The sequence below is a fragment of the Lolium perenne genome, chromosome 2 (assembly GCF_019359855.2).
Source record: "Lolium perenne isolate Kyuss_39 chromosome 2, Kyuss_2.0, whole genome shotgun sequence".
In the NCBI taxonomy this organism is placed as follows: Eukaryota; Viridiplantae; Streptophyta; class Magnoliopsida; order Poales; family Poaceae; genus Lolium; species Lolium perenne.
The window spans coordinates 226950238-227016992 of record NC_067245.2 but is presented as its reverse complement, the minus strand read 5'-3'; the positions used below and the strand labels follow the sequence as shown (position 1 = coordinate 227016992).

Sequence of the window (66755 nt, the reverse complement as noted above, 5' to 3'; positions counted from 1 at the left end):
TATAGGGGGAACTCCTCGGAGTTGAACCGGAGAGAAACTTGAGATCATATGTGATGATCCTTGTTTCCAAATGTACATATGACCTAACCAAGCTCAAATGGAGGCATATGCCCACCGGGGAGCCCCGATGGGATGCGATCAAAGGGGTAGACCGCGCGGTCAACGTAACTAGGGTTTCGTCGAAATCGAGCATCGGATCTAGGGAATGGCCCCAAAACTTGTGTGTGTCCACATGGAATGCACAAAAGTGATTTGAGATGGTTTTATATCCAAGGCTACCCCCTGTGTGTCGGCTTCTCGGACAGGGGGTTCCTACACTTAGGCATTCTCGCATGTATAGGGGGAACTCCCTCGGAGTTGAACCGGAGAGAAACTTGAGATCATATGTGATGATCCTTGTTTCCAAATGTACCTATGACCTAACCAAGCTCAAATGGAGGCATATGCCCACCGGGGGAGCCCCGATGGGATGCAGTCAAAGGGGTAGACCGCGCGGTCAACCGTAACTAGGGTTTCGTCGGAAATCGAGCATCGGATCTAGGGAATGGCCCCAAAACTTGTGTGTGTCCACATGGAATGCACAAAAGTGATTTGAGATGGTTCTATATCCAAGGCTACCCCCCCAGGTGTGTCCGGCTTCTCGGACAGGGGGTTCCTACACTTAGGCAGATTCTGCATGTATAGGGGGAACTCCCTCGGAGTTGAACCGGAGAGAAACTTGAGATCATATGTGATGATCCTTGTTTCCAAATGTACATATGACCTAACCAAGCTCAAATGGAGGCATATGCCCACCGGGGAGCCCCGATGGGATGCGATCAAAGGGGTAGACCGCGCGGTCCAACGTAACTAGGGTTTCGTCGGAAATCGAGCATCGGATGTAGAGAATGGCCCCAAAACTTGTGTGTGTCCAAATGGAATGCACAAAAGTGATTTGAGATGGTTCTATATCCAAGGCTACCCCTGTGTGTGTCGGCTTCTCGGACGGGGGTTCCTTCACTTAGGCAGATTCTGCATGTATAGGGGGGAACTCCCTCGGAGTTGAACCGGAGAGAAACTTGAGATCATATGTGATGATCCTTGTTTCCAAATGTACATATGACCTAACCAAGCTCAAATGGAGGCATATGCCCACCGGGGGAGCCCCGATGGGATGCAGTCAAAGGGGTAGACCGCGCGGTCAATGTAACTAGGGTTTCGTCGGAAATCGAGCATCGGATCTAGGGAATGGCCCCAAAACTTGTGTGTGTCCACATGGAATGCACAAAAGTGATTTGAGATGGTTTTATATCCAAGGCTACCCCCCAGGTGTGTCCGGCTTCTCGGACAGGGGGTTCCTACACTTAGGCAGATTCTGCATGTATAGGGGGGAACTCCCTCGGAGTTGAACCGGAGAGAAACTTGAGATCATATGTGATGATCCTTGTTTCCAAATGTACCTATGACCTAACCAAGCTCAAATGGAGGCATATGCCCACCGGGGAGCCCCGATGGGATGCGATCAAAGGGGTAGACCGCGCGGTCAACGTAACTAGGGTTTCGTCTAAATCGAGCATCGGATCTAGGGAATGGCCCCAAAACTTGTGTGTGTCCACATGGAATGCACAAAAGTGATTTGAGATGGTTCTATATCCCAGGGTACCCCCCATGTTGTGTCCGGCTTCTCGGACAGGGGGTTCCTACACTTAGGCAGATTCTGCATGTATAGGGGGGAACTCCCTCAGAGGTGAACCGGAGAGAAACTTGAGATCATATGTGATGATCCTTGTTTCCAAATGTACATATGACCTAACCAAGCTCAAATGGAGGCATATGCCCACCGGGGAGCCCCGATGGGATGCGATCAAAGGGGTAGACCGCGCGGTCAATGTAACTAGGGTTTCGTCGGAAATCGAGCATCGGATGTAGAGAATGGCCCCCAAACTTCTGGGTGTACACATGGAATGAACACAAGTGTTTTTAGATGGTTCTATTTCCATTGGCACCCCCGATCTGTGTCCGGCTTCTCGGACAGGGGGTTCCTACACTTAGGCAGATTCTGCATGTATAGGGGGGAACTCCCTCGGAGTTGAACCGGAGAGAAACTTGAGATCATATGTGATGATCCTTGTTTCCAAATGTACATATGACCTAACCAAGCTCAAATGGAGGCATATGCCCACCGGGGGAGCCCCGATGGGATGCAGTCAAAGGGGTAGACCGCGCGGTCAACAGAACTAGGGTTTCGTCGGAAATCGAGCATCGGATCTAGGGAATGGCCCCAAAACTTGTGTGTGTCCACATGGAATGCACAAAAGTGATTTGAGATGGTTCTATATCCAAGGCTACCCCCCCAGGTGTGTCCGGCTTCTCGGACAGGGGGTTCCTACACTTAGGCAGATTCTGCATGTATAGGGGGGAACTCCCTCGGAGTTGAACCGGAGAGAAACTTGAGATCATATGTGATGATCCTTGTTTCCAAATGTACATATGACCTAACCAAGCTCAAATGGAGGCATATGCCCACCGGGGAGCCCCGATGGGATGCAGTCAAAGGGGTAGACCGCGCGGTCAACAGAACTAGGGTTTCGTCGGAAATCGAGCATCGGATCTAGGGAATGGCCCCAAAACTTGTGTGTGTCCACATGGAATGCACAAAAGTGATTTGAGATGGTTCTATATCCAAGGCTACCCCCCAGGTGTGTCCGGCTTCTCGGACAGGGGGTTCCTACACTTAGGCGCATTCTCGCATGTATAGGGGGGAACTCCCTCGGAGTTGAACCGGAGAGAAACTTGAGATCATATGTGATGATCCTTGTTTCCAAATGTACATATGACCTAACCAAGCTCAAATGGAGGCATATGCCCACCGGGGGAGCCCCGATGGGATGCAGTCAAAGGGGTAGACCGCGCGGTCAACAGAACTAGGGTTTCGTCGGAAATCGAGCATCGGATGTAGAGAATGGCCCCAAAACTTGTGTGTGTCCAAATGGAATGCACAAAAGTGATTTGAGATGGTTCTATATCCAAGGCTACCCCCCCAGGTGTGTCCGGCTTCTCGGACAGGGGGTTCCTACACCAGCTAGCCAGACCAGCTAGCCCTAAACCCCCGCGCGCGTGCAAGTTTTAATTCAATTTGCAAGTTTTAATTTGGACAACTCATAGATGATGCCAAAGATGCATGACAATGTGATATTTGAATTCCTCTCACTTTTCTGATGCAAATAGATATAAAATTTGCTAAATTTGGAATTGTAGATAAAGAGTTATGAATTAAACAAGTTTGCATGTTGAATTCCCAAATTGAATTATTGTCAAATTTATTTGTTCAAAAGTTGAAACAAAGTTTATATTTGGGTAGATCATGTTTTTCTGAACAATTTGGATATAAACTTCGCCGAAATTGGATTTGTGAAAAAGCATTTGTAAAAGAAAAAGAAAAAATAGGAAATAAAATAAAAAAACGGCTATGCCGAGGGCCACCCTCGGCGTATAGCCGGCCCTCGGCATAGGGGGGGCGCGCCGGACCAGTTAGGGCACGGCCTGGTCGAGCCGGACCAGCCTCCACCAGCCTCTGCGCCCATCTCCTCCCCCTGCCCGCCCGCGCCCATCTCGGAATAGTTTGGGAATGTAGAAGATTAAAACAAATTTGCATGGCCATATATAATTTAATAAATATAATTGACATTAAGAAAATTTAAAAATAAAATAAATTGAAAAAAGAAAAAAAGGGCCTTTGCCGAGGGTGGCCGTCGGCATAGCCGTGGCCCTCGGCATAGGGGCGGCGGCATAGGGTTAGGGCGTGGTCGAGCCGGACCACCCTCCTTCCCCCGAGCCCCTTTCTCCTTCCCCCAATCTGCCCGAGCCGCCCCGCCGCCCACGCGCCGCCACCTGCCGCCCCGCCGCCCACGCGCCGCCACCTGCCGCCCCGCCGCCCACGCGCCGCCACCTGCCTCCCCGCCGCCTTGCCTGCCCGCCGTCGTCGTCCTTGCTCGCGCCGCCCCCGGCCTCCCCTGCCGTGCGCCGCCACTGGTCCACCCGCGCCTCCTCCCCACCCGCGCCGCCCTGCCTCCTCCCCCCACCCGCGCCGCCTGCCTCCCCGCAGCAGCCGCCGCCTCCTCCGCCACCCCCGCAGCAGCCCCCTGCCTCCTCCGCCACCCGCAGCAGCCTCCCCCACCCGCCGCTCGCCGTTCGCCGCCCTGCCTCCTCCGCCAACCGCAGCAGCCCTCTGCCTCCCCCCACCCGCGCCGCCCTGCCTCTCCGGTAATTTTTTTTCCATTTTTTAACTTCTATTTCTATTAATGTAGAGTATTTAGAAATACAAATACAGATATTAGAATTTGTTCATAGGAATGGAGTTGAAAATGTAAATAAACATGGAAATGTGAAATGGATAATAATTTGATGTTTTATTCAATGGAAATAGGTGCCGTCGTGACCGCCGTGTCGTCATGTCCGCGCCGTCGTGATCGTCGTGTCCGTGTCGTCGTGTCCGCGCCGTCGGGACCGTCGTATCCGCGCCGTCGTGATCGTCGTGTCCACACCGTCGTGACCGCCTCGTCGACTACGGCCTCTACCGCCAAGGGTGAGCTAAAACATCGCCTCCCCTTCTCCGCATTTTCTTATGTCACTAGATTCAATTTCCAAGTCAAGTTGCGTAACCTAGGTGTCACTTCCCGTCCGCGAGCGTTACGCGGATAAATATGCATTAGTGGTCCGCATATTTTGAACCGTAACGCTTGCGGCATTTACGGGACAAGCCGGGCGGATGCGTAGTTGTCTACGTTTTCCATGTTCTACTCCGGTCCGAGTCAGGATTTCGGCGGCGCCTCCCCGTTGTTCTCCGGATGCACATCCTCTCGGCTTTTTGCCGAGACGTGTATCGGGAGAGCAGCGGGGAGGTGCTGCCGAAATTCTGACTTGGACCGGGGTAGAGCATGGAGAACGTAGCCAACTACGGATTCGGCGGCTGCTAGGAGCCCACCTAGTAGAGATGTAGGTTGATGCATGCGTTTCGCCCGGTAAAATAAATAAAAATATGATGCATTTAATTTCCTATTTGATATAAATGCTATGTCTCGTGGTTTGGCTCCCAATAAAGCGAGAGGATGGCTGATAATGGATGGATGTACAATGAGCGTGTTAGTGCGACTGAGAAAACAGATGAGTGGACAAGGAAGACCCATTTTCTAGTGAATGAGTTAGCGCGTGGTACAAAGGGGCTGGTTCGGGCACTTTGCCCCTGTGTTCGCTGCGTGAAGCGTCAACGTCGTGGGAAGGATGAAATGTATAGACACCTTCTGCAATATGGGTATATGCATGGGTACGTCACGGAAATCGACTTTGATGAGCGCGAACGTGACAGAGGTGAGGTGATGCGGCAGCGGCTCAATGGCAATGCGTACGATGGAGTTAGAGACTTTCTAGATGATCTCGTCCATGCCGATGTCCCGGATTCGCCGCCAGAACCGGAGGCGCCGCTGTAACCGGAGGCGCCGCCAACCGGAGGAACGAGCCAACCGCGAAGGCCTTCTATGATATGATTGCCGCGGCTAAGAGGCCTCTGTACGAGGGCGCCGCGATTTCTCGGCTCGATGCCATCTCCCAATGTCTAGCCGACAAGACCCGGTACAACACCACCCGTGAGGGCTTTGAAGCAAGTCTCGAAACAAGCGGTAACATGTTGCCCAAAGATCATTGTCTGCCTCAAAGCCTGCACGCGACGAGGAGAATTATGAAGGACCTCAACATGGATTATCAAAGGATAGACTGTTGTCCGAAAGGCTGCGTTCTATTTTGGAGACAGTATGCGGAGGACAAGTACTGTCCCATCTGTAAGCAGTCTAGGTATGAAGAGGTAACGGGAAAGGATGGTCAGGTGAGGCAGTCAAGCACCGCAAAGTCGATTCTTCGATATCTCCCATTCATAAAAAGAATCCAGCGGCTTTACATGCACGAGGAGACAGCCAAACAGATGACGTGGCACAAGTATGGGAAGAGATTCGTGGACGAAAACAAGAAGTTGAAGATGGGACATCCATCCGATGGTACGGCATGGAAGAACTTCGATACAAAACACCGCCTTAAGGCAGCCGAGGCTCGGAATGTCAGAATTGCGATAGCAACAGATGGCTTCAATCCATATGGTATGTCCACTGCCAATTACAGTTGCTGGCCCGTGTTTGTTATTCCGCTCAATCTCCCTCCCGGAGTCCTAATGACGAGGAAGACCATGTTTCTATCGCTGATCATTCCAGGCCCTCATTACCCGGGGAAGAATTTGAGTGTCTACATGCAGCCGATTGTGGAAGATTTGAACCACTCTTGGCACCACGGGACATTGACGTACGGCCAGAGCATCGAAGACAAACTTCTGCATGAGAGTTTGGTTGCAGTATACCATGCATGACATGCCCGGGTACGCCCTAACATGTGGATGGTGTACAGCTGGTAAGTGGCCATGCCCAGTGTGCAGGCATCGGCTTGAGTTCCTTTGGCTACAGAAGGGTCGCAAGTATGTTGCGTTTGACACGAATCGACAGTTCCTCAAAAGGAGGCATCCGTTTAGAGAAGACAAAAAGAACTTCAAGAAGGGCAAAGTTGTGCATGAAAAAAAAAGATTTGTCGAAGTTTGATGTTACACAAGTTGAAGCCGAGCTACGTGCTCTCGTGCCGGCAGCCGACGCCAACCGGCCATCAATTTGAGGGATATGGTGTAACGCACAACCGGACTCACGAGGCGGCTTTAACGAAGCTCGAGTATTACAAGGACCTCGAACTTCCCCATAACATCGATGTGATGCACACTTGTAAAGAATGTCGCGGAGTCCGTCTTTCACACATGCCCGAACATTCCCGGGAAGTCAAAGGATAATGTCAAGGCTAGAGTCGATATTGAGATCCTCTCGTGATAGGGAAAAATTACACATGAAGCGTCCTATTGGCCGTCAAAAGAATTGGTTCAAGCCGCATGCCAACTTCTGCCTTGATTCCATCCAAAAGAAGGAGGCATTCGCGTGGCTCAAATACGTCGTGATGTTCCCGGATGGTTATTGCTCGAATATGAGTAAGGGAGTTAATCTTTCGACGGGAAAAGTCACCGGGCTCAAGAGTCACGACTATCATATATGGATTCAGCGGCTCATGCCGGTGATGCTTCGAGGGTATATCCCCGAGAAAGTGCGCGAGTGCTTGCGCATTGAGCCATTTCTTCCGCACGCTACGTGCTAGCAGATATGTCCCGAGGTTATTGCAAAGCTACAACATACAGTGCCGGAGTTGCTATGCAATTTGGAGATGATATTTCCGCCAGGCTTCTTTACTCCGATGGCACATCTCATTGTGCACCTCGCCAACGAGGCACTCTTGGGTGGTCCGGTGCAGTTTCGTTGGCGGTTCTGTATTGAGAGAGAGTTTATGTATATTCGAAAGATAGCGGAAACAAGGCCAAGATTGAAGCATGCATAGCTGAGGCAATATGCCTTCGGGAGATGGCAGATGCCGCGACAACGTACTATCCCGATGATGTTCCCACTCAGCATAACCCGGTCACTCGTTACAATGTCGACGTGCCCGAGAATGACCCCAAGCTAAAACTATTCCAATTCCCCGGTGGCAAGGCTGGTAAAGGAACAAAATATAAATTGGAGAACGAAGAGAAGGATTGTATAATGCTATATGTGCTTATGAACATGGAGGAAGTGATCCCATTCGTAAGGTAAAATGGTGAACAAATTACTTTGCAGCTAGTAACCTCGTCTCGGTCTAATGCTTATTTTCTCCTTTCAGCGAATTCACGGATGAAATGTGGCCGTATGATGAATTGCCCGAAACCTCGGAGATGGACACTCTATTGAAAGACGGTGCTCCCGGAATTAATAAAAACTTTGTGACATGGTTCATGGAAAAAGTAATTTCTAACCTTTCCTCTTACATTGCAACACGTGACTTGTCCCTCTTATTACACGTAACTAATGCACACAACAAATTTGAAATGTTCTTGTAGGGCCGTGAGAGAAACGTTGATATGATAGATGAGTTGAAATGTGTTTCCCAAGGTTGTAGCCGTGAGGTGACCAAGTATGAGAAGTATGATGTGAATGGGTTTCGCTTCCACACAGAGACGCACCAGAAGGGCCGGCGAATCCCAAAACGATAAATACGGGGTCTTCACCAAAGGAGCCAACAACTTTGATTACTACGGAAGGTTACAAAGTGTATACGAGTTGACATTCAATCGTACGAACGTGCAACTCAATATCGTCGTGTTCAAGTGTCATTGGTTCGACCCAATAGGTGGACGAGAGAAGTGATAAGTCCATTGGGTTAGTTGAAGTTAAGCCTTCAACCACCTATAGCGGAGCCGATGTCTTTATTGTGGCTCACCAAGCCAAGCAAGTTTATTATTTGCCCTACCCATGCCAGAAAGCGGAACTCAAGGGTTGGGAAGTCGTCTTCCGTGTATCGCCACATGGTAACCTACCGATTCCCTACGAGGATGATTACAACAACATTGACCCCGTGACATACGAGGGGATTTTCTATCAAGAGGAACAGGACTTCGGGGAATATATTTTAGAACCGTTTGTTCAAGAGGACCTCGGGAACGATGCAGAAACTCGTGGTGAGTCAGTGGTGGATCTAAAGGACATATCTATGCTCGAGAAGTTACTTGAGGCGAATGACAATTATGATGAGCCTCCACCCGTCGACCCTTCAACTTTGTACTCACAAGATAGTGATAGTGATAGTGGGCCAGAGAAAGAGAAAGAGAAAGAGATGGAGTATGAGAGTGAGCATGAGAGCGATGATGGCTGGTGAGGGTCTTTTATTCTTAGTATTTATTATGTCAACATGCTTCTTAATTGCATTGTGCCTTTTATTGTTAGTATCTTCATTTTATTATGTCAACATGCTTCTTAATTGCATTGTGCCTTTTATTCTTAGTATCTTCATTTTATTATGTCAACATGCTTCTTAATTGCATTGTGCCTTTTATTCTTAGTATCTTCATATAATATGTCTTTGTGCTTAACTGTTTTATTCTTCTCAATGCAGGTGACTGGACAATATGAGCAGCGGCAAGGCAGACTCCGAGAGCTTGCTTAAGACGCTGGCGCAGGTGAAGAGGAATATTCCTAGACCCACTAGACGGAGTGATCGAGCCCCGGTGCAAAATCCGCGTTACGCCGATGGTACCGATGGAGGACGAGGACGAGGAGGACGAGGTGGAGGTCGAGGACGAGGACGAGGAGGACGAGGTGGAGGACGAGGTGGCGGCGGGGTACACATGGACTTTGACGAGCCACCCTCCGCTTACGGCGACGTGGCTCTGAGTTGTACCTAGAGGGTCCGGCGAGTGGGGAGGTGGAGAAGGAGACGGAGACTACACACGAGTCGGACTCAAGGGCTGAGTTGGAGGTGATGGAGGATGGGGGTGCGCGCGAAGCCCTTGAAGCTTCGTGGAGAAGCTGGAGTCCCCGATGCGAGGAAGGAGCCGAAGACCCATGATGACAAGGCCCTTATCATTCCTTCGAGCGATGAGTAAGTGTACTACTTCAGAAATTTCGAACATGTATTTTCATCTTGGGCATAATAAACAATTTGGCATGTGTACTAATGTGTGATTTATTTGCAGCAACTGGACATGGGATGCCAAGCCCCCCCGCATGCCTAACAGCTTGCTTGGGGCTCTGATTAAGAAGTTCTGGCCCGGCAGATACACTCCCCTTAGCACGGTCCCCGGTGGCCCGACGAAGCTAGCCACTACTTGGGCGGACTATGAGGATGCCCCTGCCGTAGGCTTCGCGACAGCTGCTGAGGCTGTGACCACCAAGTTCTGGGTAAGGCATATATTTCTCGAGCACCGTTCATAGTTGATGACCCTAATGTGCTAACTCATGACTTTCACAACTGATTTATGCATGATTGAAGTGCTTCTATCGTGTGGACCCGGAGCATGACACGCAGGCGCGTCTCACTTTGCGTGGCGCTTGCGAGAGGTTGACACCGCAGCAGTGGTACAACCAAAAGTTCACCAGCGCTAGTGCCTTCTGGGCTAACAAGGGTAAGAGGGTCAAGAAGGAGTACTTTGTTGGTAACGAGCCTACGGAGGAATGGGCAATGACCATTGAGGAGTACATGTCGGTGAGTAAAATGTCAATGAGATTCTACATTGCTGCTAAGTTTTCATTGAATTATCTTGAGCTGACTATTGCGTTTTCAGGTTTGTCCGGAGTGGGCCGAGCAGCATAGGGAGGCATGGGAGGAGCTGATTAGGGCGAGGTGGCTCAGGCAGGACGAGGAGTTTGCAGCCGTGTCGAGGCGTAACATGGAGAACCGAGGCACCGGTGGCACACACTGCGCGGGAAACCGCGACTACACCCGCTTCAAGGGGAAAAAGGTATGTATATACATGGAACGACCTTCATTCATTTCCCGCCATGTCTCATTTGTGGTACGCTTAACTTTTCTTTTCGCGATGCAGGTGGCCGAGGCACCACCCGGGGTGGTGCTTCATGATGCCCGGATATATGACATGATGCGGACGGCGAAGCCCAATCCCGCATTGCCTCGGCCACGATTACTACGGCAATGCCAAGGCCGCCAAGGAGGACTACTGCGACATGGTCAAGTCTCGTCACCCCGAGGTGGATGACCCCTTGAGCATTCCGCCGACGAGGAGTCGTTGGTCTGTCGGGGCACGGGCGTCCGCATGGCCGTTTCCCTTGGATGAATAAGGCGGTCAAGCCTACCCACTCCACGAGCTACACGCGCCTCAAGCATACCCTCACCGCCGACAGCCCCCAGCCTCGTCCACGGCCTGCTCGTCCACCCGCCTACGATGTAAGTTTCCTCATTTTCATCCTCTTTCCGGTTTTCCTTCCTACATGGCTAAGTGTTTACGAGATTCATTGTTTCTGAAATTGTAGCCTGACTTCGAGGCGGCCTTCGAAGCCTGCAATGAAGCGTATCAGCAGGCCGCTGCCCAGTGGAATAGGCAGAATACGGCCTATATGACGTATATATCAGTAAGTCTGAATCTTCCTTCTCGCGCAAGTAGATGACAAGTCTCAGTTTGATGCTTTATTTCTGCAAAGCCTAACTTGTAACCTATCTTGCAGGAAATGATGATCTCTATGTCTACTGGTACACCGCCACCGGCTCGAGTTACCGTGGCGGGGGACATGCCTATCATGCCATCGAGGGCAGCTTTCGCTGCGACTTACTACGGATCCACACCGGAGGTAAGTTCATTGCCAAACCGGTAGTTACCACTTTCCTTTGCCTCGCAAGTTGCTAACATGTAGGGAACACGTAGGGAACGGGATGGTCCGGGAACCAGGCATCGCCGGGTGGGCGCGAGGTCACACCGGTTCATGAAGGTGGTCGGTCTCCTGGGCGTTCTGCTGGTGCCTCTCCGTCGACTACTCCTGGGACTACTCCCGGTGCCTCTCCGTCGACTTCTCCTGGGCGTGCTACCGGTCCTTCTCCAGGTGGTTCTTCTGCAGCTTCTACCGGAGCGAAACCCCGGGCTCCTCGTTTCGCCAACGATGTGGGCGGACACACCCCGCCCGGGTCCTTCCTCCGCTAGTCGGCACCGGGCTTCTTGCTTGCCATCATTTGCTACCTACTACTATGTATTGGATGACATGGCACTCTCCTCTTGTATGCTACTACATGCACCATGTATGCTACTATGTGGATTTCATGCTATTTATGTGAATTATGGATGAATTTGGATGTATTTGTATGCTACTATGTGGATTTCATGCTATTTATGTGAATTATGGTGAATTTGGATGAATTTCGATGTATTTGGATGTATTGGACCTGCTGAACTGAATTTAGATGAATTGGAACCCAATTTTAATCGAAAAAACCAAATGGTAGGCCATACGCCGAGGGCAATGCCGTCGGCATAGGCCCCTGTCATGACCATATGGTCGAGCCTATGCCGAGGGCATTGCCGTCGGCATAGAGGCCTGTTGCGACCCTCGGCGTAGAGTTTGCTCACGTAGCCCAGCCGCGCGACACGTAGCCTGCATGGCCCATGCATATGCCGAGGGAGCCCTCGGCGTAGAAACGCAGCTGGCGTCGCCACGGAGCGCCACGTCGCGCACAGACGAGCAGGCCGCATGCCCTATGCCGAGGGCAATGCCCTCGGCGTCTTCACGCTCGCCGTTAACGGCGACGGCACGCCAGGGAACGTACGCCGACGGCGGCTACACCGACGGTGAGGAGGGCCGTCGGCCTAGGCGGCGTACGCCGACGGCCAGGCCTACGCCGACGGCATGGAAGCCTACGCCGAGGGACCTAGACGCCGAGGGCATACGCCGAGGGCTGCCGTCGGCGTAGCCTACGCCGAGGGCCAGGCGTGGCTACGCCGAGGGCAGTCGGCCGTCGGCGTCTTCGGCCGTTCCTGTAGTGCCGTCAGACGGCACAAAACATTTGAGATGACGAGGCACTCTCTCAATCTTCTTTCGCAGTACGTTGGCTTCATAAGAGGATGAAGATAAGCTCCAGGAAAGGCCGGCAAATGATATTTATTTCACTCCGAAAGTGCGCAGCCTCGTGTAATTATCTTCTATCGCCGACTATAGCCACGCATGTGGAGTGTAGTGGCGGCTGATCAGCCTATAGCGTTCGTGGAAACTCCAGATTAGAACGATTCTAGAGCCACATGTTCTTCTAACCCCAACAATCCATTCCATTAACCACTTAGTAAAGCACGCATGCCCAGTTAACACTGTGATCCGTATCGCCGGATTCCAATCTGGCTATCAATCTGATTCAAACTAACGGAGGCTTTACCGCTTTACATACGTACTCGTGGCCCTGAGGGCTACTAAAGCGATGATATATACAAATATAAATTCGAGTGCGTCCCAAAAACTATACAAATCTAAAACTCTAGTGCCGGTAGGTACTATCACCATCAGTGATCTACGCATGTACATGTGTTGTGCCGTGCCAAATGCAGAGGAAGAAAAGCGTCAAGAGGTTGCTACGTCCGATCGTTCCTTTCTTTTTCTTGAAAAAAATCATCATATATTATCTAAAACCAGCCCTTACAAGAACATCCTTGCAGGTAAAAGAAATAAAATGTAAGCCCTTGAAAAGTTCAGCACCATCTTCCTTTTGCATCCTTCAATGACGCACCATGAGTAAAGCTCGATGTCATGTCTAGGTCTCCAGCGTAGCAAAGCTCGTGTCGGAGAAAGGATGAAAAACCTAGACGCTTGTAGAAGCAGCGGCCGGCGACGCAAGAGCATGCCTGACAAAGTGATGGAAGAAACTAGAATCGGTGTCGTGAGACCAACCTTTCTGATATCACATTGAATTAATAATTTGATGAAAAGGGCTAGACATTACCGTATATTTCAACAACTAGGTCAGTGGGCACGAGCACAATCTATTTGGAGGAATTGGGCGCCCACCCAAATGCAAAATCTTCTTGTGGTTTATCCTTTGAAACAAAATGTGGACAACATGTAGGCTTCGGTGTCGAAGCTGGCTAAATTATGGCATTCGCCAACTTCGTAAATGAGAGCCGACAATGGCGACACACATTCTTTTCCGGGGTCCCTACTCCCAGCGGTTTCGGTTCATGGTGAAGGAGTGGATGTGTATCCAGTATCTTCATGTGTACTTGTCACCGTTTCATGACCGTCAAGGTATGGTGGACCGCATTAGGAAATCTTAAGGGTAGTCAATGCTGGGAGCTTTTATCCCTTTGCACATGTCCATTTCGTCGTAGATATGGAACGAGCGCAATACTAGGGTCTTTCAGAATGCCTATTTATTTAATTAGATAGAGTGTAATAAGGTTAGGCGTGAGGCAACCCTATGGCTTTTTCCGGACCCAAGTTTTTGAGCTCTTTGATGCCGTGAGAGTACACTTTTGTTTTACCCTTCTTTATGAGCCTCCCGAAGTGAATGCATCATGGACCGTCAAATTTTATAGTGGATGACAACTTCTACCTTTTTGGTGCCCCGTGGCAAGTTGCGGGGCCTACACCGATTTATTTCCGGGCAACTTTTTATCTCACTCGCGCGACACTTCTTGTGAGCATACACTCAATATTACGGTTATTCTTCATTAATACAATGTGGCCAAGATTTTGGTTCTGTTTAAAGAAACCCTTTTGCTGCTTCTAGGTCAATCGAGAGTTAAGTTAGTTCTAGATCGACTCTAACATCGTTATTCATGCATTTGAGAATTGCATATGGATATGCACTTTCATGTGAATGTGTGATTGCATTTTTTCCTAGTAAAGTTAAGTGATCCTCAATTGAGTTGTTCTAGGTTGCCCTGCTCCGGCCGCATCACCGTCCGCCTCTCCCACTCCCCCGTGCCGTCTGTCTGGCCAGCCAGCCCTTGACGCGCCCAAGGGTAATTCAAGCATGCTTCGCCCGATCGATCGAGCTCCCCACTAGCACGGACACGCGCGGCCCGACCCCCTCTCTTCCGGAAAGCGAGAGCCGTTTAATTTTCAGCCATGTGGTTCTTGCACGGCTGCCGTCGCCAAGTAAAGCCACCGCGCCCATGCCCCATATGCATATCCCTTCGAGGATGGCCGTGCGCCACTGAGCATTCGGAGATATGCATAAGTAGTTCCACTTGCGGGGAAGCTGCGCAAGTCCTATATAAGCCGCGCAGCGATCCAAGAAAGCTTCATCCAGTTCAGTGCAGTGCTCTCCCTCCCTGCGCTTAGTTTAAGCTGAAATCATTGCTGCTGCGAGACAAGATAAGCACGCAAGCATAAGCTAGCATGGCGACCCTGTGGAGGCAGCCGAGTCTGGAGTTCGACGTCAAGGTCGTGAGGGTGGCCGGCGTCGAGGCGCGGCTCGAGGGCAGCCTCTTCGTGAGGTACTACGTACCGGCCGGCGACGGGAGGCGGCGGATCCGCGTGGACACGCGCGAGGTCCCGTGCGGCGGCGCCGCCGGAGGAGACGTGTTCTGGGGCGAGCTCGTGCGCTTCCAGCTGGCCGGCAACAACGGCGCCGCCGTCGCCGCGCCGGGAAAGGTCGCGTTCGAGCTGCGGTGGAGGCCTCGGCCGTCAACGTCCGGACTGTCGGCGTTGCTGGGGACCGGGAGGCCGTCCTCGCGGGTGCTGGCGCGGGCCGAGCTCGCCGTGGCGGCGAAGTCGGCGACGTCCACGGAGAGTTGGCTGAGGCTCTCGCCGGCGGGCCGGGAGCTGGGCAGCGGGTGCAAGGCGCCCAAGCTGCTGGTCGAGGTCAAGGTCGTTCACGGCGCCGTTGCTGCTGCCGGTCACACGGCCGTGAAAGCGAGGAAGTCCGGCGGCGTGAACGAGTGCTGCCATGGCGGCGAGAGCTGCCGTAGCTGTGCGTGGGTCGGGACCGAGGAGGACATGTTCCTTGCGGCGACGTTCGCTCAATAGCAGTAGCAAGATTGTAACGGCGAGCCAAAGCAATTAGGTCTGGGTAACTTAGGTTGGTACGAGGAGGCTACATGGTACATATATCTCTTGGTGCTACGATTTTGTAGATTTCAGGCAAACTCAGCGTCAGATTATGAAGAAATTTTGAACAAAATCTCTCGAGCTTGCATTGTTGGGTTTTCTCTATCTTTTCCTAGTTCCAAGTTAACCAAGAATTAAGTTAGCTCTAGATCAACTCTAAATCATTAGATTTGCATTGAGATTTGTGCGCATAAGAAATTACACATATGCAGTTGCGCATCTTTTTTCCCATCTGCACATGAAATTGGGTGACTGAGAATTAAGTTATTTCTAGGTCGATCGAGAACTAACCACGTTGTTAAACCATCGATGGGTACTTGCATGGCCCGCCAACTGATGTTTGCGGGCACTGTGCGGTCTTGTTAGCGCTGACGGACCTTTCTCGCTTTTGAGTGGATCATAACAACCTTCGGTGATGCTGGTTAGTGGAGACCGGTTTGCATCGCAGTTGCAGTGCACGGCCAACCTGGACGTCCCGTCGGGGTCTCTGGATGGCCAGCGGCCTGATGACTGCAAGTGCACGGTTTGTATGTAGATAGTTCAAAGTAAGTGTATCGAACCATGAAGAGCTATTGGTAGAAATTTTTATGCCTCTTGTTACCCTTTACCAAAGGATACTTGAAACTTGAAAGTTACCTTTAATTCCAAGTAAGAGTGTTTTGAGAGAAATGTGGTTTGGTGCGAAAGAGTAATGATTAAAACTAAAGAATGCAAAAAAGAGACAATCACTATGTAAAAGATAATGAAACCGCAAGAAGGCTAAAGCGTTATCGGGAAATGTAGGATCCACCACTAGCATTGGTACTATTTATGATATAAGATGAGTCTATATTGTCCTTCATGTGCATGTATGGGAAGAGCTCAATAATAAGATGATTAAAGACAAGCCATCTGATATTTCATCCCGAATAACTACTGCAATGATCAGAACCCAGACACTTCGATCCCTCATAATTAAAGATTCCTCATGGATATTGATATGAGCTTAGTGAATTCCTTCTTATCCCTATTACCCACACGAATAGCACACCGACACATTATGTCACTTAGCACCGTACACACTACCACATCGATAGTTCCCTCTCTTGTCCCGTAGGCAAATATTACATGGTGCACTTCACATAATATCTATAGATAAAAATAATACATGATCATGAACTAAAATTATAAATCATCTTTAGTTCACATCATATGTTAGGGTTTCTCCACCCCCCCTCCCCACCAATAACAAGGTAAATTACTCACACATATAGGAAATAAGCAACATCATCATAGCCTCATAGGCATATCAATGGTATACGCATATATGGGTAAATTCAAGTGCAAATCCACAATGAAAATTGAAATTACAACAAGAAAAGGTAAATAAGATGGAAATGGTGATGGTGATGAAGATGCAACGGTTGATGATGCCTTGGCCTCCAATGATCTATGTAATGTATGCATAGTAGTAAGGATGATGCCCTCTGCAAGTGCCCCCTCTGGATCCCTTTCGGAGGTGAGATTTTAGCGAGTTGTGGTGTCTTTGAATGTCGGATCGCAGATCCATCTTCGTGAGATGAAACTATTTGACGAGGCGGAGGCGGTGCCACATGGTACATACATGCGGTACAAACGGGTCCTACATGTACCGACGGTTATTAAACCCGGCCTTCTGGAGTTTCCTCTCGCTTTGCCTTTTCACCCAGGTGCGTGGAAATCATTTAGATGAATTTTATCACTTTAAAAAAATCATATTTATGTCCAATATGACTGATGTGGGCATTACCCTTCGGGTACCCGACATTGGCCTACCTCCTCTGGCCCAACAAGGCGCCCATGAGAATCACTGCAGCCTAAGATGGATCAATACGTTGGTTGCAACGATGGAAAGATAGAAGGAGACGGATTCTTGATGGACAGGGTAAGGAGACGTCGAATATGAAATGGATAGATTAGATCTTTTTGTAATATAGTTGAATTCGTGCAGGACTCTCGGGACCTGACCTCCTATATAAAGGCCAGGAGAGGGCCTGCCGGATCCTACCCTCACAATCGCATACAACCACACATACACCAAATCCTAGAAACCCTGCCTCCCGACGAGATCACCACCATGCAGTCTATCGGCTGCCCCATTGTAATCGATTTCACCCATAATCAAGATCAGACAAGCAGAAGTAAGAGTTTTATCTCATCGATGGCCTTGAACCTAGGTAAATCTCGCTCTTTGCACGTTTGGTATCCGACTCTCGTGCTAACCTGCAGGATTCCGTCAACCCTAAGTCCCTCATGGTGGGTATTGCCGAGGAGCCCCCTCGTCAATTGGCGCCGTCTGTGAAAAGCGTGGGGACTGAATTTTGTTATCCGGGCGAGATCCATCATCAACAACAACCTTCGGATTGCATCTGACCAACGAAGCGTATCCAAGCATCGGCAACGCATCCGATCTACATTAGTGGGGTGGCTTAGTCGGAGTCGTGGCCGACTGGATTCCATCGCAAGCCGCAGCAATTCCTTGTGTGATGAAGCCGCAATAGTTCCTTGCGTGATCAAGCAGCCCCGACTCACCGTGGATTGTCCGTGTTTCTTCAAGAGGCCACGAGCCTCGCGTATTGGCGCATTGAAGGTGTTTTTTCCAAGAAGAGATTTAAAAAATCAGCTTCCTGATCGATGTATAGTTTGGATGCTGCTTCACGTCATCTTGTGCCCGTGTTGGAAGAGATCAAACAGTAAGACTGCACATAGTGGGGGTAACATAGGTGGTAATATCACACATCTCAAGGTATTTTGGTGACATGGAATGACAATAATTGAAGAAAAAGAGTGAGTTAGTAACTAGCTATGTTACCATAACATCACACATTCCCCTAATGACACAATGCATGAGACCACATCTAAGTTACTATCCATAATGGAGGTAGTAACTTAGACTAGTAACATGACATATTTTACTAGTCTAAGTTACTTCCCACTATGAGCAACCTTAAGTACATCAAGTCACGCGAAGATCAAAGTCATACGGAAAAAAAAATCAAGTCCGCTGTTAGCTAAAGCGCTAGCTGTATACTTCGCTTTCGCTATGGACATCAATGACTTCAACTACATACTACGGACGACTCTGCCGCCCTTGCGTTCGGAGGAACCTACATCGCCATTAGCTTCGGAGGAACCAACATCAGCATTGACTACGAATACCACCACATCGACTGCGTCCTCTTCATCGATTATGTCCGCCTTATTGACCGCGTCCTCTTTATCGACTACTTTCGGCCAGGCGCCGCACAACTACATTGATTGTGTCCGCCACATCGACTGCGTCCTCTTCATCGACTACTTCCAGCCAGGCGCCACGCGACTACATCCACCGTATCCATCGCACGACCTGCTTCCACATCGGTTCCGCCGCAGCCGATAATAAAGCCAAGTTTTTCTCTTCCAAGTCAACTATCTATTTACTTTTATCGCACCCGACACTCGGGGCTGCGCCATTACATCATTACCGCAAATACACCCAATTACTCCTCAATATATATCTTCGACTTCGAGTGTCTGACACCTCACATGCAACCTGCGTAGCTGCTGATTCTCGTCCGATCCTTGAAAACTCCAACCCGGTTGCAGCCTAACTGTCAGGTTGGTAAGGCATTGAGACTTTGGGTGGCAGGCTAACGAAAAGGCTCAACATATGGTGACCACGCAATGAATCCTATCACCGCCATCAACGTTATGAGTCGCAACATCATTATAAGTCGCAAAGACATATTTCTTAAGTAACAAATTCACATCTCTTCACATTGTTTGCAGTTTACAAGATTGGTTGAGTACTTCCCCGCGCACACCCGATAGAAAATTCCAACATCAGAGAAGCAAGGATCCAAAAACTTTGACATCTGCATCATGTTCTTCGAGTAGTACTTGAGTCTACGCGCGGCTGCGAGCACCCTCCCATAGACTCAGGGGCTACTCCCATTGGGAGCGCTGGTCGCACACCCGATATAAAATAACTTTGACTCTTCATGAAGCACATATTCAACATTCTTTGACTGATAAAGACACTTGAAGGCAATATTCGTAATGCTTGAGTCTCTACTCAAGTCTTCGACTTCCCTAGACACTTGGGGGATACTGACGTGGGCATTACCCTTCGGGTACCCATTATTTCTATACCCGGTGTGGATTATGGAGGTGGACTAGCACAAGGACTCGACAAGCTGGACCTGCATATAGTATCGACTAAGGAAAGCTCAAAGAAGGAAACTCCATTATGTAATAGACTAGTACTCTTGTAAACCCTAGCCTAGTTGCATATATAAAGCCAGACATGGGCACCCCTTGAGAACACAACACATAGACGCAGCACGCATAGATGCATACGATGATACCCACAGATTAGAACTAGACTAGATACAATCCGCCTCCGGCGGCACCCTGTACACATATATTCATATACTGCATTGCTAGCAGGATGTAGAGATCCTCAACCGCGAGGATGTGAACCTAGGTACGCCGTGCCTGCTCTGCAGCTCGCTCCCGGAATCTTCGGGCGTCGCCTTTCCCCAAACCTAAGTTCTTAACCTTCGACCTTGGTGCCGGTATACAACCACATCTGGTGGGCTCTGGACATCACCGGCTGTATGCGGCGCTTCAAGGATAGAGCAGCAATCTCGGTGCCGATCATCGTATTGCCGCCATCGTTCTTCATCTCCAGGACCTTTTCATATAACTTGTCGGCTACCGGGTTTTCTTCGGCAGTCAAGATGTTCTGCCAAGACTTCTTCGGCGTCGCTTTCAGGACGTCCGAGAACTTCGGCAGGTCAGAGCGGTGACCCGAAGCTGGCCGGTCCCTGAGGTAAAACCACTTCAACCTCCAACATTGGATGGATTCTTTCATTGAGAAGTTGAAGTAGTTCACCTCCTTCTAGAAGACGAAGCTGACCCCTCCTATGACATAGGGTCCGTTGTTCCCGATGTGGCGCTTGACGAAGAAGATTTTCTTCCACATGCCCCAGTGAGGGTCAATGCCGAGGAATCCCTCGCATACAATGATAAAGATAGCGAGGTGCAAGATTGAATTTGGCGTCAGCTGCCAGAGCTGAATGCCATAGGAGAAAAGAAGGCATCGATGGAACTCGTGGGCTGGGAGAGACAGCCCACAGAACAGAAAAGCAGAGAACATGACAATGAATCCGGCGGGGGGTTTAGAACGAGAATCTAAACCTGGGAAGCGGACGTCCTTCTCGTCGTCGGAGATCAGACCCAGGCTCCTCGTCCTCTTCTCCTCGTGCTTGGTAATGGTGGATCATGTCCATTCGCACTAGGGATCCTTGCCGGTGGCGGAGGACTTCTGCGCGGCATCGGTCGCCTTCGGGCCAGTGGCGCTCGCGGCGGCGCTGGAGGACGTTGCGATCCTCTTCTTTCCCATGGCGTTCAGAGTTCTCCTTCATGCTTTGGGAGCTTGGGCGCAGTGGCAATGGCGAGCAGGAAGAAAGGGAGGAAGATGAGCAATGGGACAGGGGAGGAGCGGATTAACCATTGCCCCCTTTTATAAATTGAATTTACTCTGGATTTAGGCCGTCAGATCCGCACCGCTAAAAATGGACATAGATCTATCTCTGCACGTGTCGCAAGGGGAGAGAAACCAGCGGCCCACTACCTCCACTACTCATGAGGATCGAGGAAATGCACAAGTCAACACGCAAGGTCAAGCCATTTCCTAACTGACTATGCAGACGTGGGGCGGGCCCACCAGGTCACGTCCCGTCAGTTGCGCCGCAACGGTTGCCACGCCGCTGATGACATCACCAAAACCATCGGCTTCTCTGTAACGGAGCACATGAATATTCTCGGAACTCGAAGAAACTACGATATTCGACTCAGCTGCTTACAGCCTATACATGACTACTTCACAGTCATCCACTGGCTTGGGGGCTACTCCCATCGGGAGCGCTGGACACGCACCCGATAAAAAGATGGAAGTCTCGTCGATAAAAAGTATCCAAGGAAAAACGGACCCGAAGGTTCCGACAATCCAGGTTCGAGCTCGGTGACTCAAATCTGTGTAGGTAACGTTGTTTTGCTCCAGAAGTTAACCAGTCTCATTTCATCGAGTAAAACTGGGTTCATTACTCCATCCCTTGCGTACATTCAATTCTTCGGCTTCTTTTGAGCATATACTCTTTGAAGACCCGATGGATTAAAAAAGCATCGGATGATGGAGAGGATTCTAAAACATCGACATCAACATCAGGTTCCTCGAGTAGTACAACTTGAGTCTATGCATATTTGCGAGCACCCGCCCATAGACTCGGGAGCTACTCCCATCGGGAGCGCTAGTCGCGCACCCGATAAAAAAATAACTTCAACTCTTCATCAAGCACAAGATTCAAAATCACCTGCCCGAAGCCTTGCTTCGGCCAGTCACTCGGGGGCTACTGATGTGGGCATTACCCTTCGGGTACCCGACATTGGCCTACCTCCTCTGGCCCAACAAAGGGCCCATGAGAATCATCGCGGCCCAAGATGGACCAATACGTCGGTTGCCACGGTGGAAAGATAGAAGGAGACGGATTCTTGATGGACAAGGCAAGGAGACGTCGAATAAGAAAATGATTGATTAGATCTTGTTGTAACATAGTCGAGTCCGTGCAGGACTCTTGGGACCTGGCCTCCTATATAAAGGCCAGGAGAAGGCCTGCCAGATCCTACCCTCACAATCGCATACAACCACACATACAACAAACCCTAGAAACCTTTCCTCCCGACGAGATCACCACCACGCAGTCTATCGGCTGCCCCATTGTAATCGATTTCACCCATAATCAAGATCAGACAAGCAGGAGTAATGGTTTACCTCATCGACGGTCCCGAACCTGGGTTCATCTCGCTCTTTCCACGTTTGGTATCCGATGTCTCGTGCTAACCTACAGGATTTCATCAACCCTAAGCCCCCCATGGTGGGGATTGCCGAGGAGCCCCCTCGTCAATGACAGCTCCAAATGCTATATTCATCAATACCTTCATAATTTGGGATCTTGTGGAAACAAGCATAAAAGATGCGTGAGCGCCGTAAAATACCAAAATCCTATCACTACACATGCAAAAATATAAGGTAAACATGCTTTAAAAATGCACTAGTCAACTTTCTCAAGTTTAGACTCTTCCTCGTCCCTGAAAAAAATTGTAGCTCAATGGATAAGGTCATCATGTTCATGAAGCTCGAGCCGCTAACATACATGAGGCATTTGAAGCAATAATTATAATATCAGATATAAGACCACATCATGAGGTGTATCACATTTTTCACATCTAAAATGAGTTAAGAGACATGCATACCTTTGTACTAATAGTTCATATGAGTATACCCTCAATATTACTGTTATTCTTCAGTAATACAATGGGGCCAAGTTTTTGGCTCTAAAAAAAAACCTTTTGCCGCTTCTATGTTAATCGAGAGTTAAGTTAGTTTTTGATCGACTCTAAAATCGTTCCATTTGCATCGTTATTTATGCACTTGAAAATTACACATGGATATGCAATTGCACATGAATATGTATTTGAATATTTTTTTCAGTTGCACTTAAATTACACATAAAATTAAGTGATCCTAAATTAACTTAGTTCTAGGTTGCCCTGTTGCATTGGCAGGCCCGTCCCCATCTGCCCTCCGGCCGAGTCACCGGCCGCCACTCCCACTCTAGATCGGTGCCGTCTCTATGGCCAGTCAGCCAGCCCTTGACGCGCCCAAGGGTAATTCTAGCATGCTTCACCCGATCGATCGAGCTCCCCACTCACTACCACGCCCGACCCCCTCTCCTCCGGAAAGCGAGAGCCGTTTCATTTTCAGCCATGTGGTTCTTGCATGGCTGCCGTCGCGACCTAAAGCGACTCACTACAGGAATGGCTCGCTGCGCCGACGGCCGTGGCGTACGCCGACGGCCAAATGTCGGGGCCGTCGGCGTACGTCCGGTCCATGGCGGCGGCCCATCTAGCCCCTCGGCGTAGACATACCCTCGACGTAGAGAGGGATACGCCGACGGCCACCCTCGGCGTACTAAAGGCCGTCGGCGTAGCACATGCTAGTGCTACGGTCCCGCTCCGGCCGTGACGGCCCGGTCACGGCGTCAGCGAGGCGCCGAGGGCCACCCTCGGCATAGGGCATCACCCACCTATGCCGACGGCCACCCTCGGCATACACTTTTTTTTTCTTTTTTTCTTCTCGGTCATTAACTTTATATTATGTTTGTTTTATTTATGTACTAGTATGAATTATGTAAAAATAGTTACTTTTTTAAAGAAAAAAATGGTAGATGGCTTATGTAGATCCCACGAGTGACGCTCTTCGTAGACGGGTCGACGGGATCCAGTAGGCCCAACATCTGCTATCGATGTACATATGTCCTAAAACAAAGGAAAAAAGTCCATTGCTAACCCTAACTCTAACCCTAACCCTAACCCTAGGGGTAGATTTGCGGGGTCCCCGCCCCCTAGGGTTTCCCTAGATACAAACCACCGGAGCGTCCGAATCGCTGGAAACTCCTGCTACGGCTCATCCGGGGCCTATTTCATTCCAAACCTATGGTTTCCATGTGCATATGTCCTAAACAAAGCAAAGAAATTAAAAAAATCCATTGGTGAACCCTCGCACGAAAAAAGCTATAGGGGTAGATCTGCAAGGTCCCCGGCCTAGGGTTTCCCAAGATACAGATCACCGGAGCGTCGGAATCGCTTGAAAACTTGCATTTGTCCCTAACATATGTGTACAAGTGTGATGTAAGGTTTGTCTAACCTTGCATGTACCCGGCGTTGACGATTTCCGCATACATGGGCCCACACTTGGTAAAATCCAGGATTTGTATGTGGAAACTCCTGCTACGGCTCATCCGGGGCCTATTTCATTCCAAACCTATGGTTTCCATGTGCATATGTCCTAAACAAAGCAAAGCAAATAAAAAATCCATTGGTAAACCCTCGCACGGAGAAAGCTATAGGGGTAGATCTGCAGGGTCCCCGCCCTAGGGTTTCCCAAGATACAGATCACCGGAGCGTCGGAATCGCTTGAAAACTTGCATTTGTCCCTAACATATGTGTACAAGTGTGATGTAAGGTTTGTCTAACCTTGCATGTATCCGGCATTGACGATTTCCGCATACATTGGCCCGCACTTGGTAAAATCCAGGATCTGTATGTGAAAACTCCTGCTACGGCTCATCTGTGGCCTATTTTATTCCAAACCTATGGTTTCCATGTGCATATGTCCTAAACAAAGCAAAGAAAATAAAAAAATCCATTGGTAAACCCTCGCACGGAAAAAGCTATAGGGGTAGATCTGCAGGGTCCCCGCCCTAGGGTTTCCCAAGATACAGATCACTGGAGCGTCGGAATCGCTGGAAAACTTGCATTTGTCCCTAACATATGTGTACAAGTGTGATGTAAGGTTTGTCTAACCTTGCATGTACCCGGCGTTGATGATTTCCGCATACATGGGCCCATACTTGGTAAAATCCAGGATTTGTATGTGGAAACTCCTGCTACGGCTCATCCGGGGCCTATTTCATTCCAAACCTATGGTTTCCATGTGCATATGTCCTAAACAAAGCAAAGAAATTAAAAAATCTATTGGTGAACCCTCGCACGAAAAAAGCTATAGGGGTAGATCTGCAAGGTCCCCGGCCTAGGGTTTCCCAAGATACAGATCACCGGAGCGTCGGAATCGCTTGAAAACTTGCATTTGTCCCTAACATATGTGTACAAGTGTGATGTAAGGTTTGTCTAACCTTGCATGTACCCGGCGTTGACGATTTCCGCATACATGGGCCCACACTTGGTAAAATCCAGGATTTGTATGTGGAAACTCCTGCTACGGCTCATCCGGGGCCTATTTCATTCCAAACCTATGGTTTCCATGTGCATATGTCCTAAACAAAGCAAAGCAAATAAAAAAATCCATTGGTAAACCCTCGCACGGAGAAAGCTATAGGGGTAGATCTGCAGGGTCCCCGCCCTAGGGTTTCCCAAGATACAGATCACCGGAGCGTCAGAATCGCTTGAAAACTTGCATTTGTCCCTAACATATGTGTACAAGTGTGATGTAAGGTTTGTCTAACCTTGCATGTATCCGGCGTTGATGATTTCCGCATACATTGGCCCGCACTTGGTAAAATCCAGGATCTGTATGTGAAAACTCCTGCTACGGCTCATCTGTGGCCTATTTTATTCCAAACCTATGGTTTCCATGTGCATATGTCCTAAACAAAGCAAAGAAAATAAAAAAATCCATTGGTAAACCCTCGCACGGAAAAAGCTATAGGGGTAGATCTGCAGGGTCCCCGCCCTAGGGTTTCCCAAGATACAGATCACTGAAGCGTCGGAATCGCTGGAAAACTTGCATTTGTCCCTAACATATGTGTACAAGTGTGATGTAAGGTTTGTCTAACCTTGCATGTACCCGGCGTTGATGATTTCCGCATACATGGGCCCGCACTTGGAAAAATCCAGGATATGTATGTGGAAACTCCTGCTACGGCTCATCCGGGGCCTATTTCATTCCAAACCCATGTGCATATGTCCTAAACAAAGCAAAGAAAATAAAAAAATCCATTGCTAAACCCTCGCACGGAAAAAGCTATAGGGGTAGATCTGCAGGGTCCCCGGCCTAGGGTTTCCCAAGATACAGATCACCGGAGCGTCAGAATCGCTTGAAAACTTGCATTTGTCCCTAACATATGTGTACAAGTGTGATGTAAGGTTTTTCTAACCTTGCATGTACCCGGCGTTGACGATTTCCGCATACATGGGCTAGCACTTGGTGAAATTTAGCTTGATGGCGTGTAACTCACACGTTCGTTGGGAACCCCAAGAGGAAGGTATGATGCGCACAGCAGCAAGTTTTCCCTCAGAAAGAAACCAAGGTTTATCGAACCAGGAGGAGCCAAGAAGCACGTTGAAGGTTGATGGCGGCGGGATGTAGTGCGGCGCAACACCAGGGATTCCGGCGCCAACGTGGAACCTGCACAACACAACCAAAGTACTTTGTCCCAACGAAACAGTGAGGTTGTCAATCTCACCGGCTTGCTGTAACAAAGGATTAACCGTATTGTGTGGAAGATGATTGTTTGCAGAAAACAGTAGAACAAGTATTGCAGTAGATTGTATTTCAGTAAAGAGAATTGGACCGGGGTCCACAGTTCACTAGAGGTGTCTCTCCCATAAGACAAACAGCATGTTGGGTGAACAAATTACAGTTGGGCAATTGACAAATAAAGAGGGCATGACCATGCACATACATATCATGATGAGTATAGTGAGATTTAATTGGGCATTACGACAAAGTACATAGACCGCCATCCAACTGCATCTATGCCTAAAAAGTCCACCTTCAGGTTATCATCCGAACCCCCTCCAGTATTAAGTTGCAAAGCAACAGACAATTGCATTAAGTATGGTGCGTAATGTAATCAACAACTACATCCTTAGACATAGCATCAATGTTTTATCCCTAGTGGCAACAGCACAACACAACCTTAGAACTTTCTGTCAGTGTCCCAGGTGTCAATGCAGGCATGAACCCACTATCGAGCATAAATACTCCCTCTTGGAGTTACAAGCATCTACTTGGCCAGAGCATCTACTAGTAACGGAGAGCATGCAAGATCATAAACAACACATAGATATAACTTTGATAATCAACATAACAAGTATTCTCTATTCATCGGATCCCAACAAACGCAACATATAGAATTACAGATAGATGATCTTGATCATGTTAGGCAGCTCACAAGATCCGACAATGATAGCACAATGGGGAGAAGACAACTATCTAGCTACTGCTATGGACCCATAGTCCAGGGGTAGACTACTCACACATCACACCGGAGGCGACCATGGCGGCGTAGAGTCCTCCGGGAGATGATTCCCCTCTCCGGCAGGGTGCCGGAGGCGATCTCCTGGATCCCCCGAGATGGGATCGGCGTTGGCGGCGTCTCTGGAAGGTTTTCCGTATCGTGGCTCTCGGTACTGGGGGTTTCGTCATGGAGGCTTTAAGTAGGCGGAAGGGCAAGTCAGGAGGGGGCACGGGGGCCCCACACCACAGGCCGGCGCAGCCAGGGGGCCGCGCCACCCTAGGGTTTGGGCACCCCGTGGCCCCACTTCGTTTCGTCTTCGGACTTCTGGAAGCTTCGTGGCAAAATAGGCCCCTGGGCGTTGATTTCGTCCAATTCCGAGAATATTTCCTTACTAGGATTTCTGAAACCAAAAACAGCAGAAAACAGCAACTGGCACTTCGGCATCTTGTTAATAGGTTAGTTCCAGAAAATGCACGAATATGACATAAAGTGTGCATAAAACATGTAGATAACATCAATAATGTGGCATGGAACATAAGAAATTATCGATACGTTGGAGACGTATCAGCATCCCCAAGCTTAGTTCTGCTCGTCCCGAGCAGGTAAAACGATAACACAGATAATTTCTGGAGTGACATGCCATCATAATCTTGATCATACTATTTGTAAAGCATATGTAGTGAATGCAGCGATCAAAACAATGTATATGACATGAGTAAACAAGTGAATCATAAAGCAAAGACTTTTCATGAATAGCACTTCAAGACAAGCATCAATTAAGTCTTGCATAAGAGTTAACTCATAAAGCAATAATTCAAAGTAAAGGCATTGAAGCAACACAAAAGAAGATTAAGTTTCAGCGGTTGCTTTCAACTTGTAACATGTATATCTCATGGATATTGTCAACATAGAGTAATATAACAAGTGCAATAAGCAAGTATGTAGGAATCAATGCACAGTTCACACAAGTGTTTGCTTCTTGAGGTGGAGAGAAATAGGTGAACTGACTCAACATTGAAAGTAGAAGAATTGTCCTCCATAGAGGAAAAGCATCGATTGCTATATTTGTGCTAGAGCTTTGATTTTGAAAACATGAAACAATTTTGTCAACGGTAGTAATAAAGCATATGTATCATGTAAATTATATCTTACAAGTTGCAAGCCTCATGCATAGTGTACTAATAGTGCCCGCACCTTGTCCTAATTAGCTTGGACTACCGGATCATCACAATGCACATATTTTGACCAAGTGTCACAAAGGGGTACCTCTATGCCGCCTGTACAAAGGTCTAAGGAGAAAGCTCGCATTTGGATTTCTCGCTATTGATTATTCTCAACTTAGACATCCATACCGGGACAACATAGACAACAGATAATGGACTCCTCTTTTATGCATAAGCATGTAACAACAATTAATAATTTTCTCATTTGAGATTGAGGATATATGTCCAAAACTGAAACTTCCACCATGGATCATGGCTTTAGTTAGCGGCCCAATGTTCTTCTCTAACAATATGCATGCTTAACCATAAGGTGGTAGATCTCTCTTACTTCAGACAAGATGGACATGCATAGCAACTCACATGAAATTCAACAATGAATAGTTGATGGCGTCCCCAGTGAACATGGTTATCGCACAACAAGCAACTTAATAAGAGATAAAGTGCATAATTACATATTCAATACCACAATAGTTTTTAAGCTATTTGTCCCATGAGATATATATTGCAAAGGTGAATGATGGAATTTTAAAGGTAGCACTCAAGCAATTTACTTTGGAATGGCGGAAAATACCATGTAGTAGGTAGGTATGGTGGACACAAATGGCATAGTGGTTGGCTCAAGTATTTTGGATGCATGAGAAGTAATCCCTCTCGATACAAGGTTTAGGCTAGCAAGGCTTATTTGAAACAAACACAAGGATGAACCGGTGCAGCAAAACTCACATAAAAGACATATTGAAAATATTATAAGACTCTACACCGTCTTCCTTGTTGTTCAAACTCAATACTAGAAATTATCTAGACCTTAGAGAAACCAAATATGCAAACCAAATTTTAGCATGCTCTATGTATTTCTTCATTAATGGGTGCAAAGCATATGATGCAAGAGCTTAATCATGAACACAACAATTGCCAAGTATCACATTACCCAAGACATTTATAGCAATTACTACATGTATCATTTTCCAATTCCAACCATATAACAATTTAACGAAGGAGAAACTTCGCCATGAATACTATGAGTAGAAACCAAGGACATACTTGTCCATATGCTACAGCGGAGCGTGTCTCTCTCCCATAAAGTGAATGCTAGGATCTATTTTATTCAAACAAAACAAAAAACAAAAACAAACCGACGCTCCAAGCAAAGCACATAAGATGTGATGGAATAAAAATATAGTTTCAGGGGAGGAACCTGATAATGTTGTCGATGAAGAAGGGGATGCCTTGGGCATCCCCAAGCTTAGACGCTTGAGTCTTCTTGATATATGCAGGGGTAAACCACCGGGGCATCCCCAAGCTTAGAGCTTTCACTCTCCTTGATCATGTTGCATCATACTCCTCTCTTGATCCTTGAAAACTTCCTCCACACCAAACTCGAAACAACTCATTAGAGGGTTAGTGCACAATAAAAATTAACATATTCAGAGGTGACACAATCATTCTTAACACTTCTGGACATTGCATAATGCTACTGGACATTAGTGGATCAAAGAAATTCATCCATCATAGCAAAAGAGGCAATGCGAAATAAAAGGCAGAATCTGTCAAAACAGAACAGTTCGTATTGACGAATTTTAAAATGGCACCAGACTTGCTCAAATGAAAATGCTCAAATTGAATGAAAGTTGCGTACATATCTGAGGATCATGCACGTAAATTGGCTTAATTTTCTGAGCTACCTACAGGGAGGTGGACCCAGATTCGTGACAGCAAAGAAATCTGGAACTGCGCAGTAATCCAAATCTAGTACTTACTTTTCTATCAACGGCTTTACTTGGCACAACAAAACACAAAACTAAGATAAGGAGTGGTTGCTACAGTAGTAAACAACTTCCAAGACACAAAATAAAAACAAAGTACTGTAGGTAAAAACATGGGTTGTCTCCCATAAGCGCTTTTCTTTAACGCCTTTCAGCTAGGCGCAGAAAGTGTGTATCAAGTATTATCAAGAGACGAAGTGTCAACATCATAATTTGTTCTCATAATAGAATCAAAAGGTAACTTCATTCTCTTTCTAGGGAAGTGTTCCATACCTTTCTTGAGAGGAAATTGATATTTTATATTACCTTCCTTCATATCAATGATAGCACCAACAGTTCGAATAAAAGGTCTTCCCAATATAATGGGACAAGATGCATTGCATTCAATATCCAAGACAACAAAATCAACGGGAACAAGGTTATTGTTAACGGTAATGCGAACATTATCAACTTTACCCAAAGGTTTCTTTGTAGAATGATCAGCAAGATTAACATCCAAATAACAATTTTTCAGCGGTGGCAAGTCAAGCATATCATAAATTTTCTTAGGCATAACAGAAATACTTGCACCAAGATCACATAAAGCATTACAATCAAAATCTTTAACCTTCATCTTAATGATGGGCTCCCAACCATCCTCTAGCTTTCTAGAAATAGAGGCTTCGCGCTCTAGTTTCTCTTCTCTAGCTTTTATGAGAGCATTTGTAATATGATGTGTAAAAGCCAAATTTATAGCACTAGCATTAGGACTTTTAGCAAGTTTTTGTAAGAACTTTATAACTTCAGAGATGTGGCAATCATCAAAATTCAAACCATTATAATCTAAAGCAATGGGATCATCATCCCCAATGTTGGAAAAAATTTCAGCAGCCTTTATCACAAGCGGTTTCGCGATTTTAGCAGTTTCAGGCAGTTTCTCGCGCTTTGCATTAGAAGTGGAAACATTGCTAACACCAATTCTTTTATTAGTATTAGTAGGAGGTGCAGCAACATGTGTAGCATTAGCATTACAAGTGGTGGTAATAGTCCAAACTTTAGCTACATTCTTCTCTTTAGCTAGTTTTTCATTTTCTTCTCTATCCCACCTAGCACGCAGTTCAGCCATTAATCTTATATTCTCATTAATTCTAACTTGGATGGCATTTGCTGTAGTAACAATTTTATTATGATGATTCTCATTAGGCATAACTTTCGATTTCAAAAGATCAACATCAGCAGCAAGACTATCGACTTTAGAAGCAAGTATATCAATTTTCCCAAGCTTTTCTTCAACAGATTTGTTAAAAGCAGTTTGCGTACTAATAAATTCTTTAAGCATGGCTTCAAGTCCAGGGGGTGAATTCCTATTATTGTTGTAAGAATTCCCATAGGAATTACCATAGCCGTTGCCATTATTATAAGGATATGGCCTATAGTTGTTACTAGAATTGTTCCGGTAAGCATTGTTGTTGAAATTACTATTTTTTATGAAGTTTACATCAACATGTTCTTCTTGTGCAACCAATGAAGCTAATGGAACATTATTAGGATCAATATTAGTCCTATCATTCACAAGCATAGACATAATAGCATCAATCTTATCACTCAAGGAAGAGGTTTCTTCGACAGAATTTACCTTCTTACCTTGTGGAGCTCTTTCCGTGTGCCATTCAGAGTAGTTGATCATCATATTATAAAGAAGCTTTGTTGCTTCACCAAGAGTGATGGACATAAAGGTACCTCCAGCAGCTGAATCCAATAAATTCCATGAAGAAAAATTTAGTCCTGCATAGAAGGTTTGGATGATCATCCAAGTAGTCAGTCCATGGGTTGGGTAATTTTTAACCAGAGATTTCATTCTTTCCCAAGCTTGAGCAACATGTTCAGTATCTAATTGTTTAAAATTCATTATGCTACTCCTCAAAGATATAATTTTAGCAGGGGGATAATATCTACCAATAAAAGCATCCTTGCATTTAGTCCATGAATCAATACTATTCTTAGGCAGAGATAGCAACCAATCTTTAGCTCTTCCTCTTAATGAGAAAGGGAACAATTTTAATTTTATAATATCACCATCTACATCTTTATATTTTTGCATTTCACATAGTTCAAAAAAATTATTAAGATGGGCAGCAACATCATCAGAACTAACACCAGAAAATTGCTCTCGCATAACAAGATTTAGTAAAGCAGGTTTAATTTCAAAGAATTCTGCTGTAGTAGCAGGTGGAGCAATAGGTGTGCATAAGAAATCATTATTATTTGTGGTTGTGAAGTCACACAACTTAGTATTTTCAGGGTTGGCCATTTTAGCAACAGTAAATAAAGCAAACTAGATAAAGTAAATGCAAGTAACTAATTTTTTTGTGTTTTTGATATAGCAAACTAGATAGCAAATAAAGTAAAACTAGCAACTAATTTTTTTGTATTTTGATTTAGTGCAGCAAACAAAGTAGTAAATAAAACTAAGTAAGACAAAAACAAAGTAAAGAGATTGAGAAGTGGAGACTCCCCTTGCAGCGTGTCTTGATCTCCCCGGCAACGGCGCCAGAAATTTAGCTTGATGGCGTGTAACTCACACGTTCGTTGGGAACCCCAAGAGGAAGGTATGATGCGCACAGCAGCAAGTTTTCCCTCAGAAAGAAACCAAGGTTTATCGAACCAGGAGGAGCCAAGAAGCACGTTGAAGGTTGATGGCGGCGGGATGTAGTGTGGCGCAACACCAGGGATTCCGGCGCCAACGTGGAACCTGCACAACACAACCAAAGTACTTTGTCCCAACGAAACAGTGAGGTTGTCAATCTCACCGGCTTGCTGTAACAAAGGATTAACCGTATTGTGTGGAAGATGATTGTTTGCAGAAAACAGTAGAACAAGTATTGCAGTAGATTGTATTTCAGTAAAGAGAATTGGACCGGGGTCCACAGTTCACTAGAGGTGTCTCTCCAATAAGACAAACAGCATGTTGGGTGAACAAATTACAGTTGGGCAATTGACAAATAAAGAGGGCATGACCATGCACATACATATCATGATGAGTATAGTGAGATTTAATTGGGCATTACGACAAAGTACATAGACCGCCATCCAACTGCATCTATGCCTAAAAAGTCCACCTTCAGGTTATCATCCGAACCCCCTCCAGTATTAAGTTGCAAAGCAACAGACAATTGCATTAAGTATGGTGCGTAATGTAATCAACAACTACATCCTTAGACATAGCATCAATGTTTTATCCCTAGTGGCAACAGCACAACACAACCTTAGAACTTTCTACATCATCGTCCTGTGTGTCAATGCAGGCATGAACCCACTATCGAGCATAAATACTCCCTCTTGGAGTTACAAGCATCTACTTGGCCAGAGCATCTACTAGTAACGGAGAGCATGCAAGATCATAAACAACACATAGATATAACTTTGATAATCAACATAACAAGTATTCTCTATTCATCGGATCCCAACAAACGCAACATATAGAATTACAGATAGATGATCTTGATCATGTTAGGCAGCTCACAAGATCCGACAATGATAGCACAATGGGGAGAAGACAACCATCTAGCTACTGCTATGGACCCATAGTCAAGGGGTAGACTACTCACACATCACATCGGAGGCGACCATGGTGGCGTAGAGTCCTCCGGGAGATGATTCCCCTCTCCGGCAGGGTGCCGGAGGCGATCTCCTGGATCCCCGAGATGGGATCGGCGTTGGCGGCGTCTCTGGAAGGTTTTCCGTATCGTGGCTCTCGGTACTGGGGGTTTCGTCACGGAGGCTTTAAGTAGGCGGAAGGGCAAGTCAGGAGGGGGCACGGGGGGCCCACACCACAGGCCGGCGCGGCCAGGGGGGCCGCGCCGCCCTAGGGTTTGGGCACCCCGTGGCCCCACTTCGTTTCGTCTTCGGACTTCTGGAAGCTTCGTGGCAAAATAGGCCCCTGGGCGTTGATTTCGTCCAATTCCGAGAATATTTCCTTACTAGGATTTCTGAAACCAAAAACAGCAGAAAACAGAATCGGCACTTCGGCATCTTGTTAATAGGTTAGTTCCAGAAAATGCACGAATATGACATAAAGTGTGCATAAAACATGTAGATAACATCAATAATGTGGCATGGAACATAAGAAATTATCGATACGTTGGAGACGTATCAACGGCCCGTTTCACCACATAGTTTGTCGGAACGAGGCCATATTTGGCACGTGCGTGGGCCTTAGGATGGGAAGCAAGGCCCCGGTCGCGGATTTCCAATCCGAACCACGGGCGACGGTTTTTCCATTTTCGGGGTGCCGGAAGGGCTTTTTTTGTGAAGCAGCTACATGGTGCGCATTTCAGTATCGCGCGGGACCTCCGCGCAGCGGTAGGATACCTCCTACGCACCACCTATCACATGCCATATGCGCGCGGAAGCCATCTGGGAATCCCACCCGCTTCCTGCGGTGCCCCGCCGAATCCGCTGGAAACTGACCGGATTTGAACTGGGGCGACACTTTCCTTCGCTCAATAAATGGAGGAAAAAATGTTTTTAGGTCTAGGACGCGTCATTTTATGTGCTAAATGTTTTCCGTTTCGCGCGTTGGCGGACGGGTGCACGCGCGCGCCCGGTACGGCCATACCGCATGTCCCGGCGGCCCCGTTTTGCGCAGTTGGCAAAGCAAACGGAGCCAAAAAATCGAGCGGAGCCGCGTGGCGTCATTTTATGTGTCCTAGTAACCACTGCAAAAGACGGAACTGGGATACGGCAATTATGTTAGAAAACCCTTCACGAACAGGGCTATCTCGTCCGGAGTTCTATGGCTTTTAGGGGAAATGAGTAGGAAACGGCCCGTTTCACCACATAGTTTGTCGGAACGAGGCCATATTTGGCACGTGCGTGGGCCTTAGGATGGGAAGCAAGGACCCAGTCGCGGATTTCCAATCCGAACCACGGGCGATGGTTTTTCCATTTTCGGGGTGCCGGAAGGGCTTTTTTTTGTGAAGCAGCTACATGGTGCGCATTTCAGTATCGCGCGGGACCTCCGCGCAGTGGTAGGATACCTCCTACGCACCACCTATCACATGCCATATGCGCGCGGAAGCCATCTGGGAATCCCACCCGCTTCCTGCGGTGCCCCGCCGAATCCGCTGGAAACTGACCGGATTTGAACTAGGGCGACACTTTCCTTCGCTCAATAAATGGAGGAAAAAATGTTTTTAGGTCTAGGACGTGTCATTTTATGTGCTAAATGTTTTCCGTTTCGCGTGTTGGTGGACGGGTGCACGCGCGCGCCCGGTACGGCCATACCGCATGTCCCGGCGGCCCCGTTTTGCGCAGTTGGCAAAGCAAACGGAGCCAAAAAATCGAGCGGAGCCGCGTGGTGTCATTTTATGTGTCCTAGTAACCATTGCAAAATACGGAACTAGGATACGGCAATTATGTTGGAAAACCCTTCACGAACAGGGCTATCTCGTCCGGAGTTCTATGGCTTTTAGGGGAAATGAGTAGGAACCGGCCCGTTTTACCACATAGTTTGTCGGAACGAGGCCATATTTGGCACGTGCGTGGGCCTTAGGATGGGAAGCAAGGCCCCGGTCGCGGATTTCCAATCCGAACCACGGGCGACGGTTTTTCCATTTTCGGGGTGCCGGAAGGGCTTTTTTTTGTGAAGCAGCTACATGGTGCGCATTTCAGTATCATGCGGGACCTCCGCGCAGCGGTAGGATACCTCCTACGCACCACCTATCACATGCCATATGCGCGCGGAAGCCATCTGGGAATCCCACCCGCTTCCTGCGGTGCCCCGCCGAATCCGCTGGAAACTGACCGGATTTGAACTGGGGCGACACTTTCCTTCGCTCAATAAATGGAGGGAAAAATGTTTTTAGGTCTAGGACGCATCATTTTATGTGCTAAATGTTTTCCGTTTCGCGCGTTGGCGGACGGGTGCACGCGCGCGCCCGGTAATGCCATACCGCATGTCCCGGCGGCCCCGTTTTGCGCAGTTGGCAAAGCAAACGGAGCCAAAAAATCGAGCGGAGCCGCGTGGCGTCATTTTATGTGTCCTAGTAACCACTGCAAAAGACGGAACTGGGATACGGCAATTATGTTGGAAAACCCTTCACGAACAGGGCTATCTCGTCCGGAGTTCTATGGCTTTTAGGGGAAATGAGTAGGAAACGGCCCGTTTCACCACATAGTTTGTCGGAACGAGGCCATATTTGGCACGTGCGTGGGCCTTAGGATGGGAAGCAAGGCCCCGGTCGCAGATTTCCAATCCGAACCACGGGCGACGGTTTTTCCATTTTCGGGGTGCCGGAAGGGCTTTTTTTGTGAAGCAGCTACATGGTGCGCATTTCAGTATCGCGCGGGACCTCTGCGCAGCGGTAGGATACCTCCTACGCACCACCTATCACATGCCATATGCGCGCGGAAGCCATCTGGGAATCCCACCCGCTTCCTGCGGTGCCCCGCCGAATCCGCTGGAAACTGACCGGATTTGAACTGGGGAGACACTTTCCTTCGCTCAATAAATGGAGGGAAAAATGTTTTTAGGTCTAGGACGTGTCATTTTATGTGCTAAATGTTTTCCGTTTCGCGCGTTGGTGGACGGGTGCACCCGCGCGCCCGGTACGGCCATACCGCATGTCCCGGCGGCCCCGTTTTGCGCAGTTGGCAAAGCAAACGGAGCCAAAAAATCGAGCGGAGCCGCGTGGCGTCATTTTATGTGTCCTAGTAACCACTACAAAAGACGGAACTGGGATACGGCAATTATGTTGGAAAACCCTTCACGAACAGGGCTATCTCGTCCGGAGTTCTATGGCTTTTAGGGGAAATGAGTAGGAAACGGCCCGTTTCACCACATAGTTTGTCGGAACGAGGCCATATTTGGCACGTGCGTGGGCCTTAGGATGGGAAGCAAGGCCCCGGTCGCGGATTTCCAATCCGAACCACGGGCGATGGTTTTTCCATTTTCGGGTGCGGAAGGGCTTTTTTTGTGAAGCAGCTACATGGTGCGCATTTCAGTATCGCGCGGGACCTCCGCGCAGCGGTAGGATACCTCCTACGCACCACCTATCACATGCCATATGCGCGCGGAAGCCATCTGGGAATCCCACCCGCTTCCTGCGGTGCCCCGCCGAATCCGCTGGAAACTGACCGGATTTGAACTGGGGCGACACTTTCCTTCGCTCAATAAATGGAGGGAAAAATGTTTTTAGGTCTAGGACGCATCATTTTATGTGCTAAATGTTTTCCGTTTCGCGCGTTGGCGGACGGGTGCACGCGCGCCCGGTACGGCCATACCGCATGTCCCGGCGGCCCCGTTTTGCGCAGTTGGCAAAGCAAACGGAGCCAAAAAATCGAGCGTAGCCGCGTGGCGTCATTTTATGTGTCCTAGTAACCACTGCAAAAGACGGAACTGGGATACGGCAATTATGTTGGAAAACCCTTCACGAACAGGGCTATCTCGTCCGGAGTTCTATGGCTTTTAGGGGAAATGAGTAGGAAACGGCCCGTTTCACCACATAGTTTGTCAGAACGAGGCCATATTTGGCACGTGCGTGGGCCTTAGGATGGGAAGCAAGGCCCCGGTCGCGGATTTCCAATCCGAACCACGGGCGACGGTTTTTCCATTTTCGGGGTGCCCGAAGGGCATTTATTGTGAAGCAGCTACATGGTGCGCATTTCAGTATCGCGCGGGACCTCCGCGCAGCGGTAGGATACCTCCTACGCACCACCTATCACATGCCATATGCGCGCGGAAGCCATCTGGGAATCCCACCCGCTTCCTGCGGTGCCCCGCCGAATCCGCTGGAAACTGACCGGATTTGAACTGGGGCGACACTTTCCTTCGCTCAATAAATGGAGGGAAAAATGTTTTTAGGTCTAGGACGCGTCATTTTATGTGCTAAATGTTTTCCGTTTCGCGCGTTGGCGGACGGGTGCACGCGCGCGCCCGGTACGGCCATACCGCATGTCCCGCCGGCCCCGTTTTGCGCAGTTGGCAAAGCAAACGGAGCCAAAAAATCGAGCGGAGCCGTGTGGCGTCATTTTATGTGTCCTAGTAACCACTGCAAAAGACAGAACTGGGATACGGCAATTATGTTGGAAAACCCTTCACGAACAGGGCTATCTCGTCCGGAGTTCTATGGCTTTTAGGGGAAATGAGTAGGAAACGGCCCGTTTCACCACATAGTTTGTCGAAACGAGGCCATATTTGGCACGTGCGTGGGCCTTAGGATGGGAAGCAAGTCCCCGGTCGCGGATTTCCAATCCGAACCACGGGCGATGGTTTTTCCATTTTCGGGGTGCCGGAAGGGCTTTTTTTTGTGAAGCAGCTACATGGTGCGCATTTCAGTATCGCGCGGGACCTCCGCGCAGCGGTAGGATACCTCCTACGCACCACCTATCACATGCCATATGCGCGCGGAAGCCATCTGGGAATCCCACCCACTTCCTGCGGTGCCCCGCCGAATCCGCTGAAACCGACCGGATTTGAACTGGGCGACACTTTCCTTCGCTCAATAAATGGAGGGAAAAATGTTTTTAGGTCTAGGACGCGTCATTTTATGTGCTAAATGTTTTCCGTTTCGCGCGTTGGCGGACGGGTGCACGCGCGCGCCCGGTACGGCCATACCGCATGTCCCGGCGGCCCCGTTTTGCGCAGTTGGCAAAGCAAACGGAGCCAAAAAATCGAGCGGAGCCGCGTGGCGTCATTTTATGTGTCCTAGTAACCACTGCAAAAGACGGAACTGGGATACGGCAATTATGTTGGAAAACCATTCACGAACAGGGCTATCTCGTCCGGAGTTCTATGACTTTTAGGGGAAATGAGTAGGAAACGGCCCGTTTCACCACATAGTTTGTCGGAACGAGGCCATATTTGGCACGTGCGTGGGCCTTAGGATGGGAAGCAAGGCCCCGGTCGCGGATTTCCAATCCGAACCACGGGCGATGGTTTTTCCATTTTCGGGGTGCCGGAAGGGCTTTTTTTTGTGAAGCAGCTACATGGTGCGCATTTCAGTATCGCGCGGGACCTCCGCGCAGCGGTAGGATACCTCCTACGCACCACCTATCACATGCCATATGCGCGCGGAAGCCATCTGGGAATCCCACCCGCTTCCTGCGGTGCCCCGCCGAATCCGCTGGAAACTGACCGGATTTGAACTGGGGCGACACTTTCCTTCGCTCAATAAATGGAGGGAAAAATGTTTTTAGGTCTAGGATGCGTCATTTTATGTGCTAAATGTTTTCCGTTTCGCGCGTTGGTGGACGGGTGCACGCGCGCGCCCGGTACGGCCATACCGCATGTCCCGGCGGCCCCGTTTTGCGCAGTTGGCAAAGCAAACGGAGCCAAAAAATCGAGCGGAGCCGCGTGGCGTCATTTTATGTGTCCTAGTAACCACTGCAAAAGACGGAACTGGGATACGGCAATTATGTTGGAAAACCCTTCACGAACAGGGCTATCTCGTCCGGAGTTCTATGGCTTTTAGGGGAAATGAGTAGGAAACGGCCCGTTTCACCACATAGTTTGTCGGAACGAGGCCATATTTGGCACGTGCGTGGGCCTTAGGATGGGAAGCAAGGCCCCGGTCGCGGATTTCCAATCCGAACCACGGGCGACGGTTTTTCCATTTTCGGGGTGCCGGAAGGGCTTTTTTTTGTGAAGCAGCTACATGGTGCGCATTTCAGTATCGCGCGGGACCTCCGCGCAGCGGTAGGATACCTCCTACGCACCACCTATCACATGCCATATGCGCGCGGAAGCCATCTGGGAATCCCACCCGCTTCCTGCGGTGCCCCGCCGAATCCGCTGGAAACTGACCGGATTTGAACTGGGGCGACACTTTCCTTCGCTCAATAAATGGAGGGAAAAATGTTTTTAGGTCTAGGACGCGTCATTTTATGTGCTAAATGTTTTCCGTTTCGCGCGTTGGCGGACGGGTGCACGCGCGCGCCCGGTACGGCCATAACGCATGTCCCGCCGGCCCCGTTTTGCGCAGTTGGCAAAGCAAACGGAGCCAAAAAATCGAGCGGAGCTGCGTGGCGTCATTTTATGTGTCCTAGTAACCACTGCAAAAGACGGAACTGGGATACGGCAATTATGTTGGAAAACCCTTCACGAACAGGGCTATCTCGTCCGGAGTTCTATGGCTTTTAGGGGAAATGAGTAGGAAACGGCCCGTTTCACCACATAGTTTGTCGGAACGAGGCCATATTTGGCACGTGCGTGGGCCTTAGGATGGGAAGCAAGGCCCCGGTCGCGGATTTCCAATCCGAACCACGGGCGATGGTTTTTCCATTTTCGGGGTGCCGGAAGGGCTTTTTTTTGTGAAGCAGCTACATGGTGCGCATTTCAGTATCGCGCGGGACCTCCGCGCAGCGGTAGGATACCTCCTACGCACCACCTATCACATGCCATATGCGCGCGGAAGCCATCTGGGAATCCCACCCACTTCCTGCGGTGCCCCGCCGAATCCGCTGGAAACTGACCGGATTTGAACTGGGGCGACACTTTCCTTCGCTCAATAAATGGAGGGAAAAATGTTTTTAGGTCTAGGACGCGTCATTTTATGTGCTAAATGTTTTCCGTTTCGCGCGTTGGCGGACGGGTGCACGCGCGCGCCCGGTACGGCCATACCGCATGTCCCGGCGGCCCCGTTTTGCGCAGTTGGCAAAGCAAACGGAGCCAAAAAATCGAGCGGAGCCGCGTGGCGTCATTTTATGTGTCCTAGTAACCACTGCAAAAGACGGAACTGGGATACGGCAATTATGTTGGAAAACCCTTCACGAACAGGGCTATCTCGTCCGGAGTTCTATGGCTTTTAGGGGAAATGAGTAGGAAACGGCCCGTTTCACCACATAGTTTGTCGGAACGAGGCCATATTTGGCACGTGCGTGGGCCTTAGGATGGGAAGCAAGGCCCCGGTCGCGGATTTCCAATCCGAACCACAGGCGACGGTTTTTCCATTTTCGGGGTGCTGAAAGGGCTTTTTTTTGTGAAGCAGCTACATGGTGCGCATTTCAGTATCGCGCGGGACCTCCGCGCAGCGGTAGGATACCTCCTACGCACCACCTATCACATGCCATATGCGCGCGGAAGCCATCTGGGAATCCCACCCGCTTCCTGCGGTGCCCCGCCGAATCCGCTGGAAACTGACCGGATTTGAACTGGGGCGACACTTTCCTTCGCTCAATAAATGGAGGGAAAAATGTTTTTAGGTCTAGGACGCGTCATTTTATGTACTAAATGTTTTCCGTTTCGCGCGTTGGTGGACGGGTGCACGCGCGCGCCCGGTACGGCCATACCGCATGTCCCGGCGGCCCCGTTTTGCGCAGTTGGCAAAGCAAACGGAGCCAAAAAATCGAGCGGAGCCGCGTGGCGTCATTTTATGTGTCCTAGTAACCACTGCAAAAGACGGAACTAGGATACGGCAATTATGTTGGAAAACCCTTCACGAACAGGGCTATCTCGTCCGGAGTTCTATGGCTTTTAGGGGAAATGAGTAGGAAACGGCCCGTTTCACCACATAGTTTGTCGGAACGAGGCCATATTTGGCACGTGCGTGGGCCTTAGGATGGGAAGCAAGGCCCCGGTCGCGGATTTCCAATCCGAACCACGGGCGACGGTTTTTCCATTTTCGGGGTGCCGGAAGGGCTTTTTTTTGTGAAGCGGCTACATGGTGCGCATTTCAGTATCGCGCGGGACCTCCGCGCAGCGGTAGGATACCTCCTACGCACCACCTATCACATGCCATATGCGCGCGGAAGCCATCTGGGAATCCCACCCGCTTCCTGCGGTGCCCCGCCGAATCCGTTGAAACCGACCGGATTTGAACTGGGCGACACTTTCCTTCGCTCAATAAATGGAGGGAAAAATGTTTTTAGGTCTAGGACGCATCATTTTATGTGCTAAATGTTTTCCGTTTCGCGCGTTGGCGGACGGGTGCACGCGCGCGCCCGGTACGGCCATACCGCATGTCCCGGTGGCCCCGTTTTGCGCTTGGCAAAGCAAACGGAGCCAAAAATCGAGCGGAGCCGCGTGGCGTCATTTTATGTGTCCTAGTAACCACCGCAAAAGACGGAACTGGGATACGGCAATTATGTTGGAAAACCCTTCACGAACAGGCTATCTCGTCCGGAGTTCTATGGCTTTTAGGGGAAATGAGTAGGAAACGGCCCGTTTCACCACATAGTTTGTCAGAACGAGGCCATATTTGGCACGTGCGTGGGCCTTAGGATGGGAAGCAAGGCCCCGGTCGCGGATTTCCAATCCGAACCACGGGCGACGGTTTTTCCATTTTCGGGGTGCGGAAGGGCTTTTTGTGAAGCGGCTACATGGTGCGCATTTCGGTATCGCGCGGGACCTCGCGCAGCGGTAGGATACCTCCTACGCACCACCTATCACATGCCATATGCGCGCAGAAGCCATCCGGGAATCCCACCCGCTTCTGCGGTGCCCCGCCGAATCCGCTGGAAACTGACCGGATTTGAACTGGGGCGACACTTTCCTTCGCTCAATAAATGGAGGGAAAAATGTTTTTAGGTCTAGGACGCATCATTTTATGTGCTAAATGTTTTCCGTTTCGCGCGTTGGCGGACGGGTGCACGCGCGCGCCCGGTACGGCCATACCGCATGTCCCGCTGGCCCCGTTTTGCGCAGCTTGGCAAAGCAAACGGAGCCAAAAATCGAGCGGAGCCGCGTGGCGTCATTTTATGTGTCCTAGTAACCACTGCAAAAGACGGAACTGGGATACGGCAATTATGTTGGAAAACCCTTCACGAACAGGGCTATCTCGTCCGGAGTTCTATGGCTTTTAGGGGAAATGAGTAGGAAACGGCCCGTTTCACCACATAGTTTGCTCGGAACGAGGCCATATTTGGCACGTGCGTGGGCCTTAGGATGGGAAGCAAGGCCCCGGTCGCGGATTTCCAATTCGAACCACGGGCGACGGTTTTTCCATTTTCGGGGGTGCCGGAAGGGCTTTTTTTTGTGAAGCACCTACATGGTGCCCATAGCACGAACGCCCGGGACCTCCGCGCAGCCCCACCATACCTCCTACGCACCACCTAACACATGCCATATCCGCGCCGAAGCCCTCTCGGACTCCCACCCGCTTCCTGCCGTGCCCCGCCGAATCCGCCGGAAACCGACCGGATTTGAACTGGGCGACACTTTCCTTCGCTCAATAAATGGAGGGAAAAATGTTTTTAGGTCTAGGACGCATCATTTTATGTGCTAAATGTTTTCCGTTTCGCGCGTTGGCGGACGGGTGCACGCGCGCCCGGTGCGGCCATACCGCATGTCCCGGCGGCCCCGTTTTGCGCGATTGGCAAAGCAAACGGAGCCAAAAATCGAGCGGAGCCGCGTGGCGTCATTTTATGTGTCCTAGTAACCACCGCAAAAGACGGAACTGGGATACGGCAATTATGTTGGAAAACCCTTCACGAACAGGGCTATCTCGTCCGGAGTTCTATGGCTTTTAGGGGAAATGAGTAGGAAACGGCCCGTTTCACCACATAGTTTGTCGGAACGAGGCCATATTTGGCACGTGCGTGGGCCTTAGGATGGGAAGCAAGGCCCCGGTCGCGGATTTCCAATCCGAACCACGGGCGACGGTTTTTCCATTTTCGGGGTGCCGGAAGGGCTTTTTTTGTGAAGCAGCTACATGGTGCGCATTTCAGTATCGCGCGGGACCTCCGCGCAGCGGTAGGATACCTCCTACGCACCACCTATCACATGCCATATGTGCGCGGAAGCCATCTGGGAATCCCACCCGCTTCCTGCGGTGCCCCGCCGAATCCGCTGGAAACTGACCGGATTTGAGCGGGCGACACTTTCCTTCGCTCAATAAATGGAGGGAAAAATGTTTTTAGGTCTAGGACGCGTCATTTTATGTGCTAAATGTTTTCCGTTTCGCGCGTTGGCGGACGGGTGCACGCGCGCGCCCGGTACGGCCATACCGCATGTCCCGCCGGCCCCGTTTTGCGCAGTTGGCAAAGCAAACGGAGCCAAAAAATCGAGCGGAGCCGCGTGGCGTCATTTTATGTGTCCTAGTAACCACTGCAAAATACGGAACTGGGATACGGCAATTATGTTGGAAAACCCTTCACGAACAGGGCTATCTCGTCCGGAGTTCTATGGCTTTTAGGGGAAATGAGTAGGAAACGGCCCGTTTCACCACATAGTTTGTCGGAACGAGGCCATATTTGGCACGTGCGTGGGCCTTAGGATGGGAAGCAAGGCCCCGGTCGCGGATTTCCAATCCGAACCACGGGCGATGGTTTTTCCATTTTCGGGTGCCTGGAAGGGCTTTTTTTGTGAAGCAGCTACATGGTGCGCATTTCAGTATCGCGCGGGACCTCCGCGCAGCGGTAGGATACCTCCTACGCACCACCTATCACATGCCATATGCGCGTGGAAGCCATCTGGGAATCCCACCCACTTCCTGCGGTGCCCCGCCGAATCCGCTGGAAACTGACCGGATTTGAACTGGGGCGACACTTTCCTTCGCTCAATAAATGGAGGGAAAAATGTTTTTAGGTCTAGGACGCGTCATTTTATGTGCTAAATGTTTTCCGTTTCGCGCGTTGGCGGACGGGTGCACGCGCGCGCCCGGTACGGCCATACCGCATGTCCGGCGGCCCCGTTTTGCGCGATTGGCAAAGCAAACGGAGCCAAAAAATCGAGCGGAGCAGCGTGGCGTCATTTTATGTGTCCTAGTAACCACTGCAAAAGACGGAACTGGGATACGGCAATTATGTTGGAAAACCCTTCACGAACAGGGCTATCTCGTCCGGAGTTCTATGGCTTTTAGGGGAAATGAGTAGGAAACGGCCCGTTTCACCACATAGTTTGTCGGAACGAGGCCATATTTGGCACGTGCGTGGGCCTTAGGATGGGAAGCAAGGCCCCGGTCGCGGATTTCCAATCCGAACCACGAGCGACGGTTTTTCCATTTTCAGGGTGCGGAAGGGCTTTTTTTGTGAAGCAGCTACATGGTGCGCATTTCGGTATCGCGCGGGACCTCCACGCAGCGGTAGGATACCTCCTACGCACCACCTATCACATACCATATGCGCGCGGAAGCCATCTCGGGAATCCCACCCGCTTCTCGCGGTGCCCCGCCGAATCCGCCGGAAACCGATCGGATTTGAATCGGGGCGACACTTTCCTTCGCTCAATAAATGGAGGGAAAAATGTTTTTAGGTCTAGGACGCGTCATTTTATGTGCTAAATGTTTTCCGTTTCGCGCGTTGGTGGACGGGTGCACGCGCGCGCCCGGTACGGCCATACCGCATGTCCCGGCGGCCCCGTTTTGCGTAGTTGGCAAAGCAAACGGAGCCAATAAATCGAGCGGAGCCGCGGGGCGTCCAGTTATGAGTCCTAGTAACCACTGCAAAAGACGGTCCTGGGATACGGCAATTATGGTGGAGAACCCTTCACGAACAGGGCTATCTCGTCCGGAGTTCTATGGCTTTTAGGGGAAATGAGTAGGAAACGGCCCGTTTCACCACATAGTTTGTCGGAACGAGGCCATATTTGGCACGTGCGTGGGCCTTAGGATGGGAAGCAAGGACCCTGTCGCGGATTTCCAATCCGAACCACGGGCGATGGTTTTTCCATTTTCGGGGTGCCGGAAGGGCTTTTTTTGTGAAGCAGCTACATGGTGCGCATTTCAGTATCGCGCGGGACCTCCGCGCAGCGGTAGGATACCTCCTACGCACCACCTATCACATGCCATATGCGCGCGGAAGCCATCTGGGAATCCCACCCGCTTCCTGCGGTGCCCCGCCGAATCCGCTGGAAACTGACCGGATTTGAACTGGGGCGACACTTTCCTTCGCTCAATAAATGGAGGGAAAAATGTTTTTAGGTCTAGGACGCGTCATTTTATGTGCTAAATGTTTTCCGTTTCGCGCGTTGGCGGACGGGTGCACGCGCGCGCCCGGTACGGCCATACCGCATGTCCCGCCGGCCCCGTTTTGCGCAGTTGGCAAAGCAAACGGAGCCAAAAAATCGAGCGGAGCCGCGTGGCGTCATTTTATGTGTCCTAGTAACCACTGCAAAAGACGGAACTGGGATACGGCAATTATGTTGGAAAACCCTTCACGAACAGGGCTATCTCGTCCGGAGTTCTATGGCTTTTAGGGGAAATGAGTAGGAAACGGTCCGTTTCACCACATAGTTTGTCGGAACGAGGCCATATTTGGCACGTGCGTGGGCCTTAGGATGGGAAGCAAGGCCCCGGTCGCGGATTTCCAATCCGAACCACGGGCGATGGTTTTTCCATTTTCGGGGTGCCGGAAGGGCTTTTTTTTGTGAAGCAGCTACATGGTGCGCATTTCAGTATCGCGCGGGACCTCCGCGCAGCGGTAGGATACCTCCTACGCACCACCTATCACATGCCATATGCGCGCGGAAGCCATCTGGGAATCCCACCCACTTCCTGCGGTGCCCCGCCGAATCCGCTGGAAACTGACCGGATTTGAACTGGGGCGACACTTTCCTTCGCTCAATAAATGGAGGGAAAAATGTTTTTAGGTCTAGGACGCGTCATTTTATGTGCTAAATGTTTTCCGTTTCGCGCGTTGGTGGACGGGTGCATGCGCGCGCCCGGTACGGCCATACCGCATGTCCCGGCGGCCCCGTTTTGCGCAGTTGGCAAAGCAAACGGAGCCAAAAAATCGAGCGGAGCCGCGTGGCGTCATTTTATGTGTCCTAGTAACCACTGCAAAAGACGGAACTGGGATACGGCAATTATGTTGGAAAACCCTTCACGAACAGGGCTATCTCGTCGGAGTTCTATGGCTTTTAGGGGAAATGAGTAGGAAACGGCCCGTTTCACCACATAGTTTGTCGAACGAGGCCATATTTGGCACGTGCGTGGGCCTTAGGATGGGCAGCAAGGCCCCGGTCGCGGATTTCCAATCCGAACCACGGGCGCCGGTTTCTCCATTTTCGGGGTGCCGGAAGGGCTTTTTTGTGAAGCAGCTACATGGTGCGCATTTCAGTATCGCGCGGGACCTCCGCGCAGCGGTAGGATACCTCCTACGCACCACCTATCACATGCCATATGCGCGCGGAAGCCATCTGGGAATCCCACCCGCTTCCTGCGGTGCCCCGCCGAATCCGCTGGAAACTGACCGGATTTGAACTGGGGCGACACTTTCCTTCGCTCAATAAATGGAGGGAAAAATGTTTTTAGGTCTAGGACGCGTCATTTTATGTGCTAAATGTTTTCCGTTTCGCGCGTTGGTGGACGGGTGCACGCGCGCGCCCGCACGGCCATACCGCTTGTCCCGCGGCCCCGTTTTGCGCAGTTGGCAAAGCAAACGGAGCCAAAAAATCGAGCGGAGCCACGTGGCGTCATTTTATGTGTCCTAGTAACCACCGCAAAAGACGGAACGGGATACGGCAATTATGTTGGAAAACCCTTCACGAACAGGGCTATCTCGTCCGGAGTTCTATGGCTTTTAGGGGAAATGAGTAGGAAACGGCCCGTTTCACCACATAGTTTGTCGGAACGAGGCCATATTTGGCACGTGCGTGGGCCTTAGGATGGGAAGCAAGGCCCCGGTCGCGGATTTCCAATCCGAACCACGGCGACGGTTTTTCCATTTTCGGGGTGCGGAAGGGCTTTTTTTGTGAAGCGCTACATGGTGCGCATTTCAGATCGTGCGGGACCTCCGCGCAGCGGTAGGATACCTCCTACGCACCACCTATCACATGCCATATGCGCGCGGAAGCCATCCGGGAATCCCACCCGCTTCTGCGGTGCCCCGCCGAATCCGCCGGAAACCGACCGGATTTGAACCGGGGCGACACTTTCCTTCGCTCAATAAATGGAGGGAAAAATGTTTTTAGGTCTAGGACGCATCATTTTATGTGCTAAATGTTTTCCGTTTCGCGCGTTGGCGGACGGGTGCACGCGCGCGCCCGTACGGCCATACCGCATGTCCCGCGGCCCCGTTTTGCGCAGCTTGGCAAAGCAAACGGAGCCAAAAATCGAGCGGAGCCGCGTGGCGTCATTTTATGTGTCCTAGTAACCACTGCAAAAGACAGAACTGGGATACGGCAATTATGTTGGAAAACCCTTCACGAACAGGGCTATCTCGTCCGGAGTTCTATGGCTTTTAGGGGAAATGAGTAGGAAACGGCCCGTTTCACCACATAGTTTGTCGGAACGAGGCCATATTTGGCACGTGCGTGGGCCTTAGGATGGGAAGCAAGGCCCCGGTCGCGGATTTCCAATCCGAACCACGGGCGACGGTTTTTCCATTTTCGGGGTGCCGGAAGGGCTTTTTTTTGTGAAGCGGCTACATGGTGCGCATTTCAGTATCGCGCGGGACCTCCGTGCAGCGGTAGGATACCTCCTACGCACCACCTATCACATGCCATATGCGCGCGGAAGCCATCTGGGAATCCCACCCGCTTCCTGCGGTGCCCCGCCGAATCCGCTGGAAACTGACCGGATTTGAACTGGGGCGACACTTTCCTTCGCTCAATAAATGGAGGGAAAAATGTTTTTAGGTCTAGGACGCGTCATTTTATGTGCTAAATGTTTTCCGTTTCGCGCGTTGGTGGACGGGTGCACGCTCGCGCCCGGTACGGCCATACCGCATGTCCCGGCGGCCCCGTTTTGCGCAGTTGGCAAAGCAAACGGAGCCAAAAAATCGAGCGGAGCCGCGTGGCGTCATTTTATGTGTCCTAGTAACCACTGCAAAAGACGGAACTGGGATACGGCAATTATGTTGGAAAACCCTTCACGAACAGGGCTATCTCGTCCGGAGTTCTATGGCTTTTAGGGGAAATGAGTAGGAAACGGCCCGTTTCACCACATAGTTTGTCGGAACGAGGCCATATTTGGCACGTGCGTGGGCCTTAGGATGGGAAGCAAGGCCCCGGTCGCGGATTTCCAATCCGAACCACGGGCGACGGTTTTTCCATTTTCGGGGTGCCGGAAGGGCTTTTTTTTGTGAAGCAGCTACATGGTGCGCATTTCAGTATCGCGCGGGACCTCCGCGCAGCGGTAGGATACTTCCTATGCACCACCTATCACATGCCATATGCGCGCGGAAGCCATCTGGGAATCCCACCCGCTTCCTGCGGTGCCCCGCCGAATCCGCTGGAAACTGACCGGATTTGAACTGGGGCGACACTTTCCTTCGCTCAATAAATGGAGGGAAAAATGTTTTTAGGTCTAGGACGCATCATTTTATGTGCTAAATGTTTTCCGTTTCGCGCGTTGGCGGACGGGTGCACGCGCGCGCCCGGTACGGCCATACCGCATGTCCCGGCGGCCCCGTTTTGCGCAGTTGGCAAAGCAAACGGAGCCAAAAAATCGAGCGGAGCCGCGTGGCGTCATTTTATGTGTCCTAGTAACCACTGCAAAAGACGGAACTGGGATACGGCAATTATGTTGGAAAACCCTTCACGAACAGGGCTATCTCGTCCGGAGTTCTATGGCTTTTAGGGGAAATGAGTAGGAAACGGCCCGTTTCACCACATAGTTTGTCGGAACGAGGCCATATTTGGCACGTGCGTGGTCCTTAGGATGGGAAGCAAGGCCCCGGTCGCGGATTTCCAATCCGAACCACGGGCGACGGTTTTTCCATTTTCGGGGTGCCGGAAGGGCTTTTTTTGTGAAGCAGCTACATGGTGCGCATTTCAGTATCGCGCGGGACCTCCGCGCAGCGGTAGGATACCTCCTACGCACCACCTATCACATGCCATATGCGCGCGGAAGCCATCTGGGAATCCCACCCGCTTCCTGCGGTGCCCCGCCGAATCCGCTGGAAACTGACCGGATTTGAACTGGGGCGACACTTTCCTTCGCTCAATAAATGGAGGGAAAAATGTTTTTAGGTCTAGGACGCGTCATTTTATGTGCTAAATGTTTTCCGTTTCGCGCGTTGGCGGACGGGTGCACGCGCGCGCCCGGTACGGCCATACCGCATGTCCCGCCGGCCCCGTTTTGCGCAGTTGGCAAAGCAAACGGAGCCAAAAAATCGAGCGGAGCCGCGTGGCGTCATTTTATGTGTCCTAGTAACCACTGCAAAAGACGAAACTGGGATACGGCAATTATGTTGGAAAACCCTTCACGAACAGGGCTATCTCGTCCGGAGTTCTATGGCTTTTAGGGGAAATGAGTAGGAAACGGCCCGTTTCACCACATAGTTTGTCGGAACGAGGCCATATTTGGCACGTGCGTGGGCCTTAGGATGGGAAGCAAGGCCCCGGTCGCAGATTTCCAATCCGAACCACGGGCGATGGTTTTTCCATTTTCGGGGTGCCGGAAGGGCTTTTTTTTGTGAAGCAGCTACATGGTGCGCATTTCAGTATCGCGCGGGACCTCCGCGCAGCGGTAGGATACCTCCTACGCAACACCTATCAGTTGCCATATGCGCGCGGAAGCCATCTGGGATTCCCACACACTGCCTGCGGTGCCCCGCCGAATCCGCTGGAAACTGACCGGATTTGAACTGGGGCGACACTTTCCTTCGCTCAATAAATGGAGGGAAAAATGTTTTTAGGTCTAGGACGCGTCATTTTATGTGCTAAATGTTTTCCGTTTCACGTGTTGAAGGACGGGTGCACGCGCGCGCCCGGTACGGCCATACCGCATGTCCCGGCGGCCCCGTTTTGCGCAGTTGGCAAAGCAAACGGAGCCAAAAAATCGAGCGGAGCCGCGTGGCATCATTTTATGTGTCCTAGTAACCACTGCAAAAGACGGAACTGGGATACGGCAATTATGTTGGAAAACCCTTCACGAACAGGGCTATCTCGTCCGGAGTTCTATGGCTTTTAGGGGAAATGAGTAGGAAACGGCCCGTTTCACCACATAGTTTGTCGGAACGAGGCCATATTTGGCACGTGCGTGGGCCTTAGGATGGGAAGCAAGGCCCCGGTCGCGGATTTCCAATCCGAACCACGGGCGACGGATTTTCCATTTTCGGGGTGCCGGAAGGGCTTTTTTTTGTGAAGCAGCTACATGGTGCGCATTTCAGTATCGCGCGGGACCTCCGCGCAGCGGTAGGATACCTCCTACGCACCACCTATCACATGCCATATGCGCGCGAAAGCCATCTGGGAATCCCACCCGCTTCCTGCGGTGCCCCGCCGAATCCGCTGGAAACTGACCGGATTTGAACTGGGGCGACACTTTCCTTCGCTCAATAAATGGAGGGAAAAATGTTTTTAGGTCTAGGACGCGTCATTTTATGTGCTAAATGTTTTCCGTTTCGCGCGTTGGTGGACGGGTGCACGCGCGCGCCCGGTACGGCCATACCGCATGTCCCGGCGGCCCCGTTTTGCGCAGTTGGCAAAGCAAACGGAGCCAAAAAATCGAGCGGAGCCGTGTGGCGTCATTTTATGTGTCCTAGTAACCACTGCAAAAGACGGAACTGGGATACGGCAATTATGTTGGAAAACCCTTCACGAACAGGGCTATCTCGTCCGGAGTTCTATGGCTTTTAGGGGAAATGAGTAGGAAACGGCCCGTTTCACCACATAGTTTGTCGGAACGAGGCCATATTTGGCACGTGCGTGGGCCTTAGGATGGGAAGCAAGGCCCCGGTCGCGGATTTCCAATCCGAACCACGGGCGATGGTTTTTCCATTTTCGGGGTGCCGGAAGGGCTTTTTTTTGTGAAGCAGCTACATGGTGCGCATTTCAGTATCGCGCGGGACCTCCGCGCAGCGGTAGGATACCTCCTACGCACCACCTATCACATGCCATATGCGCGCGAAAGCCATCTGGGAATCCCACCCGCTTCCTGCGGTGCCCCGCCGAATCCGCTGGAAACTGACCGGATTTGAACTGGGGCGACACTTTCCTTCGCTCAATAAATGGAGGGAAAAATGTTTTTAGGTCTAGGACGCGTCATTTTATGTGCTAAATGTTTTCCGTTTCGCGCGTTGGCGGACGGGTGCACGCGCGCGCCCGGTACGGCCATACCGCATGTCCCGCCGGCCCCGTTTTGCGCAGTTGGCAAAGCAAACGGAGCCAAAAAATCGAGCGGAGCCGCGTGGCGTCATTTTATGTGTCCTAGTAACCACTGCAAAAGACGGAACTGGGATACGGCAATTATGTTGGAAAACCCTTCACGAACAGGGCTATCTCGTCCGGAGTTCTATGGCTTTTAGGGGAAATGAGTAGGAAACGGCCCGTTTCACCACATAGTTTGTCGGAACGAGGCCATATTTGGCACGTGCATGGGCCTTAGGATGGGAAGCAAGGCCCCGGTCGCGGATTTCCAATCCGAACCACGGGCGATGGTTTTTCCATTTTCGGGGTGCCGGAAGGGCTTTTTTTTGTGAAGCAGCTACATGGTGCGCATTTCAGTATCGCGCGGGACCTCCGCGCAGCGGTAGGATACCTCCTACGCACCACCTATCACATGCCATATGCGCGCGGAAGCCATCTGGGAATCCCACCCACTTCCTGCGGTGCCCCGCCGAATCCGCTGGAAACTGACCGGATTTGAACTGGGGCGACACTTTCCTTCGCTCAATAAATGGAGGGAAAAATGTTTTTAGGTCTAGGACACGTCATTTTATGTGCTAAATGTTTTCCGTTTCGTGCGTTGGCGGACGGGTGCACGCGCGCGCCCGGTACGGCCATACCGCATGTCCCGGCGGCCCCGTTTTGCGCAGTTGGCAAAGCAAACGGAGCCAAAAAATCGAGCGGAGCCGCGTGGCGTCATTTTATGTGTCCTAGTAACCACTGCAAAAGACGGAACTGGGATACGGCAATTATGTTGGAAAACCCTTCACGAACAGGGCTATCTCGTCCGGAGTTCTATGGCTTTTAGGGGAAACGAGTAGGAAACGGCCCGTTTCACCACATAGTTTGTCGGAACGAGGCCATATTTGGCACGTGCGTGGGGCTTAGGATGGGAAGCAAGGCCCCGGTCGCGGATTTCCAATCCGAACCACGGGCGACGGTTTTTCCATTTTCGGGGTGCCGGAAGGGCTTTTTTTGTGAAGCAGCTACATGGTGCGCATTTCAGTATCGCGCGGGACCTCCGCGCAGCGGTAGGATACCTCCTACGCACCACCTATCACATGCCATATGCGCGCGGAAGCCATCTGGGAATCCCACCCGCTTCCTGCGGTGCCCCGCCGAATCCGCTGGAAACTGACCGGATTTGAACTGGGGCGACACTTTCCTTCGCTCAATAAATGGAGGGAAAAATGTTTTTAGGTCTAGGACGCGTCATTTTATGTGCTAAATGTTTTCCGTTTCGCGCGTTGGTGGACGGGTGCACGCGCGCGCCCGGTACGGCCATACCGCATGTCCCGGCGGCCCCGTTTTGCGCAGTTGGCAAAGCAAACGGAGCCAAAAAATCGAGCGGAGCCGCGTGGCGTCATTTTATGTGTCCTAGTAACCACTGCAAAAGACGGAACTGGGATACGGCAATTATGTTGGAAAACCCTTCACGAACAGGGCTATCTCGTCCGGAGTTCTATGGCTTTTAGGGGAAATGAGTAGGAAACGGCCCGTTTCACCACATAGTTTGTCGGAACGAGGCCATATTTGGCACGTGCGTGGGCCTTAGGATGGGAAGCAAGGCCCCGGTCGCGGATTTCCAATCCGAACCACGGCGACGGTTTTTCCATTTCGGGGTGCCGGAAGGGCTTTTTTTTGTGAAGCAGCTACATGGTGCGCATTTCAGTATCGCGCGGGACCTCCGCACAGCGGTAGGATACCTCCTACGCACCACCTATCACATGCCATATGCGCGCGGAAGCCATCTGGGAATCCCACCCGCTTCCTGCGGTGCCCCGCCGAATCCGCTGGAAACTGACCGGATTTGAACTGGGGCGACACTTTCCTTCGCTCAATAAATGGAGAGAAAAATGTTTTTAGGTCTAGGACGTGTCATTTTATGTGCTAAATGTTTTCCGTTTTGTGCGTTGGCGGACGGGTGCACGCGCGCGCCCGGTACGGCCATACCGCATGTCCCGGCGGCCCCGTTTTGCGCAGTTGGCAAAGCAAACGGAGCCAAAAAATCGAGCGGAGCCGCGTGGCGTCATTTTATGTGTCCTAGTTATTAGAAGTCGACGTGGTAAAAAAGGTAATCTGGATAATATATACTAGTATATTATAGTTATTAGATGAAACAATGAAAGAAAAAAAAAATTTAAAAAAATACATGTGCCGAGGGGGGCCCTCGGCGTATCCAAACCCTAGCGGGTTGCCCAGGGTCCACCTCAACGGCTAAGCCGACGGTGGCCCTCGGCGTAGGGCACAAGCTGTGCCCGAAAAACACCTGGTCGGCACGCGTTTTCGGCCAAGTCCCGCCGCTCGCGTTTTTCCCCGCCCTCTTTTCCCTGTCGTCCCGCCGCCGCCTCCTACCCGCCGCCGCCGCCGCCGCCTCTTACCCGCCGCCGCCGCCGCCTCCTCCTCGCCCCGGCCTCCTCCTCCTACCCGCCGCCACCGCCGCCTCCTCCTCGCCCCGGCCTCCTCCTCCTACCCGCCGCCTCCTACCCGCCGCCGCCTCCTGACCCCCCGCCGCCCCCCCGCCTCCGCACCCCGGCCTCCTCCTCCTCGCCCCCGCCTCCTCCTCCTCGCCCCGGCCTCCTCCTCGCCCTTCCCGCTCCTCCTCGCCCCGGCCTCCTCCTCCTCGCCCCGGCCCCCTCCTCCTCCTCAGCCCCCGCTCCTCCTCACCCCGGCCTCCTCCTCCTCGCCCCGGCCTCCTCCTCCTCGCCCCGCCCCCGCTCCTCCTCGCCCCGGCCTCCTCCTCCTCCTCAGCCGCCGGGAGATGGTAAGCATGGATTGGCAACCTCTTGTAGTTTTTATTTCTTTTGTGTTCATGTTTTTTAGGGAATCTTTTGTGTTCATGTAAACATGCATAGCTGTTATCCTAAGGTGTAATACAATGTTGTCCCACAGTTCCATGGTAAAAAATGAAATACAAACATAGAAATTAATCATTTGGAAGGACAACCAAAGTTATTTGGAAATACAAACATAGATAGTGGGGATAGAAATAGAATAGTGTAAATAGTAGAAAAAATAGAAATAGGATTGATTTGAAATAGTAATAGAAATAGAATAGTGGACATTTGGAAAGAAATAGAAATGTGTAGTTGAAATTGAAATGATATGTTTAATAATGGAAATAGAAATGCAAATGTGAATTTGTTCTAATAATATGGATTTGTTATAGGCCATGCCGTGACCGCCTCGTCGTGAGCACCCCGGCGTGACAATCCCGGATCTTGACGCGCTTCTCCACGGTCGCCAACATCGACACTCGGTTGTTCGACTACTTCCTCTACAGCCGAGGGTGAGCAAAAATTCGAACTTCTTCTCCGCATTTTATTTATGTCACTAGATTCATTTTCCAAGTCAAGTTGCGTAACCTAGGTGTCACTTCCCGTCCTCAAGCGTTACGCGGATAAATATGCATTAGTGGTCGGCATATTTTCAACCGTAACGCTTGCGGCATTTACGGGACAGTCGGCGGATCCGTAGTTGGGTACGTTCTCCATGCTCTGCTCCGGTCCGAGTCAGGATTTCGGCAGCGCCTCACCGTTGTTCTCCGGATGCACATCCTCTTGTCTTTTTGGCGAGACGTGTATCGGGAGAGCAGCGGGGAGGTGCTGCCGAAATTTTGACTCGGACCGGGGTAGAGCATGGAGAACGTACTCAATCTACGGATCCGGCGGCTGCTAGGAGCCCACCTAGTAGAGATGTAGGTTGATGCATTCGTTTTGCCTGTTAAAAAAATTAAAATATGATGCATTTTCCTATTTGATATAAATGCTATGCTTGTCGTTTGGCTTCCAATAGAGCAGAGGATGGCTGATAATGGATGGATGTACACCGGCCGTGTTAGTGCGACTAATAAAGCAGAGATGAGTGGATAAGGAAGACTTGGCATTTAGTGAAGGAGTTGGCGCGTGGTACAAAACAGAAGGTTCAGCCACTTTGCCCGTGCAATCGTTGCTTGAAGCATCACCGTCGTGGAAAGGATGACATGTTTAAACACCTTCTGCAATATGGGTATATGCCTCGCTACGTCACGCAGATCGACTTTGATGAGCACGAACGTGACAGAGGTGAGGTGACGCGGCAGCGGCTCAATGGCAATGAGTACGATGGGGTTAGAGACTTTCTAGATGATCTTGTCGATGCCCACATGCCAGAGTCGCCACCTTCACGGGAGGAACCGCCAGAACCGGAGGAACCTCCAGAACCGGAGGAACCAGAGCCAGCCGCGAAGGCCTTCTATGATATGATAGCCGCTGCTAAGACGCCTCTGTACGATGGTGCCGAGATTTCTCAGCTCGATGCCATCTCCCAATGTCTAGCCGACAAGACCCGGTACAACACCACCCGTGATGGCTTCGAAGCAAGTCTGAAAACAACTGGTAACATGTTGCCCAAAGGGCATTGTCTGCCTAAAAGCCTGCACGAGACGAGGCAACTCATGTCGGCGCTCAACATGGATTATCAAAGGATAGACTGTTGTGAAAAAGGCTGTGTTCTCTTCTGGAAACAGTTTGCGGAGGACAAGTACTGTCCCATTTGTAAGGCCTCTAGGTATGAAGAGGTAACGGGAAAGGATGGTCAGGTGAGGCAGTCAAAGATCGCAAAGTCGATTCTTCGGTATCTCCCATTCATAAAAAGAATCCAGCGGCTTTACTTGACTGAGGAGACCGCCAAACAGATGACGTGGCACAAGATGGGGACTCGAATAAAGGACAATCAGGGGCGGACGAAGATGGGACATCCATCTGATGGCAATGCATGGAAGAACTTTGATAGAAAATACCCCCATAGGGCAGCAGATGCTCGGAATGTCAGAATTGCGATAGCTACAGATGGCTTCAATCCATATGGTATGTCGAATGCCAATTACAGTTGTTGGCCTGTGTTTGTAATTCCGCTCAATCTCCCTCCCGGAGTCCTAATGACGAGGAAGACCATGTTTCTGTCGCTGATCATTCCAGCGCCCCATTACCCGGGGAAGAACTTGAGTGTCTACATGCAGCCAATTGTGGAAGATTTGAACCACTCTTGGCACCACGGGACGTTGACGTACGACCGAGCATCGAAGACAAACTTCTGCATGAAAGTTTGGTTGCAGTATACCATGCATGACATGCCCGGGTACGCCCTAACATGCGGATGGTGTACACTGGTAAATGGCCATGCCCGGTGTGCGAGCATCGACTTGAGTTACTTTGGCTAAATACGGGTCGGAAGTATGGTGCGGTTGACACGAATCGGCAGTACCTCAAACAGAGGCATCCGTTCAGAGAAGACAAAAAGAACTTCAAGAAAGGCAAAGTTGTGCATGAAGTAACAGAGGTGCCAAAGTTCGATGGTATAGCTGTTGATGCCGAGCTACGTGCTCTCGTGCCAGCGGCATCGGAAGCTGGCCATCAATTTGAGGGATATGGTGTAACGCACAACTGGACTCACGAGGCAGCCTTAACGAAGCTCGAGTATTACAAGGACCTCGAACTTCCCCATAACATCGATGTGATGCACACCGTAAAGAATGTCGCGGAGTCCTTATTTCACACGTGCCTAAACATTCCCGGGAAGTCAAAGGATAATGTCAAGGCTAGAGTCGATGTTGAGAAGCTCTGTGATAGGAAGAAATTACACATGCAACGTCCTACTGGCCGTCGAAAGAATTGGTTCAAGCCGCACGCCGACTTCTGCCTTGATTCCATCCAAAAGAAGGAGGCATTCAAGTGGCTAAAATACGTTGTGATGTTCCCTGATGGTTATTGTTCGAATATGAGCAAGGGAGTCAATCTTTCGACGGGAAAAGTCACCGGGCTCAAGAGTCACAACTATCATATATGGATTGAGCGGCTGATGCCGGTGATGCTTCGAGGGTATCTCCCCGAGAAAATATGGCGAGTGCTCGCGGAGTTGAGCCATTTCTTCCGCACGCTACGTGCTAAGCGGATATGTCCTAAGGTTATTGAGAAGCTGCAAGTTCAAGTGCCGGAGTTGCTATGCAATTTGGAGATGATCTTTCCGCCAGGCTTCTTTACTCCGATGGCACATCTCATTGTGCACCTCGCAAACGAGGCACTCTTGGGTGGCCCAGTGCAGTTTCGGTGGCAGTTTTGTATTGAGAGAGAGTTCAAGTATATTCGGAAGATAACTGGAAACAAAGCCAAGATTGAAGCATGCATAGCTGAGGCAACGTGCCTTCGGGAGATGGCAGATGCCGCAACAACGTACTATCCCGATGAAGTTCCCACTCGCATAACCCGGTCTCTCGTTACAATGTCGACGTGCCCATGAATGACCCCAAGCTTCAACTATTCCAATGTCCCGGTGGCAAGGCTGGTAAAGGACAAAAATATAGATTGGAGAGGGAAGAGAAGGATTGCATAATGCTCTATGTGCTTATGAACATGAAGGAAGTGGTGGGGGGGGACGACGACGATGGCGGTCACGATTTCATTAGGTAACATGGTGTAATGCTTATTGTATCTAGTTTCGATCACCTACACTCAACTCGGTCTAATGCTTATTGTATCCTTTCAGCGAATTCACGGATGAACAATGGTGGCTTCCGCGCGATCCCACGGGCGCGGAGTTGGAGACTCTACTGAAAGAGGGTGCTCCCGAAGTAAAAATAAACTTTGTGTCTTGGTTCATGAAAAAAGTAATGTCTAAGCTATCCCTCTTACCTACCAATATGTGACTTGTCCCTGTTATTCCACATAACTAATGCACACAACAAATTTGAACCGTGCTTGTAGGGAGCTGATGCAAACGTTGAGATGACAGATGAGTTGAGATGTGTTTCCCAAGGTTGTAACCGTGACGTCATGAAGTATGAGAAGTATGACGTGAATGGGTTTCGATTCCATACAGAGACACACCAGAAGGGCCGGGCGAATCCAAAAACGATAAATACTGGTGTCTTCACTAAAGGATCCGATACCTTTGATTACTACGGGAGGTTAGAGAATGTATACGAGCTGACCTTCAATTGTACAAACAAACAACTCAATCTCGTTGTGTTCAAGTGTCATTGGTTCGACCCAAGAGGTGGACAGAGAATTACCAAGTCCATTGGGTTAGTTGAAGTTAAGCCTTCCACCACCTATACCGGAGCCGATGTCTATATTGTTGCTCACCAAGCCAAGCAAGTTTATTATTTGCCGTACCCATGCCAGAAAGCGGCCCTCAACGGCTGGGAAGTCGTGTTCCAGGTATCGCCACATGGTAACCTACCGATTCCCTCCGAGGACGATTACAACAACATTGACCCTGTAACATACGAGGGAATTTTCTATCAAGAGGAAGAGGACTTCGGGCACTTTGAGTTAGAATGTGTTCTTGAAGAGGACCTCAGGAACGATGCAGAAACTCGTGGTGAGTCAGTGGTGGATCTAAAGGACATAGATATGCTCGAGAAGTTACAAGTGGAAGATGATAGCGATGATGAGCCTCCACCCGTCTATCAAAATCCAACTTACTACTCAAAAGATAGTGATAGTGATAGTGGCAAGGAGAAACAAAATGAGATTGACGATGAGATTGATGACGGCTGGTGAGGGTCTTTTATGTGTTTATATTTCAACATGCTTCTTATTTGTTTAGTATCTTTATGCTTAGTATTTATATTTTTTTCAACATGCTTCTTTATTGTTTAGTATCTTTATGCTTAGTATTTATATATTTTTGAACATGCTTCTTAATTGTTTAGTGTCTTTATGCTTACTATTTATATATTTTTCAACATGCTTCTTAATTGTTTTCTCTTTCTCAATGCAGGTGATTGAACAATATGAGCGGCGGCAAGGAGGACTCGTCGAGCTTGCTTAAGAAGATGCAACAACGCAAGAACAATGTTAGAAGGAGTGAGAGGGCACCGCGTCGCAATCTGCGTTACGAGGACGGCGCGGGAGGAGGAGGAGGACGAGGACGAGGACGAGGATGGGGACGAGGTGGTGGAGCTGGAGGTGGCTTGGGAGGAGGTGGAGGTGGAGGTGGAGGTGGCTGGGGAGGACCGGACTTTGAGCCACCACCCTCGGCTGTGCGACGTTGCTTCCGGGTTCTTTTTGGAGGGGACGTCTAGAGAGGAGGCGGAGACGGAGTCTAGAGCCGAGGAGGACTCTAGCCGCGGGTTTGAGAATCCGGAGGAGGATGGGCGGCCGAAGGCACTGAAGATTCGTGGGGAAGCGAGAGTCCCCGACGAGAGGAAGGAGCCTAAGACCCATGAGGCGAAGACCCTTATTATTCCTGCTGGCCCTGAGTAAGTGTACTAATTTGGCAATTTCGATTTTCATGTACTAATGTTTGATTTTCATGTGCTAATGTTTGATTTTCATGTGCAGCAATTGGATATTTCCTCCGGGGGTCAAGGGGCGCCTGCCTAGCAGCATGATTGGAGCTTTGCTTAGGAAGTTCTGGCCGGGCAAGTACTATCCCTCGGCCTGTCCCGGTGGCGAGAAGAAGCTAGCCACTACTTGGACGGACTACGAGAGTGCCCGGCGTAGGCTTCCCGACGGCTGCTGAGGCCGTGATGAGAAAGTTTTGGGTAAGACATATTTTCTCGAGCTTCGTTCATATTTGATGACCCCAATGTTCTAACTCATGAATCTCACAATTGTTTTTTGCATGATTGAAGTGTTTTTATCGTGTGGTGCCCGAGGTTGAGGAGACGGCCGCGAACAGGACTTTGCGGGCGACTTGTGAGAGGTTGACACCGCAGGTGTGGTACAACCAAAGGATCACGTCCGCGGGTCACTTCTGGGCAGAGAGAGGCGAGAGGGTCCATAAGCCGGACATTGTCGGTAAGAATGCTAAGGCCGAGTACGAGATGACGGTGGAGGACTACATGTCGGTGAGTAAAATGTCAATGAGATTCTACATTGCTACTAAGTTGCGATTGCATTAGATTGAGTTGAGTATTGCATTTTCAGGTTATCCCCGATTGGGCCGAGCCGCATGCCGAGGCATGGGAGGAGATGGTTAGGACGAGGTGGCTCAAGATGGACGAGGACTTTGCAGCCGTGGCGAGGCGGAACGCGGAGAACCGAGGCGACGGTGGCACACACTGTGGGGGAAACCTCAGCTACGAGCGCTACAAGGGGAAGACGGTATGTATACATTTTATTTTCCTTCAGGTTCAAAGTTGGTACTCACAACATTTCCTTTCGCGATGCAGAGGGCCGCGTTAGGACCCGAGGAGGAGATGTCTGACCTCGAGATATACAACAAGATGCGGCTTAAGAAGCCTGATCTCTCGCAGCCTCAGCCCTCGCTCCCTGAGTACTTCGGCACCTACGCCGAGGACGTCGAGAACTACTGCGAGATGGTGAGGCATCGTCACCCGGAGGTGGATGACCCCATGAGCGCGGAGGTCGACGAGGAGTCGTTGGTCCTGTCGTCCGGAGGGTTGCCGCATGGCCGTCTCGCCATGCTGAACAAGGCCGTCAAGCATACCCTCACCACGACCTTCACGCGTCTCAAGGCGGGACTCACCAAGGACAGCCCCCCTCTCCCGCCTCGTCGCCGGGCTCGGCAACAACCCGCATACGACGTAAGTTTCCCTCATTTCCATCCTCTTTCCGACTTTCGTTCATACATTGCTAAGTGCTAACGAGACATGAATTTGTGAAATTGTAGCCTGACTTCGAGGCGGCCTACGTGGCCGCTCATCAAGAATATCAGGTGGCCTTCAACCAGCACCAGCAGCAGTTCATGGAGTACATGGCATATATACATGTAAGTTCCAACCTTTGTTTTCGCAAATGATGACAAGTCCCACTTTCCCCTAGTTTGATGCTTCATTTCTGCAAAGACTGACATGTAAACTATCTTGCAGGCGTCGTTTGTGGCCAATCAAACTGGACAGACAGTGGATTTAGGGCCGATGCCTCCCTTTCCGGGGCCTGCGCCAAACATGCCATCGAAGGAAAATTTCGCTGCGGAGTACTATGGGAGAACAACGGTAAGTTCTTCGCCAAACCGAATACTACGGCTTTCCTTTGCCTCGCAAATTGCTAACATCTCGGGAACATGTGTGTAGGGAACGGGATGTTCCGGAAACCAGGGTGGTGGGAGGGACATGACACCGGTTCATCATGGTGGTCCTTCTGCCGGTGCTACACCCGGTACTTCTCCCGGTACTTCTCCCGGTCCTTCTCCCGGTGGTTCTTCCGCAGCTTCTACCGGAAGGAATCGGCCCGGGCCGGTGTTTAGCGGCGACGAGCTCCTCTAGTAGTCCCATGTATCTTATGCACACTATGGCACCATGTATGCACACTATGGCACCATGTATGCACATTATGGCACTATGTATCCACTATGACACTATGTATGCACTTCATGTTATGTGTATTTGCACTTCATGCGAAGTTCCTGTGAATTTTATGTGCTTTTATTATCTGCCAAATCTGGAAAACAGCAAAAAAACCAAAAAAATGACCAAATGGTCCAAGCTACGCCGACGGCTTCCCCCTCGGGGTAGCGTCGACATGGACCAAATGGTCCAAGCTACGCCGACGGCTTCCCCCTTGATACGTCTCCGACGTATCGATAATTTCTTATGTTCCATGCCACATTATTGATGTTATCTACATGTTTTATGCACACTTTATGTCATATTCGTGCATTTTCTGGAACTAACCTATTAACAAGATGCCGAAGTGCCAGTTCCTGTTTTCTGCTGTTTTTGGTTTCAGAAATCCTAGTAACGAAATATTCTCGGAATCGGACGAAATCAACGCCCAGGTTCCTATTTTTCCCGGAACCATCCAGAACACCCGAGAGCCGCCAGAGGGGAGCCCTGGGGGCCCCACACCACACCCTGGCGCGGCCAGAGGGGGGGCCGCGCCGCCCTATGGTGTGGGCCCCCCAGAAGCCCTCCTGCGCCGCCTCTTCGCCTATATAAAGCCTCCGTCGCGAAAACCCTGATACGTTCGACGAAAACCACAGAAACCTTCCAGAGCCGCCGCCATCGCGAGGCCAAGATCTGGGGGACAGGATCTCTGTTCCGGCACGCTGCCGGAGCGGGGAAGTGCCCCCGGAAGGCTTCTCCATCGACACCGCTGCCATCTCCACCGCCATCTTCATCACCGCTGCTGCTCCCATGAGGAGGGAGTAGTTCTCCATCGAGGCTCGGGGCTGTACCGGTAGCTATGTGGTTAATCTCTCTCCATGTACTTCAATACAATGATCTCATGAGCTGCTTTACATGATTGAGATTCATATGAGTTTTGTATCACAATTCATCTATGTGCTACTCTAGTGATGTTATTAAAGTAGTTCTATTCCTCCTGCACGTGTGTAAAGGTGACTAGTGTGTGCACCGTGTGGTTCTTGTCGTAGGCTATGATCATGATCTCTTGTAGATTGTGGAGTTAATTATCATTATGATGGTATTGATGTGATCTATCTGGTCATGTTGATCTATCTTACACTATAAGGTTACTTAAATATGAACAAATTGTGGAGCTTGTTAACTCCGGCATTGAGGGTTCGTGTAATCCTACGCAATGCGTTCATCATCCAACAAAAGTGTAGAGTATGCATTTATCTGTCCTGTTATGTGATCAATGTTGAGAGTGTCCACTAGTGAAAGTCTAATCCCTAGGCCTTGTTCCTAAATACTGCTGAGTTACTACTGCTTGTTTCTTGTTTTCTTTGCGTTACTACTGCTGCAATACTACCACCATCAACTACACGCCAGCAAGCTATTTTCTGGCACCGTTGCTACTGCTCATATATATTCATACCACCTGTATTTCACTATCTCTTCGCCGAACTAGTGCACCTATTAGGTGTGTTGGGGACACAAGAGACTTCTTGCTTTGTGGTTGCAGGGTTGCATGAGAGGGATATCTTTGACCTCTTCCTCCCTGAGTTCGATAAACCTTGGGTGATCCACTTAAGGGAAAACTTGCTGCTGTTCTACAAACCTCTGCTCTTGGAGGCCCAACACTGTCTACAGGAAAGGAGGGGGAACGTAGACATCACCCCTCGGGGTAGCTTGCGCCAGGCGAGCCAGGAGATGCAGCGGCGCATGATATGCCGACGGGGAGGCGCTCGGCGTAGCCGCTCGCCAGGCGAGCCAGGAGACGCCGCGTGGCGCGCTATGCCGACGGGGCGGCGCTCGGCGTAGACGCGGCGTAGATGCCACCAGGGAAGCCACGGGCACGCCACGTGGTGCGCTATGCCGACGGTGTGCCCCTCGGCGTAGCACAAACGGCCGTTAGACGGACGGCTCCGGTCACTGTGCTACGCCGAGCGCCGCTACGCCGACGGGTGGCGCCAGCCGTCGGCCCTCTGCGGCTACGCCGACGGTGACGTCTACGCCGAGGGTCACCTGTGCTCTGCCGAGGCCGACCTTCCCCGAGGAGATACGCCGAGGGGCACCGTCGGCGCACCGTGTGCCGAGGGCAACGCTGTGCTACGCCGAGGGCCGGCGGCCGTCGGCATATCCCCTGATTCCTGTAGTGACTGCGCCCATGAGGCATATGCATATCCCTTCGATGATGGCCGCGCGCCACTGAGCACTCGGAGATATGCATAAGTAGTTCCACTTGCCGGCGAGCCGCGGACATCCTATATAAGCCGCGCAGCGATCCAAGAAAGCATCATCCAGTTCAGTGCAAGTGCAAGTACTGCTCTCCCTACCAGCGCATAGTTTACTCCGACACTTGCTGCCAGAGAAGATAGCTAGCATGGCGATCTTGTGGAGGCAGCCGAGCCTGGAGTTCGACGTCAAGGTCGTGAGGGTGACCGGCATCGAGGCGCGGCTCGAAGGCAGCCTCTTCGTGAGGTACTACGTCCCGGCCGGCGACGGCAGGCGACGGATCCGCGTGGACACGCGGGAGGTCCCGTGTGGTGGCCCCGAAGACGATGTGTTATGGGGTGAGCTGGTACGCTTTCAGCTGGCGGGGAACGGCCAAGGAGCCGCCGTGGCCGCGCCGGGCAAGGTCGCCTTCGAGCTCCGGTGGAGGCCGCGGCCGTCGACGATCGGGCTGGCGGCGTTGCTGGGGACGGGGAGGCCATCGTCGCGGGTGCTGGCTCGGACTGAACTCGCCGTGGCGACAAAGTCGGCGTCCACGGAGAGCTGGCTGAGGCTCTCTTCGGTGGGGCGGGAGCTGGGCGGCGGGTACAAGGCGCCCAAGCTGCTGGTCGAGGTCAAGGTCGTCCACGGCGCCGTCCCTGCTGCCGGTCACTTGACCGTGAAGGCGAGGAAGTCGAGCGGCGGCGTGAACCAGTGCTGCCGTGGCGGCGAGAGCTGCCGTAGCTGCGGGTGGGTCGGGACAGAGAAAGACATGTTCCTCGCGGCGACGTTTCCTCACTAGAAGAAGTAACAAGATTGTAATGGCAAAACAAAAGCAATTAGATTAGGTTGGTACGAGGAGGCTACATGGTACATATAGCTGTTTTGCTTTTTGTGCAAGGATTTTGTGGATTTTCAGCCAAATTCAGGCGTGAGATTATGAAGAAATTTTGAACAAGGTCATCTTTCTAGCTTGCATGGTTTGGTTTCAGTATTTCCGCTTCCACAATCGCTACCCTTGGCTCGGTTGTCTCGCTGCCATAGAGATCGGTGCCGGGCTCTGCGCCGTGCATGGCGTGCCCATGGCAACACGGGGCACAGTGGCCATGGGCAATGAGCTAGTTTTATAAAACTGAGACAGCCAGTTTTACACGAAATTTTGGTGGAACTTTGACTAACTTTTTTTTATAGAAAACAAAATTACTTCGCCTTATAAGTTCAGTCAAAGTCCAGAGGCATGAGCAAAAATTTAATCAAATATTTAGAAAAATAAAATAAACATCTATAACGTAAAACCAATGATATTAGAATCGGCATAAAGTATATATTTTTATATTATGTGGATTTTGTATCATTGATGTTAATATAGTTTTCTATATTTCTTTATCAAACTTGATATGGTTTAACTTTAATTAAACTTATAACACGAATTAAATAAAAACCCGAGGAAGTAGAAAAAGAGGCTTCCGTCCACCCCCATTAGTCCCGGAAATATTCGAACCGCGACTAAAGGGGGCTTTAGTCGCGGTCTGGGAGGCGACCCGCGACTAATGCTCCCCGGTAACACCAACCGAGACTAAAGGGCTATGGAGGGATGCGGCCGGCGGAAAAACCTTTAGTCCCAGTTGGGAATACCAACCCCGACTAAAGGGTACCCCTTTAGTCCCGGTTGGTGTCCCCATTCGGGACTAAAGGTTTTTCCGAGTTTTTTTACTCCCACGCACCCTGCACCCCCCCGGTGGATCGCCTTTTTTTGGTTTGTAAAATACAAAAGAAAATGATAGAAATTCAAAAAAAAAATTGTTTCCAGATTCTTGTATGTTATGCAACCTACTATTCGGAGAAATTAAGAAATTCAAATTTTCACTTTTTTTGCAAAAAAAAGGTTAAAAAATGGTAAAACCGCAATAACTTTTGCATACGACGTCGGAAAAAAAAACGTATAATATATCAAAAAAATCCTGGGAAAAAGTTACATCTGAATTCACCGGGGTTTACCCGGTTAGCCAAT

The 66755-nt window shown here is 50.3% G+C and overlaps 4 protein-coding genes across 4 annotated transcripts; all 4 read left to right on the top strand.

Moving 5' to 3' along the window:
* Nucleotides 1–10679: 10679 nt before the first annotated feature.
* On the top strand, nucleotides 10680–11785 carry LOC127330475 (uncharacterized). The gene is made up of 4 exons (XM_051356674.2): nucleotides 10680–10824; nucleotides 10911–11009; nucleotides 11103–11225; nucleotides 11300–11785. The coding sequence occupies exons 1-4, from the start codon at nucleotides 10711–10713 to the stop codon at nucleotides 11570–11572; spliced, it is 609 nt and encodes a 202-aa protein (XP_051212634.2). The 5' UTR covers nucleotides 10680–10710; the 3' UTR covers nucleotides 11573–11785.
* A 2871-nt stretch (nucleotides 11786–14656) lies between these two features.
* Nucleotides 14657–15666, top strand: LOC127335086 (uncharacterized). Its single transcript, XM_051361676.2, has one exon. The coding sequence runs from the start codon at nucleotides 14754–14756 to the stop codon at nucleotides 15381–15383; it is 630 nt and encodes a 209-aa protein (XP_051217636.1). The 5' UTR covers nucleotides 14657–14753; the 3' UTR covers nucleotides 15384–15666.
* Nucleotides 15667–61390: 45724 nt separating this feature from the next.
* On the top strand, nucleotides 61391–64765 carry LOC139835744 (uncharacterized). The gene is made up of 3 exons (XM_071825607.1): nucleotides 61391–61771; nucleotides 61858–61956; nucleotides 64433–64765. Exons 1-3 carry the CDS (start codon nucleotides 61391–61393, stop codon nucleotides 64763–64765), a joined length of 813 nt encoding a protein of 270 aa, XP_071681708.1.
* Nucleotides 64766–64865: 100 nt separating this feature from the next.
* Nucleotides 64866–65707, top strand: LOC127335087 (uncharacterized). Its single transcript, XM_051361677.2, has one exon. It carries the CDS (start codon nucleotides 64917–64919, stop codon nucleotides 65544–65546), a length of 630 nt encoding a protein of 209 aa, XP_051217637.1. The 5' UTR covers nucleotides 64866–64916; the 3' UTR covers nucleotides 65547–65707.
* Nucleotides 65708–66755: the final 1048 nt, after the last annotated feature.

Coding starts and splice junctions, on each gene's coding strand:
- LOC127330475 (XM_051356674.2), top strand. CDS start 10,711: ATGAATAAGGCGGTCAAGCCTACCCACTCCACGAGCTACACGCGCCTC. Junction 11,010..11,102: donor CCTATATGACGTATATATCA/GTAAGTCTGAAT, acceptor CCTATCTTGCAG/GAAATGATGATCTCTATGTC. Junction 11,226..11,299: donor ACTACGGATCCACACCGGAG/GTAAGTTCATTG, acceptor GGGAACACGTAG/GGAACGGGATGGTCCGGGAA.
- LOC127335087 (XM_051361677.2), top strand. CDS start 64,917: ATGGCGATCTTGTGGAGGCAGCCGAGCCTGGAGTTCGACGTCAAGGTC.
- LOC139835744 (XM_071825607.1), top strand. CDS start 61,391: ATGCAGAGGGCCGCGTTAGGACCCGAGGAGGAGATGTCTGACCTCGAG. Junction 61,772..61,857: donor GGCAACAACCCGCATACGAC/GTAAGTTTCCCT, acceptor GTGAAATTGTAG/CCTGACTTCGAGGCGGCCTA. Junction 61,957..64,432: donor AGTACATGGCATATATACAT/GTAAGTTCCAAC, acceptor CCCTCGGCGTAG/CACAAACGGCCGTTAGACGG.
- LOC127335086 (XM_051361676.2), top strand. CDS start 14,754: ATGGCGACCCTGTGGAGGCAGCCGAGTCTGGAGTTCGACGTCAAGGTC.